General features: G+C 44.9%; 1 protein-coding gene across 1 annotated transcript; it reads left to right on the plus strand.

The window, feature by feature from the left end:
* The first annotated feature begins 2,982 nt into the window (after positions 1-2,982).
* On the plus strand, positions 2,983-53,538 carry ECM1 (extracellular matrix protein 1). The gene is made up of 9 exons (XM_073567226.1): positions 2,983-3,140; positions 28,119-28,199; positions 34,465-34,527; positions 35,739-35,801; positions 45,352-45,683; positions 47,519-47,986; positions 48,262-48,482; positions 51,659-51,746; positions 52,826-53,538. Exons 1-9 carry the CDS (start codon positions 3,077-3,079, stop codon positions 52,982-52,984), a joined length of 1,539 nt encoding a protein of 512 aa, XP_073423327.1. The 5' UTR covers positions 2,983-3,076; the 3' UTR covers positions 52,985-53,538.
* Positions 53,539-72,089: the final 18,551 nt, after the last annotated feature.

Genomic DNA, 72,089 nt, shown 5'->3' on the forward strand with positions numbered 1-72,089 from the left:
ACTAGGCTCTACTATACCTCGTTACCTTCTTCCTAAGGTGCTAACAGGCTAAATGGAGTGTCTGTTCCTCGGTGTACTACGTGTTTCGTGTACTTATATGCTATGTAGCATCCGAACAGAAATACTCCCACAACACACAGGATTGTAAATAAAGTGTCCATCTACTGGGGTTCTTCAGTCATATCCTGTCACAGGCTCATTTCACGGTCCTGTGCTCATTCGGTCACACTCTTATCTGTCACAAGGTTTATTCGTAAAGGGTGTTGATTTAAGCTTAGGCGGTGACCTCCCCGAAAGGACGCTGTCACATGACCCAGTTAGGCAATATCACCACTCTTTGAACGAATACCTACTGTGCAGCTTATTTGTCTACTTTCCACAACCTTTCAAATCAAAGTAGCCATTCAACAACCTCCTCTATTCCTAGTGCGGAACCGTCTATTGTGAAAAACTTGTCCGTCCGGGCTGCGCAGTATGAACTGTTCACCCAGCCTTATATTCCATAATGTCAGACCTCTCCCATTTTGATTTGCATCAGCTCTTTTTCTAAAAATAGCTGTGCACACACAGAACCTACAGTAACCTCTCATTCGAGCAGAAATTACATATGCGTGTCACACCCGATTTCCTCAGAGTTCTTATATGGACCTGATTTTACGGCCCCCTCCTCTACTAGATTCCCCTTTATACGGACCTTAGTTATAATGATAGATTATGAAGAGCAGAGAAGAGAAAAATTGATCTCTTACCTGGCCAGGTGTTTAGGTCTGCTGTTCACAATTTCATCAGTAACTGGAGTGGTCTGTAGATCGGGTAGTCTTGGAGAGGTGCCTATATCAGGTCCCTGTTTCGGGCGCCAGGAAACTGTCGGGATCCCTCAGATTACTCTTTCATCTGAAGGACCGATGTTCTTGGGTGTGAAGCATCATATGTCTCTAATTAAATCAGCTCCGTGGAGAAGAACTACACAGACACCAGCTGTATAATACCACTCAGGATGCCTCCAAGACGCCTCTGGCTTATCAGTTAGGCTTCCGTCTTTTATAGTAAAGAATTTAGACATTTACAGACATGCGCAGTACAAATGATTTTACAACTTGTTTTCGACAAAGAAAGTCATTTAGGCGAAAAAGCAGAGGTATTTGACCTTGGTTCACAAGGGAGATGTCTGAGACATCTCCTCGAAGAACAGATAAGGTTTTAAACAAGAGAATGCAACATAGACAGAACTCAATTTAACTCCTTCAGTTCCTATCAGAGGAGACCAGGAATCCCTCATGTCTGTGTGTTACATAGAGATTGGAGAGCAGGAATCCCTCATGTCTGTGTGTTACATAGAGACAGGAGAGCAGGAATCCCTCATGTCTGTGTGTTACATACAGAGAGGAGAGCAGGAATCCCTCATGTCTGTGTGTTACATACAGACAGGAGAGCGGGAATCCCTCATGTCTGTGTGTTACATACAGACAGGAGAGCAGGAATCCCTCATGTCTGTGTGTTACATACAGACAGGAGAGCAGGAATCCCTCATGTCTGTGTGTTACATAGAGACAGGAGAGCGGGAATCCATCAGGTCTGTGTGTTACATACAGACAGGAGAGCAGGAATCCCTCATGTCTGTGTGTTACATAGAGACAGGAGAGCAGGAATCCCTCATGTCTGTGTGTTACATAGAGACAGGAGAGCGGGAATCACTCATGTCTGTGTGTTACATACAGACAGGAGAGCAGGAATCCCTCATGTCTGTGTGTTACATACAGACAGGAGAGCAGGAATCCCTCATGTCTGTGTGTTACATAGAGACAGGAGAGTGGGAATCCATCAGGTCTGTGTGTTACATACAGACAGGAGAGCGGGAATCCCTCATGTCTGTGTGTTACATAGAGACAGGAGAGCAGGAATCCCTCATGTCTGTGTGTTACATAGAGACAGGAGAGCAGGAATCCCTCATGTCTGTGTGTTACATACAGACAGGAGAGCGGGAATCCCTCATGTCTGTGTGATACATAGAGACAGGAGAGCAGGAATCCCTCATATCTGTGTGTTACATAGAGACCGGAGAGCAGGAATCCTTCATGTCTGTGTGTTACATAGAGACAGGAGAGCGGGAATCCCTCATGTCTGTGTGATACATAGAGACAGGAGAGCGGGAATCCCTCATGTCTGTGTGTTACATACAGACAGGAGAGCGGGAATCCCTCATGTCTGTGTGTTACATACAGACAGGAGAGCGGGAATCCCTCATGTCTGTGTGTTACATAGAGACAGGAGAGCGGGAATCCCTCATGTCTGGGTGTTACCTAGAGACAGGAGAGCGGGAATCCCTCATGTCTGTGTGTTACATAGAGACAGGAGAGCGGGAATCCCTCATGTCTGTGTGTTACATAGAGACCGGAGAGCGGGAATCCCTCATGTCTGGGTGTTACCTAGAGACCGGAGAGCAGGAATCCCTCATGTCTGGGTGTTACATACAGAGAGGAGAGCGGGAATCCCTCATGTCTGTGTGATACATAGAGACAGGAGAGCAGGAATCCCTCATGTCTGTGTGTTACATAGAGACAGGAGAGCAGGAATCCCTCATGTCTGTGTGTTACATACAGAGAGGAGAGCGGGAATCCCTCATGTCTGTGTGTTACATGGAGACTGGGAATTCCCTCATGTCTGTGTGTTACATGGAGACTGGGAATTCTCTCATGTCTGTGTGTTACATGGAGACTGGGAATTCCCTCATGTCTGCTTGTGCTGTGAATGTTTAGAAAAGTCTATTAATTTTTTGTGAGCCCCAGAGACTTCTGTAACTTGTGGAAGAAACCCATTAGCATGCTGCAGATTGTAGAGCCGCAGGTCAATGAGTCACAGGATCTGTATACCGTAATTTGCACCTTTACATTGTTGGCTACCAGAATCCAAATACCAGAAAGTGCTGCTGTAACTGAGATCACAAGACAGAGTTGGGCAGTGACCCAGCAGGCGTGACTCACCAGGCAGAGGGGTGTGGGGCTGCACTCCCTCATATACCAGAGGTAGCACTCACTGCTCATCCAGGAGCACAGACACAGACTAACAGGCTGCAACCATGAGACGGCCAGTGCTGGGGATAGCGGCACAACTGCTGCTGCTAATCTGCTCTGTGTGCACAGGTAAGGCCTATTTCACACTTCAGTTTTTTGCATCAGTTATAATCCGCCAAAAAGGCGGACAAGCGGATCCGTTGTAAACTGATGTGAACGGATGGCACAGGATCCTGAAAATGAAGAAATTTAAAGGAATTGCTGGCTGGGAAGGAGAGAGAGAGAGAGAGAGAGAGAGAGAGAGAGAGTGAGAGAGTTTTTTTATTCTTGTCCAGCACCCAGAAAGAATTTCGGGTTAAATGAGTGTCTGGAGGATCCGCCAGAGAAAAAAACGTTACAAGCTCCGTTCTGAAATCTTTGAGGATGGTGACGGACAGCAACTTTTGGCGGATCCTCACAAAAAACGGATGCGACGGACAGCAATCCGTCACAATCCGCCATTAATGCAAGTCAATGGGAAAAAAACGGATCCTCAAAAAAAAATTGAGGATCCGTTTTTTTTCAAAACCTGGCGGATTGTGACTGATTGTAAAAAACGGAAGTGTGAAAGAGGCCTAAGACGCAAGGGATCCGCTAGGCTAGTGTATGGACAGATGTAGAGGACATTTGTTAATTGTACATTTTATAATATATATACACACGTACACACACACACGCTAAATCCTTTAACCATTTACGTAATGTCTGAAAAAATTAGATGAATGCTATTTACTTGGCTCCAGGGTACCTGATAAGTGACCACTCTATATATCCTGAAAGTTCCTGTTGGTAAAGTTCCCATCTCTGAGTGACCCCATTTTTCTACAAGCATTGCCAAGTTAAAAGGAGTTTTTCCATTCCAATTTAACTGCTTACAGGGTATAGACCCCTATTGACCATGTTTGATCGACGAGAGTACTCAAATGCAACTGTTCATCAAAACTGCAGTGCCGCCACAGGAGAAATGAGGTATTACAAGGCAACTATACAAATCAATCTCTTTTCATAGAATCATAGAATCATAGAATCGTAGAGTTGGAAGGGACCTCCTGGGCCATCTGGTCCAACCCCCTGCTCAAAGCAGGATTCGCTAAATCATCCCAGTCAGATGTCTGTCCAGCCTCTGTTTGAAGACTTCCATTGAAGGAGAACTCACCACTTCTCGTGGCAGCCTGTTCCACTCATTGATCACTCTAACTGTCAAAAAGTTTTTTCTAATATCTAATCTGTGTCTCTTCCCATTCAGTTTCATCCCATTGCTTCTAGTCTTTCCTTGTGCAAATGAGAATAAAGTTGATCCTTCTACAATGTGACAGCCCTTTAGATATTTGTAGACAGCTATTAAGTCTCCTCTCAGTCTTCTCTTTTGCAAACTAAACATTCCCAAATCCTGCAACCTTTCCTCATAAGACAGGGTTTGCAGACCGGTCACCATTCTGGTCGCTCTTTTCTGAACTTGCTCCAGTTTGTTGATGTCTTTTTTAAAATGTGGTGCCCAAAACTGGACACAATATTCCAGATGAGGTCTGACCAAAGAGGAGTAGAGGGAAATAATGACTTCACGTGATCTAGACTGTATGCTTCTGTTAATACATCCTAGAATTGCATTTGCCTTTTTTGCTGCTGCATCACACTGTTGACTCATATTCAGTCTGTGATCTATTAGTATACCCAAGTCTTTTTCACATGTGCTGTCACTTAGCCCTATTCCTCCCATTCTATATATGCTTTTTTCATTTTTATTGCCCAGATGTAGTACTTTGCATTTCTCCCTGTTAAAAACCATTCTGTTAGTTGCTGCCCACTTCTCCAGTTTATTTAAATCTTTTTGAATCCTCTCTCTCTCTTCTCTAGTATTAGCTATCCCTCCTAGCTTTGTGTCATCAGCAAATTTAATCAGTTTACCCTCAATTCCTTCATCTAAATCGTTGATAAAGATGTTGAACAATACAGGGCCCAGGACAGAGCCCTGTGGTACCCCACTTGAGACATTCTTCCAACTGGATGTGCAGCCATTTACGACCACTCTTTGGGTCCGATCACTAAGCCAGTTATGAATCCACCTAACAGTTGCCTTGTCCATTCCATACTTAGTCATTTTTTCAATAAGGATTGTATGAGAGACTTTGTCAAATGCTTTGCTGAAGTCAAGATATACTATATCTACAGCATTTCCTTGATCCACCCAATCAGTGATACCGTCATAGAAGGAAATTAAGTTAGTCTGACATGACTTATTAGTTAGAAACCCATGCTGACTCCGTTTAATCACTTCATTCTTATCCAGGTATTGACATACATGTTGTTTAATAATTTGTTCAAAGATCTTTCCTGGTATAGAAGTCAGACTCACCGGCCTATAGTTGCCTGGGTCCACCTTCTTCCCCTTTTTGAAGATAGGAACAACATTTGCTCTTCTCCAGTCTTCTGGCACTTCTCCTGTTCTCCAAGAATTTTCAAAGATTATGGAGAGGGGTTCAAAAATTTCTTCTGCTATCTCCTTCAGTACTCTGGGGTGTAATTCATCTGGACCTGGAGACTTGAATTCATTTAGGTTAGCTAAGTGTTTCCTCACTATCTTTCTGTTTATAGATATCCTGGATTCTTCTATTCCCTTAATAGGACAGTGAATAACAGTTGATGTTGCATTTCCTTTCTGAGAGAAAACAGATGCAAAATAGGAATTTAAAAGTTCAGCCTTCTCAACATCCTGTCTTACCATTTCATCATTTTCATCCTGTAAAAATCCTATAGCATCTTTGACTTTTCTTTTACTTTTGACATATCCCCAAAATCCTTTATTATTGCTTTTGACATCTCTTGCAAGCCTCAGTTCATTTTCAGCTTTAGCTAATCTGATTTGTGCCCTGCAGGTTCTGCAGACAGCATTATATTCTTCTTTAGATATGCCTCCCTCTTTCCATTTTATAAACATTTTTTTCTTCCTTTTTAGCATGTGCTTAAGTTCTGTGTTCATCCATCCTGGTTTCCTTAAATGCTTCCTATTCTTCCCTCTTTTCGGAATTGTTAACAACTGTGCTTTGAGAATTTCATTTTTCAAGATTTCCCATCCTTCCTGGACATTTTTGTCTTTAAGGATATCCAGCCATTGGATCCCTCCAATTCTCTTTCTGAATCCCTTAAAATCTGCCTTTCTGAAATCTAACCTTGACGTCTGAGTCTTCACAGGTCTTCCACCTCTAGTTATCCAAAATTCTAAAATAGCATGGTCGCTACCTCCTAGGGTCCCAGCCACTTTTACCTCCTCAACCATTTCCTCCCTGTTTATAAGGATTAGATCCAAGGTAGCAGTTCCCCTTGTTTTCTCCCCTACCTTTTGGAAGATAAAGTTGTCAGCAAGAGAGGATAAGAATTTCCTTGACCTGTTAGTTTTGCCTGAGAGAGATTCCCAACAAATGTCTGGATAGTTGAAATCTCCCATGACAACTATGTCATATTTTTTGGAGAACTTGGCCATCTGATGCATAAAGAGTTCATCTATATCTTCGGCTTGCACAGGCGGCCTGTAGTAAATGCCTACAATGGTGTCCTTTCCATTGTTCCGTCCTTGTATTCTTACCCAAACAGTTTCCACAGAACTCCCAGTCTCTGAAGCTTCAATCTCTGTGCAGATATACGCGTTTCGAACATACAATGCGACACCCCCTCCTCGTTTATCAAGTCTGTTTCTTGCAAATAAGTTGTATCCTTCTAGTCTTGTATTCCAATCATGTGTATTGTCCCACCAAGTTTCAGTGATTCCAATTACATCATATTTCTTTTCCTGTGTTAGTAGTTCCAATTCTCCTTGTTTGTTGCCCATGCTTTGTGCATTAGTATAGAAACATTTTAGTTTGTGATTGGTTTCTCTTTCTCCAATATTTTTATTAATTAGATTCTTTCGTCTTTGTTCTTCCTTTCCACTTCTAATAGCAGAGTTCTCAATAGCATTTGTCAGGTGTATGGCTTTTTCTGGTCTTTTGCTTCCCTTCCCATGTTGTTCTAGTTTAAAGCTCTCCTTACAAGTGTAGCAAGGCGACTTCCAAATACATGCTTTCCAGTCTTCGTAAGGTGCACCCCATCTCTAGCAAGTAGTCCATCGTATAAGTAGTTCACTCCGTGATCCAGAAATCCAAATCGTTGCTGACGGCACCATCGACGTAGCCAGTTGTTCACCTGCAGAATCTTATTCCACCTCCTTGTTCCATGGCCATCCACTGGGAGGATGGAAGAGAAGACCACCTGCGCTCCCAGTTCTTTCACTTTCTTGCCTAAGTCTTCAAAGTCTCTGCAGATGGTTTCCAGGTCATTTCTTGTGGTGTCATTTGTCCCCACATGTAGTAGCAGGAATGGGTAGTCATCTGTAGGTCTGAAGAGTCCTGATATCCTGTCAGACACATCTTTAATTTTTGCACCTGGAAGACAGCACATTTCTCTTGAAGTTATATCCGGTCTGCAGATAGCGGCCTCAGTTCCTCTCAGCAGGGAATCCCCCATGACCACCACTCTCCGTTTCTTCTTCACAACATTTTTCTTTCTCCATCCAGGAGGACTCTGAAGGCGTACAAGGTTGCTGTTTGTTGGCAAAGTCTTATCCTGATGTATTTCTTCATCGTTTTCCTGCGTGAGAGCCTGGTACTGGTTTCTGAGCAGTATGGGTGCTGACTGCCTCCTGATCCTCCTGCTTCTCTGGGTCACATGTCTCCATTCCTCTGTTTCTTCAGGTGCACTTCGAATTTCTTCTCTTTCTGTAACATGAAGAGATAATTCTGCTCTGTCCAAGAACTCTTCACCTTCCTTAATGATCTTCAACGTAGCTAACCTCTCTTCGAGATTTTGCAACTTTTCCTCCAACAGGGACACAAGCTTGCATTTGTGGCATGTGAAGTTTGGCTTTTCCACTGGTAAGTCTGTGAACATGTAGCAAGAAATGCAGCTCACCAAATGGCTCCTGGCCTCTTCCATCTTGAGATTTCTTAAAAACGATGAAAGATGAGCCAAACTTCGCGCGCCAATAGGCGCGCGGGTTTTCCGATTTCCTCTTTTCAGCTGCAACCGCCAAAACCCAGTGATCGTTGAGCTCGCGGAGACTCTTCACTTATCCCAGAAGGCACTGGGAATATGCAAATGATCTCCTCAAGACTCTTCCCCTCAATTATTGAGGCCCTCCAGGTCAAGAGGTGCCGATGGCTAAAACATATTCTTAGGTGTTTACATACGTTTTCACATTTCATTTACAAGCTTCTCTGCATCAATGGAATTTTAATGATTTAATTTCCTATCCTGAAACTTGACCTACCTTATTAATGCCACACACCCATTTGTTATTGGCTTCATTTTTGATACTCATGATGTTCCAGAAAGAAATTTCAAAATATTTATGTTGCGTTTTAATTGCTGGTATTCGAGAGGGGGTTGGAGTTAGGAATTTCCTTTTATATAAGATTTCAATGGTCTTTATTATAATGGTATGCTATTTAATATTTGGTTACATTTATGACATTGTATAACTACTATTTGGAGTTGCAGGAGAGACAGAGTCTCTCTCTCCCTTGCCATGCAGTAAGAGCTGATGTCTCAATGTATGGGCCAGATAATGGTGCCTTCACACTGTGTTTTGCACAGGCAAAGAAATCAAACCATAGCTGTCCATAAATTAAGTTATGCAATAATGAGAAATGACACAGGGAAAAAGTATGGAACATATGAATAAAAAGCGGTGCAAAAAGTCACGATCAGACATGACACCAGCTGAAATCTATCAGTAATTAGAAAGCAATCCTGCCACTTAGTGTAAAATAATGTCATCTGGTTCAAATAATGGACTATAAAAAGGTGTCACATTACCAAAGTGAAACATCTCATGATGGGTAAAACCAGTGAGCTGTCTGAAGACCTTCACAACTTTATTCTTGCAAAACATACTGATGGCATTGGTTACAGAAGAATTTCTAAACTATTGAAGGTTCCTGTGAGCACTGTTGAGGCCATAATCCAGAAGTGGAAAGAACATCATTTTACCATAAACCAATCACGACCAGGTGCTCCCTGCAAGATCTCAGACAGCGGAGTGAAAATAATCATCAGAAGAATTGTCCAAAAGCCAAGTAACACCTGGAATCAGCAGGTACAATTGTTTCAAAGAAATCTGTAAGCAATGCACTCCACCTCCATGGCCTGTATGCACGATCACCACGCATGATTCTATTGCTGAATAAAAAGAAGTTTGCGCAACAACATTTAGACAAACCTGTAAAATCCTAGAAGAATATAATCTGGTCAGATGAGACCAAAATTGAACTCTTTGGATGCCAGAATACACCCCATGTTTGGTGACCAAAAGGTTCTACATATTACCCCAAAACACCATACCAACAGTGAAGTTTGCAGGTGGAAACATCATGATGCTTTTCAGCATACAACACTGACAAACTTCATATAAATTATGGAAGGATCAATGGACAAATGTACCGAGACGTTCTTGATAAAAAATCTGCTGCCATCCACCAGGAAGATGATGAAACAAAGGTGGACATTTCAGCAAGACAATGATCCAGTAGAGTAGCTACTGAGTGGAGACAGAGGGTGTGGTCGCCGGTATGTGCACACGTAGTTTTTTTTGGTGCGCGGATGTTGGAGAGAAAACCGCAGGTAAATCCGCAGGACAAAAGTCCTGCGGTTTATCTGCGGTTTTGCCCTGCGGTTTTACACATCATAATGGATGAGGTGTAAAACTGCAGTGTTTCTGCACCAAACAATTTGTAAACCGCAGCAAAACCGCGCGGAAAAATCTGCAGCATGTGCACTGCGTTTTTATTTTCCATTGAAAATAAAGGTACTGTACAACGCAGCAGATTTCACTATGTGTGCACATACCCTAAGGTGTCCACTCGGAGCTACACTACCCTTAACCAATATAGTTAGTGTCTCCCTGTTCTACCCCAGATATTATCTCCTTGCACTACCGCTCTCTGTTCTTTAGACCACAGATTGCTTTAAACCTGAGGTCAACCGAACAGCTGGTGATGCGGGACAGACGCACAGGAAGTCTGAGAGTCCTGGCGCGGTGACGTCATCACTCCATGACGTGACTCTGATGTCCTGTGCGTGCATCGGCGCTTTGCAGTAGAACTCGTCAGGATGCAGGAATGGGGGGTATGTGATATTTTTCATTTTAATTGAAAAGTATGGTGTGACTGTGGGGGCATCAAAGTATTCGGGGCCCCTCATGCATTGTACATGCCATTGTGGGGGGCCTCCAAAAAGTGTGGGGGTCCATAAACTATATAGAGGACTATGGGCAGTGCATCATACTGTATGGAGGACCAGGACTTTTCTAAAGCCCAATCATCCGACATGCCCCTTGTAAATAACGTTGCTCATCTAAAGTTTTTTTTTTTTTTTCTTTTATCATGGAGGAGGACTATTGAGAGTGAAGTATATTGGATTACCGGTTAGGGGCGCATTCAGATATTTTGCCCCCCCCCCCCCCTTAGCTGAACCCCTAGCTGGGTCTCTGCAAAGATCCCAAACACACAGCCAAGGAAACTCTCAACTGATTTCAGGGAAAGAAAATAAAGCTGCTAGAATGGCTGAGCCGGCCACCGGACCTGAATCCAATAGAAAATGTATGGAAAGAACTGAAGTTCAGAGTTCATAAAAGGAGCCGACGGGACCTTCAGGATGTGAAGAGAGTTTGTGTAGAAGAATGGTCTAAAATCACACTTGAGCAATGCCTGCAACTAGTTTTTCAATACAGGAGGCATCTTGAAGCTGTCATCATCAACAAAGACTTTTGCATGAAGTATTAAATTTCAGTAAGCATGTTCAAATTCTTTTTTCCCTGTGTAATTTCTCATTATTTACACATAATTTATGGTAATCTATGGTTTGATTTCTTTGCCTGTGTGGAATGGATGGGTTGTTATCGACCTCTGGGGTGAATTTTATTCCAATGGCACCTTTAGGAATACAGTATATATATTTAGTAGATTGGTGCCGTGCTTATTTGACCTGCTGTATGTAATTTTATCTTTACCTGGTAAATGCTGCTGTTCTTCTGAATCCAGCGATGTTTTTCTTTTACTCTTGTGCCTTTCCGTTCCTGAAGATATAGCCGCCTCTTAGTTGGCTATCAAGACAAGATTTTTGTACAAAGGAGTTTTTTCTGCATCTCTTCTGTGTGCGTCTCCGTTAGGACTACACCCACTTGGCTAAATAGAGTAGATTTGTATATACAAGGAAAAAGAGGCCATATCTCAGGAACAGAGAGGCACAGGAAGAAAAGAAAAACATTGCCGGATTTGGGAGAATGACGGACTTTACAGCAGGTTACAAAAAATTATGGTAATTGACAGGTCCACTATTTCTGTCATTGTAAGTAGACTGTGTCTGTCATTTGAATCCTGTTACTGTCCAAAAAGATGGATTTGTGAATTTTATCGCATGCAGTTAAATATTCAGTACCGCTGATTCCATCACTGGGATTTAATTATATGCCAAACTGTGCCACATGTAAATTATCCTAACTGGGCCACAAAACTTTGCATGATGGTCAGATGATGTCCCTCCTGTGATCTCCGGCTTCCTGCAGACACAACATTCCAGAGTAGAATGTGCTGTTGTTTTGTAGCCACCTGCAAACAGCTGTGGAAAGGCCCAGGGTTCTAATCAGCAGTTCTGTTATGTGACAGCAGGAAAGCTCGCTCGGAAGTAACAGATCAAAGGGTAAGAATGTATGGAACTCTAGGAACCTGCAAACATGGTTGTAGGACCACGACCTCACCGCACTGGGGATGTGCACACCATACCTACGTTTTGCCCCCCAGTAGTTAGAGCAAAGCTCACGGCAATGTTTCTAATAGATGGGGCATGTTCACACAGGGTGGGTAATCCCAAATGGTTACCATCATCCCCAGTAGAACACAAATGATGACAACTTGACTGTGAGGTTTCCAGGATCCTGCCCGTCATGTTGTGTAATGTGATGTTTGGCCGAGATGACTCACTTCGGGCTAATTTGGCAATCACTAGAGACAAGGTTTTTTGTATAATAATCTCACGTTAATTATTTTATAAGTGCCCTAGATCGTTCCTGGTAGCATCCGGGCAGTCACACGTCTAGATCCTGAGAGGTAACACCTAATCTGCCATACCACAAGCCTTTTATTGGCTGTCCTCTTTTGCTACGATAAAATCTGGATTATTTTTTAAGGCACATACTGTTCTTAAACATGCCCCACCAATACTTGTAACCCAAAATAAGGCCGTTGCAAATGTTAATGTGGCACCCCTGAGGGTTCAGTCGCCACAGAGGTACTGCACCTCCTCCCTCAGGAGGTGGTAAGGTGGAGACACCTGACCACGCTCCAACACCTGCATCCCACACAACACAGTAATGTAGCAAAGCACCCTTTGGTGGCTCCCTGCTTGGAACACGAAGCGTGCTGGGAGGCAGGGGCGTATCTGGGGGGGGCAGCCGGGGCAGTTGCCCCGGGCGCAGCCAGCAGGGGGGCGGAGTCGGGCCGCCTAATGCAGCGGTCCGCAGTGTCCTCCCTGGCGGCTGCGTTCTGCCGCCCCCCCGGCCTAAGAGTCGGCAGTTCTCTGTGTCAGCTGTCAAGCTGACAGCCGGCGCAGAGAAGGAGCGTGTGCCGGCTCCCAGGGAACAATTGTACTGGTGTCTATACAGACGCCAGTACAAATGAAGCTCTGACCGCCGGGCCAGAGCGACGTCAGCATCGTGATCAGGTCATGTGATCACGCTGTTGACGTCACTCCCCGGCGCCCAGAGCGAATGCTGGTGGTAAGTGTGCTCCTCTGTGGAGCTGAAGAACCACCGAAGATGGGAGATGAGGGGGAGTTAATGAGTGGAGATGGGGGGGATTTGTAGAGGGGATGGCGGTTAATGTGTGGGGGTATTTAGAGTGGGGATGGGGGTTAATGAGTGGGGATGGGGGTTAATGTGTGTGTGGGTTAATGAGTGGGGATGCCATGGGGTTAATGGGGGGGAGGGGAATTTGGAGTGGAGATGGGAGTTATTTAATGTGATGGGGGTTAATGAGTGGGGATTGGGTTAATGTGTGCGGGGGTTAATGAATGGGGATGGGGGTTAATGTGTGGGGGCGTTAATGAGGGGATGGGGTAAATGTGTGGGGGCGTTAATGAGTGGGGATGGGGGTTAATGAATGGGGATGGGGGTTAATGTGTGGGGGTATTTGGAGTGGAGATGGTTATTTAATGTGTGGGGGGATTTGGAGTGGTGATGGGGTTAATGAGTGGGGATTGGGTTAATGTGTGCTGGGGTTAATGAATGGGGATGGGGGTTAATGTATGGGGGCGTTAATGAGTGGGGTTGGGGTTAATGTGTGGGGGTATTTGGAGTGGGGATGGGGGGTTATTTAATGTGTGGGGGATTTGGAATGGGGATGGGGGGTACTTAATGTGTGTGTGGGGGATTGGGGATGAGGGATTTAATGTGTGGGGAGATTTGAGGACACAAAATAAAGAGTATGTATGAGGAAACAGTATGGGGGATTGGTGCAGACAGTATGGGGAGCGAATGGGTTAATGTAAGTGGACACAGTATGGGGAGTTAGGGATATGTGTGAGCAGACAGTATAGAGAGTGAGGGGGTAAATATATGAGGAGACAGTATAGTGAACAGGTGGGATGCTAGAGGGGAATAGTGTGAGGAGACAGTATATTGCAGATATTTTTATTTAGGAGCATTATAATGACCCTTCTATCTTTAAGGGTGTCGTGTGGAGATTTGCTGCAGAAGACCGGAGAAGATGGACGTCTACAGAGACGAGATGTGGATGAGAAAACTCATCATGGGGTCTAGAAGAAAAGGTGACCGACTGCAGAGACGACATCATCTATAAGGTACTTGGATGTAAATGTTATTTGTGATACTGACTAATTCTCATGTTTTTATTTGTTAGGAACATTATAGGGGTTGTCCAGGTTTGTGCTGAGTCTGCAGTCATTCTATGTGACTGCAGACTTCTGAATTCTCACAGTGCTCACTGAATGCTGTCAGGATTCTCTCGTGCTGGTAATTTACATACATGCGGTCACATGCTGACTAGACAAGTGTGGCCTCACTCAATGAAAATGAACAGAGCGAGGCCGGGCACGTCTAGTCGGAATGTGGCCAGAAGTATATAAACCACATACTTGTGCTGACATGACTGTACATCAGCAAGGGAGAATCCTAAAAGTGTGCAGTGCATTCGTTGTGAGAATTCAGAAGCTGCAATGTTAGGATTCAGCTCTACAGGTTGCCGTAGTCATCACATGGACACTTCACTCATATGCGATTTTCATAGGTATGGTCCTGTGACAACGAGCTTCTCATCCTGCTTCTCTCAGTTTTTTACTGAACATTGAGAGCATTAGGAAGAGCAGCTCGTGGTTACATGGCTAAGTGTTCAAGTCGCATATGTACTTGGGCGGGGGGGGGGCGCCGAACCGAATTCTTGCCCCGGGTGCCAGAAAGCCTAGATACGCCTCTGCTGGGAGGTGATGCAGTCAGTCTGACAGTCAGAGGAACAGTGAAGATCTTCTGAGTGGGATGGATGAAGGAAGTGCTGCAGCCGACCTCAGTGACCTGGGTCCGCTGGCACAGGAAAGGAACTTTGAAAGAAAGCCTGACTCTCCATAAGAAGGAAAGGATTAGTACGGAGCGTGAGGAGGAGAAGAAGAGAACTAAGGATTAGGGTTAGAGGAGAACTCTTCCCAAGTTCTAAGCGGAAGGCCGGGGTCCGGTCCCCGAGGTTCTTTGGGTACTAATGGTCCTGCAGCAGACACCGGAGGAATAGAAGTTGTCACCACTTTATTCCCACACCAGACTTGGGGGCACACAACAGCATCGATAGTGAGCCGGGACTAGGTAGTAAAGAGTCCCCGAAGCAGGCTACAGCTGTCTGCCGTACAAGTAGCGTTCATAGGAACATCTGACAGGAAGAACTCCAGTGTAACTCAGTACTGTGAGTACTTCACTAAAGGCGCTAAGAGGGAGACGTTCAGAAAAGGCACATATGTTGGCGGTGTGTTGGAAGGGAGTACTTCATCTTGCCTGGAAGTTGGCTGAGCTCCTGACCCGGAGGACACGGCACCGAGGCGGGCACCTGTACCTGCAATAGACTGTGAGTAAAGCTTTGGAACTACATGCCCTGGTGTCCTCCACTTATTCCTGCGTCAATACACCCATCACTGCTACATCCTTGTGCCTAGCCCTGCGCCCGACACTACACCATCTAAGTGTCACTTCATCTCACTGCCCTCGGACTACAGCCCTGCCTGTGGAGGGCTATAACATCATTGCTGCACCCCACCATCTGTCCCAGAGGATCTGTCTGCAGCGTCGACTTAACATCTTCATTGCCAAACACCACAGGTGGCGTTACGACTCATTCATTCATAAACTTTAATCATCATAGCACACTGAACATTCCCCTTTTGTTACAATGGGTGCCCAGGGCTACGGGCCGGGTCCCAGCTACCGTGACATCTCCCATTGAAGCTCATCGGGCCCGGTACCGAGTACCCCACAGCCCTGGAAGGGCAACCCATTAACACATCCCCCTCAATTTGCATCTTATATGGAAGCTCATAATGAGATTATGATAAATCCTAAAGTTGTCGACTAAACAAAAATTAAAGGGAACCGAGCCGTGAGTCAGTTCCATCTGCTATACGTTCTGGACTGATTTTGGGGAAGTTTCCAAGTGAACGTCGGTCTGGTAATTGCGTATTACATGATTATTCATAGCCAGTGTTGTGACGACGGAGAATCCTTGAGTGTTTTTAGGGCTATTGTGTAATATGGAGTAAATCTGCAAGTGAGCCAAAAAAGAAATCCTACATATAGTATCTCTGGAAAGTGTGGCATTTACCCTTTTTTTTTTTTTTTTTTTACTATGTGTCACAATCTCCACACTATTCTTACTATTGTTTGGAGGCTGTCAGTTTGTTTTGGTGGTGCTGGGTCTGTGCTTCAATCAGCTCTGTTCACTTCCCTTATTTAGTCCTCTATTTAAGCATGCTAACTTCTCTATCCAGTGTCAATCGTACACGTGCTGCTGCCTGTGTAAGACAGATCCCTCTGCACCTGACCCAGCCTGACTTGATTCCCTCTCTGGACTTAGACCCTTTGTTTGTGACCTGACTTCTGTTTTGCCTGCTCCCTGTAAACCGCTTTTGTCTTTCTGGTTTTTCTGACCCTGGCTTGGGAATTGGATTACTTCTCTGACTACCCCTTGTTGTACCGTGCCATCTTTTGGACCTGACCTCGGTGTCAGGAATACCGCACTGCACTTGCTCACTGAGCCATGCACGTGTCCTAAGTAAAACAAACTGTGCTCAAAGATTTCTATGGAGCGGGGCAGCAGCGGTGAAGATGCGTGCTTCAGACAAACATTACTGCCAAGGGGCAAAGCCAGCCACAGGTCTCTCAGAGGAAGCAGGAGCAGAGAGAGAGTGCTTCAGGCCAGATAGGATCTGAAGCACCAGACTGCTGGGGGAGTGGCCTAAGCTCCGGAGAGCTATGAGCTGAAGGAAAACTCCTAGAAGGGTAATTACAGGACAAAGTTACCAAGGGGCATAGACAGTGACGTAAACCAGAACAGGCCGGGATCAAAGCATGAGATAGCACGACAGTACCAAAGGATTAGACAGAACGGATAGTCAGGATGTAGCAAGAGATAAGTAAACCAGAATGGGCAATAGGAACAAACTGTAACGGAGTAACAATAGCCAAGCCAGGGGGTCCGAACCGGAGAAGACAATAGTACCAAAACGTGAGACAGAGAACAGAGTGAGCGGACAGACCAGGTCATATGTGAGAGGCCATCAAGCAATACAATATACACGCACACCAGGGGGTCAGACACACAGCCAGAGCAACAGTATAGCTGACACGGAATCCTAGTCTGGAGTGAGTATAAATACCCTTCCCAGATCCAAAGGGAGGCCAGCAAAAGTTAACCCTGAGAGAGCAGGACATTAACCATATCCTATACCATGACACTCGGATAGTTTTTTACTTCCCTTTACTTATTCGGTGAGAAGAAATATTATATTTCTACGGCCGGGGTCACAGTTGAGAGAAACTCGCACGAGTCTCGCATCTCAATACCCGGCACTGCCACCGGCAGTCGGGACCAAAGTACTCAGCTGCATAGAAATACATGCAGCCGCACACTTCGGTCCCAGGTATTGAGATTCGAGACTCGTGCGAGTTTCTCGCAAGTGTGACCCCGGCCTATCTGTAATTGTAGTCTTTCTCTCCACTTCTAGGACTAATTATTTTATAGTGACTCGCGTCACATTATGATTGACCTTTATATTTTTTCTTCATTCCCACCTATGGATCCGTTACATACTTTGTGTGATCAGGTGGCGTATCTGACTCAGTTAGTCCAAGATCTGGCCTTGGAACAACACAAACTGGCATCCTCACAGACTCAGTTACAAGGCCAGATTTCTGGTACTTTTACTACCTCTCAGAATCTCTCTCCTCAGACCGCTGTCATGACTTCTGAACCATCTGACACATCTTTGAGCCCCCCTGAACCTGTTATAGCACTCCCTGACAAATTTTTTGGGGAAAAAGACCAGTTGTCATCAGGGAATGAGTCCCAGCGGGTAGGGATTATGTATTATGTCACTTTTTGCGGCGGGGGGGGCCTCGGACCTGGGCATTTTCTCTACCCTCTCTTGCTCCTGATCGTCCTTCTGTGGGCACCTTTTTTGACGCCTTAGCACAGATCAATGACGAATCTGACAAGCTCAAGGTGGCAGAGACAAGGATTATGAACCTGACACAGGGGAGTAGCACATAAGAAGACTATTGTGTCGAGTTTTGTCAGTGGTCTACTGAGGTCCTGTGGAATGATGCTGCTCTCAGATGCCAATTCCTCATGGGGCATTCGGAGAGTCTGACGGACGCTCTGGCTCTACATGCTCCACCTGGTTGTTTGGTGGAGGCCATGACTCAGGCTATCCACATGGATCAGAGGATGCGTGAGGGACGCAAGGTTCAACAAGATGTTCCATTTTGTCCAACTGGCCCGGTTCGTTCACCTGAGGTGGAACCTATAGAGGTTGGTGCTGCCTGCTCAAGGATTAATGAGAGGGGATGCCGTCAGGAACTTGGACTTTGTCTCTATTGTGGCCGAGCTGGACACTTCTTAAAGGATTGCTTGGCATGACTTGCAGTAAACAAGCCGTTGGGAAAAGCCTAAGTCTGGGTGATTGTCGAGGAGGTCACTCAGACTTGCAGGTACCCTTTCACTCCTCGCTTGTACAACGTGTCTGACCTTGAGCGGTCAGCCATGAAGGTTTATATTAATGAAAGGTTATATTCGTCCTTCCTCATCGCCTGTAGCTGCTGGATTCTTTTTTGCTAAAAAAAAAAGATGGAGGTCTCCGTCCCTGCCTCGATTTCCGAGAATTAAGCAAATTAACAGTTAAAAATACTTGCCCGCTTCCACTGATCCCCGAACTCCAATATATAATCAACTTTCCGGGGCCAAATGGTTTTCCAAATTGGATGTCAGAGGGGCATAAAACCTGATACGGATTTGTGAGGGTGATGAGTGAAAGAAAGTGTTTTTAACATCTGAAGGTCTCTTTGAAAATTTCGTTATGCCTTTCTGTCTAACTAATACACCCGCGGCTTTTCAGAATTTTATGAATTATATTTTCTATGATTTCTTTGAGAGATTTATTGTGGTATATTTAGATGATATTCTAATTTTCTCACCTGACCTTGATTCACTTTAGAAACATGTCCGTTTGGTTCTGCAAAGGTTGAGAGATAATTGTTTGTTTGCTAAAATGGAAAAATATACCTTTTCTGTTCAAGAAATATAATTCTTTGGTTTCATTGTGTCAGCCTCCGGGTTCAAGATGGATCCTTGGAAAGTTCAGGCCATCATCGATTGGGTTCAACCCAGCGACCTCAAGGCTTTGCAGCCTTTTTAAGGGTTCGCAAATTATTACAGAAAATTTATTAGAGGATTTTCTCGGTTCGTTAAGCCTCTTACGGATCTCACTCGTTAAGGGGTGGCGCTAAAAGTTTGGTCGCCAGAAGCTGTTGGGGCTTTTGAAAAGTTGAAGAAATGTTTTATGTCTGCTCATGTTCTTGTTCAACCAGATCTCCATAGACCGTTCATTGTTGAGGTAAATACTTCTGAGGTCGGGGTAAGGGCTGTATTGTCTCAAGGTCCTAAGACTGTAACTAACCTGCGACCATGTGCCTTCTCTAAAAACATTTTCTCCTGCTGAAAGAAACTATGATGTGGGTAATCGAGAGTTATTGGCTGTCAAGTTGGCGTTTGAAGAATGGAGGCATTTTTTGGAAAGAGCCGTTCATCCAATCACTGTGGTGACTGATCACAAAAATCTAGCTTATATTGAGTCTGCCAAGCGATTGACACCTAGACAGGCCCGATGGTCTTTATTTTTTTCGTGATTTTATCTTTCCATTACGTTAAGACCTGGGTCTAAGTACACGAGAAGGAGTGAACCTCTTTCCTCCATTCTTCCTCAGGGTATTGTTGTGGCCATGGTTTCATCTGAGCTGGAAGCTGAAATCCATACTGCTCAGTCCTTGGCTCCTTCCAATACCCCTGAATACAAACAAGCTGTTTGTTCCTGTGTATCTCAGATTACACCTTTTACAAGAATTCCATGACTCCATGGTGAGTGGTCATCCTGGGGTCACTGCCACCCAGAAGGCAGTTGCTAGACACTTTTGGTGGTTTGCTATGCATAAGGATATTAGAGATTTTGTGTCAGCTTGTGAAACTTGCGCATGCGGCAAGGTACAACATTGCCGGCCGGGGAATTGGCTCCTTTGCCAATTCCGGAAAGACCATGGACTCATTTGTCCATGGATTTAATTTCAGATTTACCGCTGTCTGGGGGTATATGACTGCTATTTGGGTGGTTGTCGATCGCTTCAGCAAACAAGCTTACTTTGTCCAATTATCTGGGTTACCCAGTGCTCTCTCCAAACTGTTTATTTTTCATGTGGTACGATTGCATGAGATTCCTCTAAATATTGTATCTGATAGGGGGGTACAATTCGTCTCTAGATTTTGGCTTTCTGCAGAAAATTGGGGATTGATTTGTCCTTTCCTCTGCTTATCACCCTGAAACTAACGGTCAGACAGAGAGGACAAATCAGTCTTTGGATCAAATTTTAAGATGGTTTGTCGCCGATCAGCAGGAGAATTGGTCATCATTTCTTCCTCTGTCTGAGATTGCCTTTAACAGTCGGGTTAATCAATCTACGGGGACCTCTCCGTTTTACTGTAATTACTCGGTTTCATCCTCATTTTGGTGAGTTCTCCAGGATAAGTTCTGGGAGCCCTGGGGTGGATGTCACCATTCAAGAGCTGGGGAAGGTTTGGAGGGAGGTTAAAAAGAACATGGGGGAGGCTCAGCATCGGCGGAAGGCTGATAGGAGGCGCTCGTCAGGGACTGCCTTTCAAGGTGGGTGATATGGTATGGCTATCCTATAGGAATATTAGATTGAAGATGCCCTCGCTGAAGTTGGGTCTTAGATTCATTGACTCGTATGAAATTCTGGAGGTGGTCAATCCAGTTGCCTTCGATTAAAACTACCTCAGTCTTTCTGTATTCCTAATGTGTTCCACAAGTCGTTGTTAAAGGAATTTATTCCCCCTGCTCTGTCCTCCTCGTCCCCTCCTCCTCCGGTGTCCATTGAGGGAAACTTGGAATATGAGGTACAAAGGATTATTGATTCCCGAATGGTCCGGAATTCCCTTCAATATCTGGTACGTTGGAAGGGTTATGGAACGGTCCTGCGTCCCAGCTCATTTTGTAAGGGCTGATCGGTTCGTTCAGGCCTTTCATCGGAGGTCTCCTGGAAAACCTGGGGGTCCAGTCGCCCCCCCCTTGAAGAGGGGGTACTGTCATGATCTCCACACTATTCTTACTATTGTTTGGAGGCTGTCAGATTGTTTTGGTGGTGATGGGTCTGTGCTGCAATCAGCTGTGTTCACTTTTAATTAGTGCTCTATCCAGTGTCAATCGTACACTTGCTGCTGTGTTATGAATGGGTCACCGAGGAGAAAAAAGCAAAACAAGCTAAGCCCCAGAAAACCAGAGAGGTTGGTAACTATGCAGATTGCAGAACCCTGATCTTACCACACAACTAGCAGTAGCCGTGGAGCGTGCCTACGATGTTCCTAGATGCCTCGTCACGGCAATGAATATCAGGCAATGAATTCATTTGGTGTGACTATGTTATTTATCCTCACTGGTGGCAGGTTCCACCATATGTGAGGGCTATAATTGTTTTTTAGCCTGTATACCTGGACTGGCTGCTGTATATTATTTTGGGATAAAGTTGAATAATTACTTCTGTACTAGGGTTTGACATCATTACTTATATCCCCATGTCCAGAACCCTGATCTTACCACACAACTAGCAGTAGCCGTGGAGAGTGCCTACGATGTTCCTAGACGCCTCATCACGGCCGGAGAACTACATGAGCCTAAAGCAAGAAAAGGGAAAACTAACTGCCCCAGAGTAGACCCCAAAGGAATAGATAGCCCCCACACATGTATTGACGGTGAAACAAGATGAAGGTACAAACACAGGCAGGAAAATAGGCTGAGCAAATGATGGGGCCCAAACTAACTAGACAGGAAAGGAAAGGAAAGATACTGTCTGCAACCTGCAAAAAACCCTACAAAAATAATGTCCAACACTTCTGATAGCAAAATTAACCCTGAAGTCACTAGACTTCTCCCACTATATCAGCACTCTGAAATATTCTGAGACAGAGCAAAAAGAGACCAAACTAGTTAGGGACAAAAAGCCAATTGGCAAAATACTGATAAATAAGAGTGGAAATTCAGCTCAGCCCCCAGCAGGGGCTGGCTGGCCACACCAAAAAACTGAATAGACCAACAAAATCAAGTGTGAACGTTAGCAGAAAAACATAGCTTTAGATGACTGGAACAGAGCTGAAAACCAAGAGCTGACAAGCCAGAAGGAATCACCAGCAACTGAATAGGGCGTCGGCTGTCTTAAAACCAATCTGAGAATCCCGAGATCCAATCATCATCCCCATCCTCAGGTGTCAGATCTCCACCAATCAAACCATCCGCACCACCTCCCCACACCACCAGAGGGAGTTCAGAAGGGGAACCAGAGAATGAACTCACAACAGTACCCCCCCCTTGAGGAGGGGTCACCGAACCCTCATCCACGCCACCAGGCCGATCAGGATGGGCCCGGTGTAAAGCATGAACCAATCTATTGGCATGAATATCGGAGGCAGAGACCCAAGAATTATCCTCCTGACTATAACCCTTCCATTTTACCAAATACTGGAGTCTCCGTCTAACCAAACAAGAATCCAATATTTTCTCTACCTCATATTCCACATTGCCTTCGACCAACACAGTGTCAGGAGGTGCTGCCACAAGAACCACTGGCTCAACAAACCTCTTCAACAGAGATTTGTGAAATACGTTATGGATCTTGAATGTAACTGGAAGAGCCAATCGAAACGAAACAGGATTAAGAATTTCCAAAATCTTATAAGGACCAATAAATCTTCGCTTAAATTTAGGAGATACAACCTTCATAGGAATATTCTTAGACGACAACCAAACCATATCACCCAATTTAAACCGGGGACCAATGGTCCTATGCTGGTTGGAAAATTGCTGGGCCTTTTCCTGAGAGTGACAACTTATCCACCACTTGGTCCCATATCTGCTGCATTCTCTTAACCACCGTGTCCACACCTGGGCAGGACGAAGATTCCACTTGCCCTGAAGAGAATCGAGGATGAAACCCAAAATTACAGAAAAAGGGTGACATCACAGTGGCAGAACTAGCTCTATTGTTCAGTGCGAATTCGGCCAAGGGCAAAAATGAGACCCAATCATCCTGATCAGCAGATATAAAACATCTCAAATAAGACTCCAAGGTCTGGTTTGTTCTCTCAGTCTGACAATTAGTCTGGGGATGAGACGCGGAGGAGAAGGATAACTGAATTCCCAGATTGGAACAAAAGGCTTTCCAGAATCTGGAAACAAACTGGACTCCTCTGTCGGACACAATGTTGTCAGGAATCCCATGTAACCGAACCACCTGTTGTAAAAACAAGGGCACCAACTCAGCAGAAGATGGCAACTTTGGGAGTGGTACAAGATGGACCATCTTCGAAAATCTATCACAAATCACCCAGATAAGTCATTCTCTGAGAGACATGAAGATCAGAAATAAAATCCATTGAGATATGGGTCCATGGCCTCTTGGGCACTGGCAAGGGCATCAGCAACCCACTAGAACGAGACAAGGGTTTAGACCGAGAACAAGTCCCACAGGACTGTACAAAATTCCTGACGTCACGAGATAAGGCAGGCCACTAAAAGGACCAACTCACCAATCTCTGGTACCAAATATACCTGGATGACCAGCCAATGCGGAGCAATGAATTTCAGACATCACTCTTTCTCCACTGGTCAGGAACATACAATTTTCCCATAGGGCAACGATCAGGTTTATCCTCCTGAAATTCCTCCAGGGCGCGTCTCAAATCAGGCGAAATGGCAGAAAGAACTACCCCCTCACCTAGGATGGTAGTAGGCTCGGTCACACTAAGAGAATCGGCAAAGAAACTCCTAGAAAGGGCGTCTGCCTTAACATTCTTAGTGCCCGGAAGAAAAGAGACCACAAAATTAAAACGCGTGAAAAACAAGGCCCATCTAGCCTGTCTAGGATTTAAGCGTTTGGCCGACTCCAGATAAATCAAATTCTTGTGATCGGTGAGGACCACAACTTGATGTCTAGCTCCCTCCAACCAATGTCTACACTCCTCAAATGCCCACTTTATGGCCAACAATTCCCAATTCCCCACGTCATTGTTGCGTTCAGATGAGGAGAACTTTCGAGAAAAGAAGGCACAGGGATTCATCTTAGAAGTTACAGGGTCTTTTTGGGACAAAACAGCTCCTGCACCAATCTCAGAAGCATCTACCTCCACCTGAAATGGAAGTGAGACATCAGGTTGCCGTAAAACTGGAGCTGAAGTAAATCTCTGCTTAAGCTCCTGAAATGCTGAGATAGCCTCAGGAGACCAATTCAGCACATCAGCGCCCTTCTTGGTCAGATCAGCCAGTGGTTTGACAATACCAGAAAAATTACCTATAAATTTACGATAGAAATTAGCAAAACCCAAAAACTTCTGGAGGGCCTTCAAAGAAGTAGGCTGAACCCAATCATAAATGGCCTGTACCTTGGCCGGGTCCATTTCAATAGTCGATGGAGATAAGATAAATCCCAAAAATGAAATCCTCTGTACACCAAAGAGGCATTTTGATCCCTTAACAAACAGGGAATTCTCCCTCAAAATCCTGAACACAGTCCGGACGTGTTCCACATGAGAATCCCAATCACTAGAAAAGATCAAAATATCATCCAGATAGATGATCAAAAACTTATCGACAAAGTCACGGAAAATATCATTAATAAAGGACTGGAAGACAGAAGGGGCATTAGTGAGCCCAAAAGGCATCACCAGGTACTCAAAATGTCCCTCCGGAGTATTAAACGCTGTCTAACATTCATACCCGTGCTTGATGCGAATAAGGTTATACTCCCCCCTGAGGTCAAGCTTAGTAAACCAGCAGGCACTCTTAACTCTGGAGAATAAATCAGACATCAGAGGTAACGGGTACTGATATTTAACTGTCATCTTGTTAAGGGAACGATAATCAATACACGGTCTTAATGAACCATCTTTCTTGGCCACAAAAAAAAACCCAGCACCTAAAGGTGACAAGGATGGTCTAATATGACCCTTCTCCAATGACTCCTTAATATAGGATCGCATAGCATCATGTTCGGGTACTAATAAGTTGAAAAGCCGACACTTGGGAAATTTACACCCAGGCATCAACTCAATTGCGCAATCATAACTTCTATGAGGAGGCTAAGATGCAGACTTGCTCTCACTAAATACATCAGAAAAATCGGCTAGATAATCAGGAATATCATGAGACTGAGGAGAGGTGGAGAAAACAGGAGCGTCCCTAAGAACACACTGACAACCCCAACTCACCACAGACCCAGATTTCCAATCCAAAACTGGATTATGAGTTTGCAACCAAGGAAAACCCAGAACAATGGTATCATGCAAATTATCCAGCACCAACAATTTACAATTTTCTTGGTGGTCTGGGGCAACCCGCATCGTCACCTGGGTCCAAAACTGAGGTTTATTCTCCGCCAAAGGAGTAGCATCAATACCCCTCAGAGGAATAGGCGTCCGCAGAGGCATCATGGAAAAACCACAACGTTTAGCAGAGTCCAAATCCATCAGATTCAATGCTGCTCCTGAATCCACAAAAGCCTTCGTGGAAAATGTGGACAAGGAGCAGATCAGAGTAATTGCCAAAAGAAACTTAGGTTGAATACTGCCCACAGCAAATGTGTGTGCAAAACGTTTCTCTCGTTTTGGACAGACAGAAATAGTATGAGAGACGTCTCCACAGAAAAAACACAGCTTATTACGCCTTCTAAACTCCTGACGTTGCGCCCTAGACAAAACTCTATTGCATTTCATAGGTTCTAACATTTGTCCAAAAAGTGGCAGCGCCTCTCGTGTAGCTTTGCGTTTGTTACACCGCTCCGCCATACTCACCCGGCCTCCGCTCCCACGCCGCAGTCGGCCTCCGCTCCCATGCCGCAGCCTCTCTCCACCCGACGGCCGCAGCGGTCACCTGTGACGGGCTCGCAACCGATGCCTTCCCTGCATGCTATGCGCATGCGCCATAGGCCGCGGCCGCGCCTCCTTCCTGCTTCTTATGCTCCGGCTGTGACCTGGAAGCACCTTTGGACCAATGGCTGACCAGACGGGGCCATATCAGGCCGCTTCCCCCTGAGGGAGGTGCCTGATCGTTGTGTTTCCTAACACTCTGGCCTCGCTTCATCATGTGCACTGTCGGCTGCTCCTCGCAGCAGCTTCTCAGTCCTGCTACCCGTGTTCCTTGTTCTCTTACGCAGTTCTGTCTTCAGTGTTCCTGCCGTCCTACTCCAGTCCTGCCTTCAGTGTTCCTGCCATCCTACTCCAGTCCTGCCTTCAGTGTTCCTGCTGTCCTACTCCAGTCTCTGACTTACTCCGGTCCATCCTGAGCCGCCCCTCTTGGTACCGGCTACCGTGGTACTCGAACCCATGGGCCTGCTATATAGGGGTTAGTTCCACCTGGCAGCTCGCCCGGGGACCCTCGGTGCCACGGTCCAGAGGGTCCACTCCCGGAGTTTCCTGCTCCATACCACCCATGCTAACAGTGTTCACGTAAACGCCGATCAATTTGAATGGCTAATGACAGAATCATCAAGACCAGAGGGAACAGGAAATCCCACCATAGTATCTTTTACAGTTTCTGACAAACCCTTCCGAAAGAGAGCTGCCAAGGCACCATCATTCCAGGTAGTAAGGACCGCCCACTTTCAGAATTTTTGACAGTATAACTCTGCAGAATCCTGACCCTGGTTCAATGCCAATAGGGCTTTCTCAGCTTGATCAATAGCATTAGGTTCATCATACAACAACCCCAAGGCTTGAAAAAATGCATCCACATTAGTCAGAATAGGATCTTCAGGTGTCAGAGAAAACGCACAATCCTCGGGATGACCGCGCAGCAAAGAGATGACAGTTTTAACCTGCTGCGCAGAGCTCCCCGATGAATTAGGCTTCAAGGCAAGAAATAATTTACAATTATTCTTAAAATTCAAAAATTTAGACTGATCCCCAAAAAACACATCAGGAGTAGGGATCTTTGGTTCAGCAGCATGTGAATGAGCGAGATAGGCGGAAATTCCCCACACTTCAGCAGTGAGCTGCTCCACACGATCAGACAATTGCTTAATCTCCATTAAGGAAAAAAAAAAACTCCTACGGCCCCAGAGAGAAAGAGGAAAAAATATACATATAAAAAAAATTCTGACACTTTTTTTTTTTTTTTTACAATTCTTTCCTACTTTTGAGTACCCTAGAATCTGTGGTGGGGCTGGTGATTCTGTTATGAATGGGTCGCCGAGGAGAAAAAAGCAAAACAAGCTAAGCCACAGAAAACCAGAGAGGTTGGTAACTATGCAGATTGCAGAACCCTGATCTTACCACACAACTAGCAGTAGCCGTGGAGCGTGCCTACGATGTTCCTAGATGCCTCGTCACGGCCGGAGAACTACATGAGCCTAAAGCAAGAAAAGGGAAAACTAACTGCCCCAGAGCAGACCCCAAAGGAATAGATAGCCCCCACACATGTATTGACGGTGATATATGAGAAAAAAACACGAAAAAAGGTCCCATACAACAATTTTTCAAATTACCAAGATAATTTTATTAGAATATGACAGGAATACAGGAATAATGTGGTAAAAAAGTCAATTCTGACCATAATTAGCACATGAGCAAAGAAACAAAGGATACACCATAGGTAATGGACATGGGGATATAAGTAATGATGTCAAACCCTAGTACAGAAGTAATTATTCAACTTTACCCCAAAATAATATACAGCAGCCAGTCCAGGTATACAGGCTAAAAAACAATTATAGCCCTCACATATGGTGGAACCTGCCACCAGTGAGGATAAATAACATAGTCACACCAAATGAATTCATTGCCTGATATTACCTCTTAGACTGGTCAGAAGTACGAGTTCACCTAGGAGTACCCTCCCCGACGTACGTTTCGGATAAATGAAGGTACAAACACAGGCAGGAAAATAGGCTGAGCAAATGATGGGGCCCAAACTAACTAGACAGGAAAGGAAAGGAAAGATACTGTCTGCAACCTGCAAAAAACCCTACAAAAATAATGTCCAACACTTCTGATAGCAAAATTAACCCTGAAGTCACTAGACTTCTTCCACTATATCAGCACTCTGAAATATTCTGAGACAGAGCAAAAAGAGACCGAACTAGTAAGGGACAAAAAGCCAATGGCAAAATACTGATAAATAAGAGTGGAAGACACATAACCTGTACATTCTTGATGTTTGCAGATGATGAGGTTCCAATAGCTGATGACCATGACATGTTCCAGAGAGAGGTGGTGCCCTTTCCTCGGATGGGACAACATTTAGGTAAGACCTATTTTTTAATATTTGAAAATATTGAATAATCTCCATTTCTCGGGCGCTTCATTGGAGGACACAGGACCCATTGGAGCTGACACGTCCCAGAACAGGAGGAGACGGCTACATACACAAAAAGGGATCTCGTCATGCGGAGGAGAACCTATTGCTTTTGGTATGTGAAGACTTGGTGTGCCGGTTGCATGGAAGCCAGGAAGGAGTCCAGAAGGCTGCTCCAATGGTTCCTATGTCCCTCAACGAAGGCAAAGAGAGAGATATTACTGTAAGTACAAAAACCTTTTCAGTAAAGCAGGGATCCCAGGGACCCCAGTGCCCGGGCCAGGGAATGTAGTGCTTGGGCTGGAGGCCGGCAAGTCGCCATCCCTTGGCCCTTTAATTGCTCCTGACACTGCGTGCATGCAATGTTCACTACTGGACGCTGTGGCACGTGGAATAAAGGATCACGTCCTATGTCATGACGTACTATGTGGGCAGTCGGTCCCATCGACGACAGCGGCATCCCTCATGTGATGTATACTCCCCCGGCGTCTCCTGTAATGTATATGCCCTTGGCGTCTCATGCCATGTGTATATGCCCCCCGGCATCTCCGGTCATATGTAAATCCCCCCTAGCATCTCTTGTCATGTGTACGGTATATGCCACTGGCGTCTCCTGGCGTACTTATCCCACCCGGCGTCTCCTGTCATGTGCATATGCCCCCCGACGTCTCCTGTCATGTGTATATGCCCCACGACGTCTCCTGTCATGTGTATATGCCCCAGCGTCTCCTGTCATAATAATAATAGTAATTTTATTTCTATAGTGCCAGCATATTCCGCAGCACTTTACATTATAGAGGGGTCTTCTACAGACAATAGACATTACAGCATACCAATAAACACATAGATCAAAACAGATAACAAGAGGAGTGAGGGCCCTGCTCGCAAGCTTACAATTTATAAGGAAAAAGGGGAGACTCGAAAGGTGGATAGTAACAATTGCTTTTATTGTTTGGACCAGCCATAGTGTAAGAATCGGGTGTTCCTGTGATGCTGCATGAACCAGTTAACAGTCTAAATATGTAACAGTACAGACACAGAGGGCTATTAAATGCATAAAGCATGTGAGAACATGATGCGAGGAACCTGGTTATGGTAAAAAATTTTGAATGAGCCACACAGGGATATTTAGGTTAATGCGTTGAGGCGATTGGCCAGTCTGAACAAATGCATTTTTAGGGCACGCTTAAAACTGTGGGAACTGGGGATTAATCATATTAACCTGGGTAGTGCATTCCAAAGAATTGGCACAGCACGTGAAAAGTCTTGGAGACGGGAGTGGAAGGTTCTGATTATTGAGGATGTTAACCTCAGGTCATTAGCAGAACGGAGGGCACGGGTAGGGTGGTGGGCTGAGACAAGGGAGGAGATGTAGGGTGGTGCTGAGCCATGGAGGGCTTTGTGGGTGAGGGTAAGAAGTTTATACTGAATTCTGTAGTGGATGGGTAACCAGTGTAAGGATTGGCACAAGGTAGAGGCATCGGTATAACGATTGGTGAGGAATATGATCCTAGCTGCAGCATTCAGGACGGATTGGAGAGGGGAGAGTTTGATAAGAGGGAGACCGACTAGTACAGAGTTACAATAGTCCAGACGAGAATGAATAAGAGAAACAGTAAGAGTTTTTGCATGCCATGTATATATATGCCACCCGGCATCTCCTGTCATGTATATATGTCCCCCCGGCATCTCCTGTCATGTATATATGCCCCCGGCGTATCCTGACAGGTGCATATGTCCCCGGCATCTCCTGTCATATGCATATGTCCCCGGCGTCTCCTGTCATGTGTATATGCTCCCCAGCGTCTCCTCTCATGTGTATATCTCCCCAGGCGTCTCCTGTCATGTATATGCCCCCCAGCGTCTCCTGTCATGTATATATGCGCTGGCGTATCCTGACAGGTGCATATGTCCCCGGCGTCTCCTGTCATGTGTATATGCCCCCCAGCGTCTCCTCTCATGTGTGTATCTCCCCCAGCGTCTCCTGTCATGTATATACCCCCTAGCGCCTCCTGTCATTTATATGCCCCCCAGCGTCTCCTGTCATGTGTATATGCCCCTGACGTTTCCTGTCATGTATGTATACGCATCTGGCATCTCTTGTCATGCATATATGCCTCCTGGCATCTCCTGTCATGTATATATGCTCCCCCAGACATCTCCTGTCATGTGCATATGCCCCCGGCGTCTCCTGTCATGTGCATATGCCCCCGGCGTCTCCTGTCATGTGCATATGCCCCCGGCGTCTCCTGTCATGTGTATATGCCCCCAGCGTCTCCTGACATGTGTATATGCCCCCGGCATCTCCTGTCATGTGTATATGCCCCCAGCGTCTCCTGTCATGTGTATATGCCCCCGGTGTCTCCTGACATGTGTATATGCCCCCGGCATCTCCTGACATGTGTATATGCCCCCGGCATCTCCTGACATGTGCATATGCCTCCGGCGTCTCCTGTCATGTGTATATGCCCCCCAGCGTCTTCTGTCATGCTTATATGCTCCTCAGCATCTCCTCTCATGTGTATATCTCCCCCCGACGTCTGCTGTCATGTATATGCCCCCCAGCGTCTCCTGTCATCCATATATGCTCCCCCCCGGCATCTCCTGTCATGTATATATGCCCTCCCAGCATCTCCTGTCATGTATATATGCCCCCCCGGCATCTCCTGTCATGTATGTATGTCCCAGGCATCTCCTGTCATGTGCATATGTCCCCGGCGTCTCCTGTCATGTGCATATGCCCCTGGCATCTCCTGACATGTGTTTATCCCACTGGCGTCTCCTGACATGTGTATATGCCCCTGACTAGAGTTGAGCGAAACAGGTCGGTCAGATTCAAAAGTCGACGACTTTCGCCAAAGTTGGGTTTTATGAAACGAAACCCGACAACAGTGTGAAGTTGGCCATGCGGTCGGCGACCCAAGCGCCAAAGTCGGGTTTCGCCGAATGCTTGCACGTGACTTTTTTCAGCCAATGAGAGAAGCGTAGCGTAGCTGGAGTGGGAGATAGGGAGAGGGAAGAGAGAGAGAGAGATTTCGCCGCCTTTAGGGTTAAAATTCATGCCAGGTGTGTTTACAGTCCTCCACTCATTGCCGACTTTTCTTCCCATTGACTTGCATTGGGTTTCGTGTTTCACGACTTTTCCCGACTTTTCCCCATAGACGGCCGATTTCGTTCTACTCGACTTTTGAGAAAGTCGGGTTTCATGAAACCCGACTCGACCCTAAAAAAAGGCAAAGTCGCTCATCTCTACCCCTGACGTCTCCTGACATGTGTATATGCCCCCGGCATTTCCTGTCATGTGCCTATGCCCCGGCGTCTCCTGTCATGCGTATATGCCTCCAGTGTTTCCTGTCATGCGTATATGCCCCCCAGCGTCTCCTGTCATGCGTATATGCCCCACAGCGTCTCCTCTCATATGTATATCTCCCCCCAGCGTCTCCTTTCATGTATATGACGTCGGCGTCTCCTGTCATGTGTATATCCCCCCAGGGTCTCCTGTCATGAATATGACACACAAATCTGGAAAGCAGATACGAGTAGCAACATCATCACTACTACCTAACATTACAGCCGTACAAAAGAGAAGCAGCTCCAGCTGTCACATTAGGGAGAGTTATTAAGTGTTTGATCAAATATACCAGGGGACATTTCAAGAAGATTTTGTACATCCCCCTAGTGATGGACTAAATATCCAAATGGCCCCTGCAGAAATAAGGTTCTCACTTCTGCCGTCTAGTTATTTCCATCTTTGCAATGTATGTCCTATACACATTTTAAGGGATAACGTGCAAATGGATCTCCGCTGATCCCAAGAAAGGGGCCCGCTGGTATAAAGCCATGGCTGCACATGTGCCTCACTTCTCCATTCTATGTTTATGGCACTATCGAGTCCAGCGTTGTGCTATCTTTGGCAATGCTATAGACAATGAATGGAACGGTCTCTTGCATGCTTGACTATTATTCAGTTCCAACTGTGTTTTCAGGATGGATCGCAATCATTATCCTGTTGGGATTTACTCTTTAATGTCTTATACTCAAGTCACAACCAGAGCTACAATTAGAAACCTGTTGGCTGTCGCTAGGAATCTATATGAACACATCTATTGTAGATCAGGAGTTTTTAATTCTGTCTGGAGCCACCACTATGGGGAGCTCCTCACATGTAAAGGTATACAACTACAGTTGTGGCCAAAAGTATTGACACCCCTGCAATTCTGTCAGATAATACTCAGTTTCTTCCTGAAAATGATTGCAAACACAAATTCTTTGGTATTATTATCTTCATTTAATTTGTCTTAAATGAAAACACAAAAAGAATTGTCCTAAAGCCAAATTGGATATAATTCCACACCAAACATAAAAAAGAGGGTGGACAAAAGTATTGGCACTGTTCGAAAAATCATGTGATGCTTCTCTAATTTGTGTAATTAACAGCACCTGTAACTTACCTGTGGCACCTAACAGGTGTTGGCAATAACTAAATCACACTTGCAGCCAGTTGACATGGATTAAAGTTGACTCAGCCTCTGTCCTGTGTCCTTGTGTGTACCACATTGAGCATGGAGAAATGAAAGAAGACCGAAGAACTGTCTGAGGACTTGAGAAACCTAATTGTGAGGAAGCATGAGCAATCTCAAGGCTACAAGTCCATCTCCAAAGACCTGAATGTTCCTGTGTCTACCGTGCGCAGTGTCATCAAGTAGTTTAAAGCCAATGGCACTGTGGCTAACCTCCCTAGATGTGGACGGAAAAGAAAAATTGACAAGAAATTTCAACGCAAGATTGTGCGGATGTTGGATAAAGAACCTCGACTAACATCCAAACAAGTTCAAGCTGCCCTGCAGTCCGAGGGTACAACAGTGTCAACCCGTACTATCCGTCGGCATCTGAATGAAAAGGGACTGTATGGTAGGAGACCCAGGAAGACCCCACTTCTTACCTCGAGACATAAAATAGCCAGGCTGGAGTTTGCCAAAAATTACCTGAAAAAGCCTAAAACTTTTTGGAAGAATGTTCTCTGGTCAGATGAGACAAAACTAGAGCTTTTGGGGCAAAGGCATCAACATAGAGTTTACAGGAGAAAAAAAGAGGCATTCAAAGAAAAGAACACGGTCCCTACAGTCAAACATGGCGGAGGTTCCCTGATGTTTTGGGGTTGCTTTGCTGCCTCTGGCACAGGACTGCTTGACCGTGTGCATGGCATTATGAAGTCAGAAGACTACCAACAAATTTTGCAGCATAATGTAGGGCCCAGTGTGAGAAAGCTGGGTCTCCCTCAGAGGTCATGGGTCTTCCAGCAGGACACACTTCAAAAAGCACTAGAAAATGGTTTGAGAGAAAGCACTGGAGACTTCTAAGGTGGCCAGCAATGAGTCCAGACCTGAATCCCATAGAACACCTGTGGAGAGATCTAAAAATGGCAGTTTGGAGAAGGCACCCTTCTAATATCAGGGACCTGGAGCAGTTTGCCAAAGAAGAATGGTCTAAAATTCCAGCAGAGCATTGTAAGAAACTCATTGATGGTTACCGGAAGCGGTTGGTCGCAGTTATTTTGGCTAAAGGTTGTGCAACCAAGTATTAGGCTGAGGGTGCCAATACTTTTGTCTGGCCCATTTTTGGAGTTTTGTGTGAAATGATCAATGTTTTGCTTTTTGCTTCATTCTCTTTTGTGTTTTTTCATTTAAGACAAATTAAATGAAGATAATAATACCAAAGAATTTGTGTTTGCAATCATTTTCAGGAATAAACTGAGTATTATCTGACAGAATTGCAGGGGTGTCAATACTTTTGGCCACAACTGTAGTATTAAATTGAATGGAGGCTGTATAAATGCAGTGAGCTCCTCCTAGTGGTGTTCGCAGGTAGAGAGGATTTTATCATCCAACATCTTCACTATGCAAAATGAGCTCTGTTAACATGTAACCTACTCCCAGACCTTCAGACATAGTGATAGACTTGTATAAATACTTCTGTTCCCTTTGATAGAATTAGAAGGAGCTTTGTTTCAAACAGTTCAATGAAAATGAGTTTTATTTCTTGGTGTCCCACTGCTAAGACCCCAAGTGTCAGCTGCAATCAGAGGGAAGTGTTTAATTTCCCTACAGCACTACCAGAGGAGAAACAAGGAATTACACTGTGCCTATTCAAATCAATAGCCTTGGACACATTCATACAAAATATTTCACAGCTGGTTAATTTTTGCATTTTGCAGTAGATGACTATGACATCTTCCAGACGGAGGTGCTGCCTGAGTTCCCAGTGCAACAACGTGAAGGTAAGAGAATTATTTACCCTCCTACAGAGCTTTGCATATTATTGGGGATTCTAGATTTACTTATTCTAGATTTATTTAGTTATTCCCATCTTGGCAAGATACTGCTTATCCATATGGAAGGGAATAACTTGAGGAGGGTCCGATGGATCCTGAGAACGGACTCTGAATTGGGCGTGTAATATTTAAAAAAAGCCTGCTTCTAGAGAAAGAGTTGCTAGAAAATGCTTGTAACCATGACTAGGGAGAGCTCATCGCAAATATTTTCAATTAATTCTGAGTTTAAAGGTAATCTGTTAAGAGGTTTTTATTATATAATCTGAAATCAGCATAATGTAGGGACAGAGACCCTGATTCCAGCGAGGTGTCACTTACTGGGCCATGTTTTGCTGTCTTTATAAAATCACATCTATGGTCGTTTTCTGTGGTTCTACCACTCCCCCCTTATGGTTTATTGCGATCGATCTGAATTTTTGTCCATTTCAGCGGCATACAGAGGCACCCTGGATGACTCACACTATGCCAGGGTCATGCCATAATAAGCTGCTGTTGTTCTTAAGCATTGTGTGTAGTCATTGTGCACCCGCAGTGTCATAGGCAAAAAGGAATGATGGGAGAGGGAGCGTCATCTGATGCTCTCTCCTCCTTCATTGCTTTGAACTGTACAGGCGTCTATAAGTCGGCGCTGGCGGCAGGCGGGCTCCCCCTGCCTCACGGGCCCCAAAGTGGCTGCGTGATGTGCCGCTAGCTGGGGGTCCCTGGAGGAGCGGGGGCCCTAGGCAGCTGCCTGGTCTGCCTGCTGCTAACGCCAGCCCTGCCTTCTGGACATCTGTTAAGTCAGCAGTCTTCCCCATGATTGTGGAGCCTACTGAAACAGACTAAGGGACCTTTTTAGATGCTTAGGAAGCCTTTACAGGTGTTTTTTGTTAATTATTCTATTTTACTGAGACAATGACTTTTGGGTTTTCATTGGCTGTAAGCCATAATCATCAACATTACCGGAAATAAACACATGAAATAGATCACTCTGTCAGTAATTAATCTATATAATATATGAGTTTCACTTTTTGTATTGAAGAACTGAAATAATTTAACTTTTTGATGATATTCTAATTTAGTGAGAAGCACTTGTATAATCCACAGACATATTTTGGGGTAGATATCTCCCTTAGACGTATATAACAAATATTTATCAACTGCTAATCTGTTTTCAGTTGACCGCACCTACATCTTGCAAAGAATTGTGAAGCCCCGGATTGCAGTGGAACAACCTGAAAGTAAGACCCGATTTCTCTTTAGGAGACTTTACTTTTGATCCCTATTCTGAAGAACTGCGCACATTATTCCAGAGTAATTGAGATGAGCGAATCGATTCATAATTGATCAAATGTGATAAAAATTTCCAACAAAAACAAATTTAGATTTGCCAGAATTCGTATTTTTTGGGATTCTATTAGCATAAATCTGGCAAAATGGCTCCCAGGCATTTGACGGCCGGGAAGGATTTTTTTTTTTTTAATTCTATTAAACCTGTCCTAGGCTTTGCCCCTCACCTGTGTTCCACCACAACTCCCTGCCCATTTCTCAGATCACAGAAGATCTTTTTTTCCTTTGATCGAGATCTTGGAACGTGAAAGATCCAGTCTGAAGAGAAGGATGAGGCGGGGAGGAATCCTGGGAGGAATTTCAGTACGTCATCAAAAAGTGGAGGAATCCTCTGAGGAATTTTGGTACTCCACCAAAATGAGTGGAGGACTGGATGAGGAGTTGACATGGCAGGACATCCTAGTTATTGATACACAAAGGGAAATTGAGAAAGCATGTACAGTGGATAAAGTGACAAACAAAGCTTTGTACTTTATCTGCTGTTATGAAACCCGCGGCTCTGGAACTCTGCACAGAGCTTTCATGCCGAAGGTTCGACTCCAGATATGCACTAATGGAAAACCGAATTCAGCAAATCTGTTGATACAAGTCCATTATTAATCTTGCCCAGTGTTCTGGTTCCTGGCTGCCAACAATATACCAGAACAGCTTCTATTCAGTATGCCAAGTTTGATCAGGCAATGCCGCAGCACACATGGTTATGTTTACCGTGCAGGTGGCATCCACATGTTATTAGTGGCTTTAATTCTTATTCATTTAAGTAGGCAGATCCCCATGTAAAAAGAATATATCAAACCTACCTACTGTTTAAATAAAGTTTTTATTTTTTTTTTACTTTTTATTTTACATTTTTGTGATTTTTTTTTTTTTCTTTTTTTTTATATCATTCATATCATGATCTGTATTAAGAATTAAAATTTAGAAATCTTGCAGTTCTCACACTAGCCACTGGGGCTTTGTTAGAATCTAGCTTCCTCTTGTTTCAGGAAACAACATATGTACATAGCTACAGTGGTCAGATTCTGATCCTATATTTAATATTGAAGACTCTAATGTGGTCATAATGAAGAAAATGTGAGCTGTGACATCACCGAATGTGATTAGTGGATCCTGTATTATCAGCTGTGTATAGAAAGATTACCTGTCATTGTCATCCTGCCTCTGATAAGGAAACTGATGAACTTGTCCTGAAAGTTGATAAAAATATGACTTTAAGATTTCTTTTTTTAAAATAAAGATCATTATAGTTAAAAACATTGCCAAAATAAATAAATGTAACACAAAAATCTGATAGTCTTCCTTTAAATTAGGTCATGTACCCAGGACATTGCCCTCCCATAGCGGGCTTTTCACATACCACCCCACCTAAAAGAGAAATGACTGAGTTCCAGAATTACAGAAATGTTATACATTTTATATAGCTGTAAGATCTCCTTATTTTATGATACACGGCTCCAAATCTCCTGCATGTAGTTGGATACTAAAAATCTGACTTGTTACCTTCATCACTAGGGGGAGCTCACTGCATATTGTTCATACATTGAACTTTATAATCTGTATTCAGTCAGCTCCCCCTGGTGGTGGCTGCAGGCAGAATTTTACTAGTTAAGTAGTTTATTGTCATAAATTTATGATCACCAAAAGTCCAATACCAACCAACTAGACTTTGTTTAACCCCTTCCTGACATCCGACGTACTATCCCGTCCATGGGACCCGGGCCCCTATGCCCATGGACGGGTGTTGTGAGTTCATTTTTCCCTTCACCATTGAGGTCTGATGAACTCCCTCCTCTGGTGAAGGAAGGTAGTGAGACTAATTACCAAACACCTGGGCAGCTAGATGATAACTGGGTGGCTGGAATTGAGGACTGGATATAAGGCTGCCGACGCCCTTCTTCCTGGCTGGTGATTTTCCTGCTGGATTCTTGGAGACCAGTCTGACTCCTGCGTCTCAAAGCTAAGTTTTTCTGCTCTGCTTTGTACTCTTCAGTTTTGTTTTTGTTTTGCCTTGTTTTTTGGGAGTTCTGCCATCCCCGGCCGGGGGTGAGCTGAATTCCATTTTTGTCTCTGCTCTGTTGATCTTTTGCTCTGTCTTCAGAATATACCTGAGTGCTGATATAGTCTTTTGAAGCCTAGCGACTTCAGGGCCTGTTTTTCCTATCAGTCGGTTGGCTCATTTTGATAAGGGTTTTTGCGGATGGCAGACAGCAGCTTTCCTATCCTGTCCTATGTAGTTAGCTTGGGCCCCATCATTTGCTCAACCTATCTTTCTATCTGTGTTAGTGTTTTCATCTTGCTTCACCGTCATTATATGTTGGGGGCTGCCTATTGCTTTGGGGTCTGCTCTGGGGCAGTTTAGTTTTTTCCCCTTTCTGTCTTTAGGCTAGGTAGCTCTCCGGCTGTGATCGAGGGGTCTAGGGCACCGTAGGAACCCCCCACGGCTACTGCTAGTTGTTGTGGATAGGTTCAGGGGTCTGCAATCCGATAGCTGCCAACCTCTCTGGTTTTTCTGAACTTAGCTGGTATTTTGTTTTTTCCGCCTATCTTGCTCATTCACATGCTGCACTGTTGTGAGTTCATTTTTCCCTTCACCATTGAGGTCTGATGAATTCCCTCCTCTGGTGAAGGAAGGTAGTGAGACTGATTACCAAACACCTGGGCAGCTAGATGATAACTGGGTGGCTGGAATTGAGGACTGGATATAAGGCTGCCGGCGCCCTCTCTAGGAGTTTCCTTGTTGATTCTCCTGTTGTGACTAAGCCTGCTACCATCTTAGGCGAGGGGGTAGTTCTTTCTGCTATCTCGCCCGATTTGAGATGTGCTCTGGAAGAGATTCAGGAGGACAAACCTGAGCGTTGTCCCAGTGGAAAGTTGTATGTTCCTGACCAGTGGAGGAAGGGAGTGATGTCTGAAGTTCATTGCTCTGCATTGGCTAGTCATCCAGGTATTTTTGGTACTAGAGATCTGGTGAGTTGGTCTTTTTGGTGGCCCGCCTTGTCTCGTGATGTCAGGAATTTTGTGCAGTCCTGTGGGACTTGCTCCCGGTCTAAACCTTGTTCTCGCTCTAGTGGCTTGTTGATGCCTTTGCCGGTGCCCAGGAGGCCATGGACCCATATTTCAATGGATTTTATCTCTGATATGCCTGTCTCTCAGAGAATGACTGTTATTTGGGTGATTTGTGATAGATTCTCTAAGATGGTCCATCTTGTACCACTCCCTAAGTTGCCATCTTCCTCTGAGTTGGTGCCCTTGTTTTTTCAACAGGTGGTTCGCTTGCACGGGATTCCTGAGAACATTGTATCTGACAGAGGAGTTCAGTTTGTGTCTAGATTTTGGAGGACTTTCTGTTCCGAGCTGGGAATTCAGTTGTCCTTCTCCTCTGCGTTTCATCCTCAGACCAATGGGCAGACGGAGAGAACAAACCAGACTTTGGAGTCGTATTTGAGATGTTTTATTTCTGCCGATCAGGATGATTGGGTTTCATTTTTGCCCTTGGCCGAATTTGCTTTAAATAATAGAGCTAGTTCTGCCACTTTGATGTCACCTTTTTTTTGTAACTTTGGTTTTCACCCTCGATTTTCTTCAGGGCAGGTGGAGCCTTCTGCCTGCCCAGGTGTTGACACTGTGGTGGAGAGAATGCACCAGATCTGGGACCAAGTAGTGGATAAGTTGTCTCTCTCCCAGGAAAAGGCCCAGCGGTTTTCCAACCGGCGTAGGACCGTTGGTCCCCAGTTTAAGGTGGGTGATATGGTTTGGTTGTCATCAAAAAATATCGCTATGAAGGTGGCTTCTCCTAAGTTTAAGCCTAGATTTATTGGACCTTACAAGATTTTGGAGATTATTAATCCGGTCTCTTTTCGGTTGGCTCTTCCTGTCACATTTAAAATTCATAATGTGTTTCATAAGTCCTTGTTGAAGAGGTTTGTTGAACCAGTAGTTCCTGTGGTGGCACCTCCTGACCCTATATTGGTTGAAGGTAACATGGAATATGAGGTAGAGAAGATATTGGATTGCCGTCTGGCTAGACGGAGACTCCAGTATTTGGTTAAGTGGAAGGGTTATGGTCAGGAGGATAATTCCTGGGTCTCTGCCTCTGATATTCATGCCGAAAGATTGGTGCGTGCCTTTCATCGGGCTCACCCGGATCACCCTGGTGGCATGGATGAGGGTTCGGTGACCCCTCCTCAAGGGGGAGGTACTGTTGTGAGTTCATTTTTCCCTTCACCATTGAGGTCTGATGTACTCCCTCCTCTGGTGAAGGAAGGTAGTGAGACTGATTACCAAACACCTGGGCAGCTAGATGATAACTGGGTGGCTGGAATTGAGGACTGGATATAAGGCTGCCGACGCCCTTCTTCCTGGCTGGTGATTTTCCTGCTGGATTCTTGGAGACCAGTCTGACTCCTGCGTCTCAAAGCTAAGTTTTTCTGCTCTGCTTTGTACTCTTCAGTTTTGTTTTTGTTTTGCCTTGTTTTTTGGGAGTTCTGCCATCCCCGGCCGGGGGTAAGCTGAATTCCATTTTTGTCTCTGATCTGTTGATCTTTTGCTCTGTCTTCAGAATATACCTGAGTGCTGATATAGTCTTTTGAAGCCTAGCGACTTCAGGGCCTGTTTTTCCTATCAGTCGGTTGGCTCATTTTGATAAGGGTTTTTGCGGATGGCAGACAGCAGCTTTCCTATCCTGTCCTATGTAGTTAGCTTGGGCCCCATCATTTGCTCAACCTATCTTTCTATCAATGTAAGTGTTTTCATCTTGCTTCACCGTCATTATATGTTGGGGGCTGCCTATTGCTTTGGAGTCTGCTCTGGAGCAGTTTAGTTTTTTCCCCTTTCTGTCTTTAGGCTATGTAGCTCTCCGGCTGTGATCGAGGGGTCTAGGGCACCGTAGGAACCCCCCACGGCTACTGCTAGTTGTTGTGGATAGGTTCAGGGGTCTGCAATCCGATAGCTGCCAACCTCTCTGGTTTTTCTGGACTTAGCTGGTATTTTGTTTTTTCCTCCTTCGGTGACTCATCATAACAGACGGGATAGTACGTCTACCGCGATCAGCGGCGCCCACGTGGTGAGCGCCGCTGATCGCGGCCGGGTGTCAGCTGATTATCACAGCTGACACCCGGCACAATGTGTCAGGGGCGGTCACAGACCGCCCCCGACACGTTAACCCCTTGCACACCGCGATCAAACATGATCGCGGTGTACCGGGGGTTAAAGGGAAGCATCGGCAGGGAGGGGGCTCCCTCCGTGCTTCCCTGAGCCCCCCACGGCAGCGCAATGTGCAGCGCTGCTGCGGGGGGCTCCTTTCCTGCAGGCCCCCGAATCCAAGATGGCGACGGGGGCCTTCGGGGGCCTGCAGGAAGCTGGCTTCCTCAGTGCTTGCAAAGCGCAGGCATGAGGAAGCCTTCTGCACTGCCTGTGACAGATCGCTGATCTGTCACAGTGATCTGTGATGTGACAGATCAGCGATCTGTCACAGGACAGTGATGTCCCACCTGGGACTATTTAATAAAGTTAAAAAAAAGTGTTAATTTAAAAAAAATCGCCAAATAAATTAGAAAAAAAATATATATTCCCCCAAATAAATCCATTTTTTGGAAATAAAATAAAAAAAAAAACAATAAAAGTACACATATTAGGTATCGCCGCGTCCGTAACAACCCGCCCTATAAAACTGTCCCATTAGTTAACCCCTTTAGCGAACCCCTTTAAAAAATAAAAATAAAAAACGAAGCAAAAAATAATGATTTATTATCATACCGCCAAACAAAATGTGTAATAACGCGCGATCAAAAAGACGCATATAAATATCCATGGTACCGCTGAAAACGTCATCTTGTCCCGCAAAAAAACGAGCCGCCACACAGCATCATCAGCAAAAAAGTAAAAAAGTTATAGCTTGCAGAATAAAGCGATGCAAAAATAATTATTTTTTTTATAAAATAGTTTTCATTGCATAAAACCGACAAAACATAAAAAAACGACCTAAATGAGGTATCGCTGTAACTGTACTGACCCGAAGAATAAAACCGCTTTATCAATTTTACCGCACGCAGAACGGTGTAAACGCACCCCCCCAAAAGAAATTCATGAAACGCTGGTTTTTGTTCATTCTGCGTCCCAAAAATCGGAATAAAAAGCGATCAAAAAATGTCACGTGCCCGAAAATGGTACCAATAAAAACGTCAACTCGTCCCGCAAAAAATAAGACCTCACATGACTCAGTGGGTCAAAATACGGAAAAATTATAGCTCTCAATATGTGGTGATGCAAAAACTATTTTTACAATAAAAAGCATCTTTTAGCGTGCGACAGCTGCCAAATACAAAAACCGCCATAAATAGTAAATCAAACCCCCCGTTATCACCCCCTTAGTTAGGGAAAAATAATAAAATTTAAAAAATGTATTTATTTCCATTTTTCCGTTAGGGCTAGGGCTAGGGTTAGGGCTAGGGTTAGGGTAGGGTTAGGGTTAGGGTTAGGGCTAGGGCTAGGGTTAGGGCTGAGATTAGGGCTTGGGGTGTGTTGGGGTTCGGGTTGGAGTTAGAATTGGGGGTTTCCACTGTTTGGGCACATCAGGGGCTCTCCAAATGCAACATGGCGTCTGATCTCAATTCCAGCCAATTCTGAGTTGAAAAAGTCAAATGGTGCTCCTTCCCTTCCAAGCTCTGCCATGCGCCCAAACAGTGTTTTACCCCCACATGTAGGGTATCAGCCTACTCAGGACAAATTGCAAAACAATTTTTGGGGTCCAATTTCTCCTGTTACCCTTAGGAAAATAAAAAATTGGGGGCAAAAATATCATTTTTGTGGAAAAAAATGATTTTTTTATTTTCACGTCCGAGCGTTATAAACTTCTGTGAAGCACTTGGGGGTTCAAAGTGCTCACCACACATCTAGATAAGTTCCGTGGGGGGTCTAGTGTCCAAAATGGGGTCACTTGTGGGGAGTTTCAATAGTTTAGGTACATCAGGGGCTCTCCAAATCCACATGACACCCACAGACCATTCCATCAAAGTCTGCATTCCAAAACGTCACTACTTCCCTTCCAAGCCCCGATGTGTGTCCATACAGTAGTTTTCTCCCACATATGGGGCGTCAGCGTACTCAGGACAAATTGGACAACAACTTTTGGGGTTCAATTTCTCCTGTTACCCTTGGGAAAAAAAAAATTGGGGACTAATTGATCATGTTTGTGGAAAAAATACGAATTTTTTATTTTCACGCTCGGGCGTTATAAACTTCTGTGAAGCCCTTGGGGGTTCAAAGTGCTCACCTCACATCTAGATAAGTTCCTTAGGGGGTCTAGTTTTCAAAATGGGGTCATTTGTGGGGGGTTTCCACTGTTTAGGTACATTAGGGGCTCTCCAAAGGCAACATGACACCCGCAGACCATTCCATCAAAGTCTGCATTCCAAAACGTCACTACTTCCCTTCCGAGCCCCGACGTGTGCCCATACAGTAGTTTTCTCCCACATATGGGGTATCAGCATACTCAGGACAAATTGGACAACAACTTTTGGGGTCCAATTTCTCCTGGTACCCTTGGGAAAATAAAAAAATAGTGACTAAAAGATCATGTTTGTGGAAAAAATACGAATTTTTTATTTTCACGCTCGGGCGTTATAAACTTCTGTGAAGCCCTTGGGGGTTCAAAGTTCTTACCACACATCTAGATAAATTCCTTAGGGGGTCTAGTTTCCAAAATGGTGTCATTTGTGGGGGGTTTCCACTGTTTTGGTACATCAGGGGTTTTCCAATCGCGACATGATGTCCGATCTCAATTCCAGCCAAAAACGTCAAATGGTGCTGCTTCCCTTCCGAGCTCTGCCATGCGCACAAATAGTGGTTTACCCCCACATGTGGGGTATCAGCGTACTCAGGACAAATTGCACAATAACTTTTAGCGTCCTGTTACCCTTGGGAAAATAAAAATTGGGGTGAAAAGATCATTTTTGTGGAAAAAATATGATTTTTTAATTGTACCGCTGTACGTTATAAACTTCTGTAAAGTCCTTGGGGGTTCAAAGTTCTTACCACACATCTAGATAAGTTCCTTAGGGGGTCTATTTTCCAAAATGGTGTCATTTGTGGGGGGTTTCCACTGTTTTGGTACATCAGGGGTTTTCCAATCGCGACATGATGTCCGATCTCAATTCCAGCCAAAAACGTCAAATGGTGCTGCTTCCCTTCCGAGCTCTGCCATGCGCACAAATAGTGGTTTACCCCCACATGTGGGGTATCAGCGTACTCAGGACAAATTGCACAATAACTTTTAGGGTCCTGTTACCCTTGGGAAAATAAAAATTGGGGTGAAAAGATCATTTTTGTGGAAAAAATGATTTTTTAATTGTACCGCTGTACGTTATAAACTTCTGAAAAGCCCTTGTGGGTTCAAAGTTCTCACCACATATCTAGATAAGTTCCTTGGGGGGGTCTAGTTTCCAAAATGGGGTCACTTGTAGGGGGTTTCCATTGTTTAGGTACATCAGGGACTCTCCAAACGTGACATGGCGTCTGATCTGAATTCCAGCCAATTTTGCATTGAAAAAGTCAAACGGCGCTCCTTCCATTCTGAGCTCTGCCATGCGCCGAAAAAGTCATTCCCCCCCACATATCAGGTATCAGCGTACTCAGGACAAATTGCACAATAACTTTTACAGTCCAATTTCTCCTGTTACCCTTGGTAAAATAAAAAAAATTGAACCTGAAGTATTTTTTTTGTGAAAAAAGGTTAGATGTTCATTTTTTTTTTAAATATTCAAAAAAATTCCTGTGATGCACCTAAAGGGTTAATAAACTTCTTGAATGTGGTTTTGAACACCTTAAGGGGTGCAGTTTTTAGAATGGTGTCACTTTTGGGCATTTTCTATCATATAGACCCCTCAAAGTGGCTTCAAATGTGATGTGGTCCTAAAAATAAAATGGTGTTGTAAAAATGAAAAATCGCTGGTCAACTTTTAACCCTTATAACTTCCTAACAAAAAAAAATTTTGGTTCCAAAATTGTGCTGATGTAAAGTAAACATGTGGGAAATGTTAGTTATCAAGTTTTTTGTGTGCCGTATCTCTGTGATTTAAGGGCATAAAAATTCAAAGTTGGAAAATTGCAAAATTTTCAAAATTTTCGTCAAATTTCCGTTTTTCTCACAAATAAACGCAAGTTATTTGAATTAAATTTTACCACTAACATGAAGTATAATGTCACGAGAAAACATTGTCAGAATCACCGGGATCCATGGAAGCGTTCCAGAGTTTTGACCTCATAAAGGTACAGTGGTCAGAATTGTAAAAATTGGCCCGGTCATGAACGTGCAAACCACCCTTGGGGGTGAAGGGGTTAAAAAAAAAATGCCAAAGGGTGGATTTTCCAAAACGCTAAGATTTTGAAGGATGGTCCATAGGATCAAGGTTGAACTTGGCTCCATATTTTTATCTTTTTTTATAGTTGAGCTGCCGTCGAACCCAGGAGAATCTGTGATTAGTCCACGCGGAAGAAGACCTGTCTCCGCTTGCGGTGGTCACCAGCCGTGCCCTTTGGATGAGTTGATGGATTCCTCCACCAACAACTTAAATACTTTCCCACCAGGACGACCAAATAGTGACAACATTGGAAATATCTGCAGGAAGAATCGTCCTAAAACCACATACGGGTTCCACAACCTTCCTAGTACAGGGTACTCTTACCTCAGCAGACAAGGAGATGCTATTAATGCGCTCGAAAAAGGGTTCAGCGCATGTTGTGGGAAACCTGGCAAACTCCAGTGTGCAGAGGACCTGGTAAGTATGTAACCCACTTAAAAAATGATGGTGGAGGAAGAGAAGTGTTGCTCTAGTGCTCAGGGATGTCAACCTCAAACACAAAAAGGGCTAAAATTAAAAGCTTGGACAAAGTCGCGGCCAACCTTGATATTTATTGAAAAAATGTCTAGAATTGAGGACATTTTTCCTTATCAAATATATAAATATTTCATATAGAAACAAACTTAAAGAGGTTGTCCCGCAAACAAAGTACATTTGCTTTTTACTGCTCTTACATAACATATTTTTCCCATATTTTATTCCAAGATCTAATAATGAAAAAGGCCCAATGGCCTAATTTACATATGTAATAACAAAGGCTAAAAATCTCTTGAATAATGCAGATAAAGTTTTATTCCAACAAAAGTGCCCCCCAAACACAGTAAGATAATCCCACGGTGAATTCATCCACTATACCCTCTACACACACACACAGTTTGACCCTGCTAAACCCCCTCCTTCAACCCCCCCCTGACATGGCCCCGATGACCCCATCGCAGTATGATTCTCCAACTGTGGCCCCCTCACAGCCCTTCATGTAGAATAATGGGCCCCACGTAAAAAGAAAAAAAAAACCTCTCCCAGTTCCCCCACTGCTCACCTCCATCCTGAAGCACTTCACTGTTCGGCACAGTGTGTGCACTGTAATGACGTTATCATAACCACTGCATTAAGACGTCAGATGCGTAGAAGTAATGATGGTGGAGGGAGCGTCAGCTGACACTCACTCCTCCATCATTGCTTTCAATTGTATCAGCATCCTAAATACAGATGAAAGTGCGATGATGGGCGGGGGGCATCCGGCGTCGCGAGCCAAATTTACCCACCAGATTTGGCATGTAAGCCAGAGTGTGACAAATGTGCTCTAGTGCCCCTTACAGGTAGTCATCTCCTTAGGCACCGCCTGCTAGGGTCTTCAAACAAAATGACAAATGCTGTTTTTTTTTTAATTTTTTCCTACCTGTTTTTCCAAGAGCTATAACATTTTTTATTTTTCAGACACTTATAGCCACATGGGGACTTGTCTTTTTGTGGCAGAAATTTTAGTTTTGAATGACACCATTTATTTTACTATTTAATGGAGTGAAAAAAATTCACATGAAAACAAAAGCAACTCCTTCATTGTTTTTCAAATGTAGCTCTTACAATTTTGTTTGTACAGTAAAAATGGCCCAGGAACATTATTTTTTAGGTCAGTAGGATTATGGAGATCCTAAACTTGTGTATATTTTTATTATTAGCATAGTGGCTTAAAACACTTTTAAGCTTTGTAAAAAGAAAAAGAAAGATTTGTATTGCCATTTTCTGAGACCCATACATTTTTTTTTCATTATTTTTCCATAAATGGAGCTCTGTGATGTTATGTTTTTTTATTGTTCCCCTGGCAAGCTAAAATTTTTGGGTGTGGAAGATTGCTATCTTCTGTGATGTGAAACCCAGAAGTTTCTGTCCAGCATGTTATGTGCTGAGGGTTGGGTTTTTTGTGAGTGGCTGTAGAGTATGTTCCCACAGTCAGTAAATGCTGCGGGTTGGGCACTGGGTGGGTGGAACTACAACCCCTACACCTGCTATAGCTAGGCCCCTTTGTCATCTGTAACTCCCTTTAATCTGACTGCAGATTAGACTGCTCAAAGTGTTTTGTGTGCAGTCTAACTATAGATACACATAAATCCGCATTGAAGCTGCATATACAAAATGGCAAACTCTGTATTTATTTTTTTACTTTAGATGTAAACACAATAAACATTTGTTTCCTAAGGGTACATATAGGTCTTACGGATGCTGTAGAAGATAATTTGTATGCTCTCTTTTAGTGGAAGAAGACATTAGAGGATTTCTGTGACGCAGAGTTCTCAGTGAAAACGCGACACTTCCATTGTTGTAGGAAGTCTGTATCTCAGAGGGAAACCTGCTTCAGTGATGGGGCCCCCAACCCAGACTACATCATGTCGGCTGCCCTTCAGGAAATCAGAGATGAGGACGTTAATGCTGTGGGGGGTCGTCGGAGCACGAAGGTCTGCCCTCCTAACTCTCCTAAGTGCCAGAAGAACATGGACAGCAGGTACCGGCTGTCAGACCTAGCCTTCCCTCCCGGAGAACCCAAATCTGCTAACATCCAAAACATCTGCAAGCTGAGGAAATACCGCCCGCTGTACACTGACAACATGCTGCCGGACAGCGGCTACGATCACTATGTGCGCCGAGCCAAAGCCATCCAACGCATGGAGGGCGAGTTTAAGAAATGCTGCAAAACTGAGGACATGGCCTGCGCTCATTCTGGGGTCAGTAAGATCAGTGCCACATACACATCCCACCCATCTATCTGATATTGATGAGTTGTAGAATATTTGTGTTACTATTGAAGAATGGTAAAAGAGGATGACGCGGATTAGAAAAACATGGCTGCTTTCTATCAGAATAGAGCAACCCCTGACTATAGGTTGTGTTTGGTACTGCAGCTCAGCTCCATTCAATTCAACTGTGCTGTGTTGCAATACCCATTTAATGTTGGGAGCAGTTGATTTCACTCTTAAGTTGTTTCTTATTTATTACACAGTGGAAAAAAGTTCTTGGAAAGTTTTGTGCCAAAGAGCAGATAATAAAGACCAAACACCATGAATGCTGCAGGAAAAAGGATCAGAGCAGCGTGTTCAGCTGCTTCGCCAGCGAGGCTCCGTTCCCAGAATACGACAGAGAGGTGGAGGTCCTGAACCTGGGGAACATAACGGAGGATGTGCTGCAGAAGCTGTGTGCAGAGTCTAAGCTCCTCACTAAGCAGTAAGTCCTACTCCCAAGCCCATGACTCTCAGGCGCAAGACTCCCAGTACCAGATTTTTCTTCTTTTATATTTTTCACCACTTCACTGTCCATGTGACTCTCGGATATTCTTTTTTTTCTTTTTCATTTTGGGAGGTGAAGTGATTCTTCCATTTTGATCATAGAATCATCGTGTCCAACCCCCTTCTCAATGCAGGATTCACTAAACCATCTCAGCCTGATGTCTCTCCAGCCTCTTTTTGAAAACATCCATTGAAGGAAAACTCCCCACCTGTCATGGCAGCCTGTTCCACTCATTGATCACCCTCACTGTCAAAAAGTTTTTCTAATATCTAATCTGTATCTTCTCCCTTTTAATTTGATTTCATTGCTTCTCATATTTCCATGTGCAAATGAGAATAATGAGGATCCCTCTACACTGTGACAGCCCTTCAGATATTTGTAGACAGCTATTACTGTAAGTCTCCTCTTAGCCTTCTTTTTTTTTAAAGCTAAACGTTCCCAGATCCTTTAACGGTTTCTCGTAGAACATACTCTGCAGTCTGCTCACCATCCAACTAGTAGCTCTCCTCTGAACTTGTTCCAGTTTTTCGATGTCTTTTATACAACATGGTGCCCTGAACTGGACACAGTATTCCAGATGAGGCCTGACCAAGGATGACTAGAGGGAGATAATTAATTCACATGATCTAGGCTCTGTGCTTCTCTTAATACATCCTAGAACTGTGTGTTGCCTTTTTTTGCTGCTGCATCAAATTGTTGTGCAGTCTGATATCTATTAGTATACCCAAGTCTATTTCACATGTGCTGTTGCTTAGTTCTATTCCTCCCATTCTATAGATGTAGTTTTCATTTCTCTTGCCCAGGTGTAAAATCTTGCATTTCTCCCTGGTAAATACCATTCTATTAGTCGTTGCCCATTGTTCAAGCTTATCTAGATCCTTCTGAATCCGTTCTCTGTCTTCTCTAGTGTTAGCTATCCCTCCTAGCTTTGCATTGTCTGCAAATTTGATTGATCTGCTCCCTGAGGTAGACACAGGAACACTTGGTATTTAAGTCTCTGGGTGGTTTATTGCTTCATTAACCATAAAGCCAAAGTGGTAACACAAAACAGCCTTTCTGACACAAATGAAAATAAAAAGTCCATATAAACGTCCTCCCCAGTATGGCTCCAGTCTCCTGGGACACACCACACTGCAGCTCCCACTGGCGCTTGAGCCAAGGAGACTTCCCTACTCCAAAACACACACGAGAAAAAAAACAGCTAACACTTAACTCTCTACAACCACACCCTTGAGGTGGATTTATGGTGAGTAGGCATCCCGCCCATCTCTTACACCAACTCACAACAAAACCCAAACCCTGGTAACTGCTGATTAACCCCTCAGCACATATCATCTTGGAGAGAAACTTATGGGTTTCACATCACGCAGAATAACAACCTTCTCGACACATATCTCCCCTTACTTACGGAGTCAGTGACCCTGTCACAGTACCTCACTTGAAACACTCTTCTAATTTGATAAGCAACCATTTATTACCACTCTTTGAGTGCGATCACTGAGCCAGTTATAAATCCTCCTAACCGTAGCCTTGTCAATCCCATACTTGGTCATTTTCTCAATAAGGATAGAATAAGGTACTTTCTCAAATGCTTTGCTTAAGTTGAGATATACTATATCTACCGCATTTTGCTGATCCACGCAGTCAGTGATTCAATCATAGACGGAAATTAGATTAGTCTGGCATGACTTGTTTGCTACAAACCGATGCTGGCCCTGGTTATTTGCTGTATTCTTATCTAAGTACTTACATAATGTTTTATAATTTGTTCAAAGATCTTTCTTGGTGTAGAAGTAACTCTCACTGGCCTGTAATTTCCTGCCTCCATCTTCTTTCCTTTTTTGAATATAGGGACAACATTTGCCCTTCTCCAATCTTCTGGGACTTCTGTTCAACAGGATTTTTTAAAGATTCTGGCTAGTGGTTCTGCAGTTTCCTCGGCAAATGCTTTCAGTACCCTAGGATGTAATTTATCTGGGCCAGGAGATTAAAATTCATGTAAATTAGCTAAGTGTTCCCTTACCGTCTTTTATTCTTTTGATGGCACTGTGAAGATCAGTTGCTTTCTTAGAAAAAACAGATACAAAATAGGAATTTAAAAGTTCAGCCTTCTCAACATCATTTTTGACCACTTCACCCTTTTCATCCTGTGTAATATTATATATATTTTATGACAGTTACGCAAGTGGAAGTAATAATAAATAAAAATCGTGGAGCAAAAATACATAAATAATTTAAAAAAATATATATATTTTTTTAACATATTGGTCCTCATACTAATTTTATTAGTTTGGGAAGTAATATCAAATGTTATACTGTATGTTTTTTATTCTTTTAGATAAGATTTATGCTATGGGAAATGGGGAAAGGTGACATGAACTTTTTTCTTTTTTTACTTTCATATTTTTATTCATTAGTCCCAATCGAGGATGTGAATCTGCGATACTGTAATATTGCAGTGTATTGTAACATTACTGATCTCCTATGAAGTTTAGTCACAGGTCTAAACATGGCAAATATGGGGAGGGGAGCCTTCAGTACGCCTCACTGCCATGAGAGTACCTTGCAATCATATTCCCAAGCCAGATGGCCTTCTGAAGTGACACCTTCCCTCATCTTCAACCTCTGTCATGATTGGTAGTGGCATCTCAATGGTTAAACTGATGTGATTGCATCTAGCGCCAATTGCAGCAGTCACCAGATACTGATGGGATTTAGATTTTTATTTATTTGCTCATTTATATAGCTCAATTAATTCCATAGCCCTTTAAATACATTATCATCACTGTCCCCTACGGGTTCACAATCTACATTCCTTATCAGTATGTCTTTGGAATGTGGGAGGAAACCTGAGAACCCGGAGAAAACCCACAAAACACAGGGAGAACATACAACCTCCTTGCAAATGTCCTTGGTGGGGATTTGAACCCAAGACCCCAGTGCTGCAAGGCTGCAGTGCTAACCACTGAGCCACCGTGCTCTTTTGTTCATTCACTTTGTATTTTGTTAATAAATTAATAATAAGTTGATGATAAAAAATTGAATTGATTGAGGTATTTCAAAAATAGAAGGGTTAAAAGTTTATTTTTAATCTTTTCCCCTTTCTTTCTCAGAAAGCAGCTGCCATTACTGGTGTCCAGTCTCAGAGACGAGTGCTGCTCCCTCCCTGTGGAAGAGCAGGTGCTGTGCGCCGCAGAACAGGTACGAGTCCGGCTAAAACGAGACCAGCAAAATCACACAAATACTTCCAAGCTGCAGATCTCCAGCCATGGAAAACTACAGTCTTAGCATGCCCTGAGGATTAGTGCTCAGACATACTATATATTCTGTTAGTTGAGGATGGTTCTCTGCTGTCCGAAGCTGCAGTGACATAAGTTTTCCACTAGAGGGTACTGCTAGTTTGCTGGTGACTGCGGCTGTGCACGGAAATTCACTTCTGACACTGTAGTAAAACAATAACAGCTATAATGTGTAAATCTCTGTCATACCACTCCATACAGCACAGGTGCTGGCTGTACTATACGTCTGGAGCCTAAGGCTAGGTTCACATTGCGTTAGAGGCCGGATGCCTTAAACGGATACGCTAACGCAGATGTCATTTTTGACATCTTTTGTGACCTAGCGCTAATGTATGCGCTAACACATGGTAGCTTTTCGTTACCATGCGCTACCATGCGTTAGCTCATACAGGTCTATGCACAGCGAATGCGTCCGTACGCTGTGCACTAGACCCGACATACCCTCGGATGCTGCAGACCGCATTCGAGGGTGCCTCATGAAGTAACGCATCATCTCTAATGCATGCCGATTTTTTTTTCATGTGTTACTATTATTGCAGGCAATGGCTGCGTTACATAGCGTTAGTGCTGCTATGTAACGGATGCCGTCAGCGCATTGTCCGCAACGGAATGTGAACCCAGAGTGACTGCTTTTATTAGCGCTAGCAGCAGTTCAATCTCTTAAATACTGCGGTCATGATTGACAGTGACATCTAAAAGTTTAGAAAATGTGAAAATGAAGTAGAGCAACTGGTGGTCTCATAAGCCAAGAGCCAGCCCTCAAACATTGTGCCCCTCAACATAACTGGGCCCAGCATAATGCTCGTATAGCATCCCAATGGCCCCTGAAAAGAAAAGTTACCCAGACCCTATTAAATAAATGATGCGTTCACGTAATCGCGTCTGCCGTAACCTCATCCTAAGGACTAGAAAAAGGAAAAATGATACCTTTAATAGAACTTGAATTTAAATAATATATACATTTTTATTTCCCTTTTACAGAAAGGGAAGTTTATGAAGACTTTGTGCAGAGCTAAGAAGGACTTGTGGAAAGACACCCAGGACTGCTGTAGCAAAGACGAGCCGGAGCAGGAGCAGTGCTTCACATACTACCTGCAGAGCGTCTCCGTGGCTGTGGCACACAGAGTCAAGGGGGAATAGGACAGTCCCAGCACACCGAGTACTGTACAGAGATCGATATAGCCTTACCAGCCCCATTCTGACCCAGACATTAATTTTTCATTTTTTTTTTGCAGATTTACAGTTTTGATATTCTCTCTAAGGCACTGTAGGGTGATGTGTGATTATAACTGTAGCGCAGAGTTACTGGGCGGAGCTGAGAATGAGTGGGAGGGGTTAGGCGATTAGTGGCGCAATGGGCGTGGCTTTTGTAAGCTTATTCTACCTGCACTATGCGGAAGAATTGATGCAACCTGCACTAACATATACGAGATATGTGCCGGTAACCTCTCATAATGCTTTGCAAGTCTCACCGTCAATATGGTCCTGGACTGATGCTCAACTGATTATAAAAGGAAAAGTATCAGATGCCAAGAAAGTGTTTTTTTTTCTTTTTTTTTTATAACCTCTTATATCTAGCACTTAAGGCTTCACGTTTTTCCAGTGAAGATTATGATGTAAAATTAAAAGATGCCATGGTAACACAAGGATTCTATTTTGTACACACAGTTTTAATAAAGAAATGTAAGAAAACACTTTGATGCGGCAATGTATTGTATATACAGTGTGACTGAAGACTCCTCCCCCGAGGAGCACAGAAGACATTTCTTCCACATCCAGAATGCTCTCTCTTATTGATAATGCATCAGACAAAACTTTATCAATCATAAGCTTTATTCACTGGGAGTCCAACAACAGTTCTGTAATTAAAGGGTCTGGTTTGAGGTCTGCAATTATTTAGAGGTCCTAGTCTGGGGTCTATATTAGTTTAAGTGTAATAATTTAGGTGATCAAGGGCCACAAAAAAACAAAGGGGTATTACCATCTTAGGCATTTATAGCTTATTGAAAGTAAAAAAAAGATAAATGTATGATAATTGGTGACTATATGTGTGGCGCCCCCAGGAGTATGGTCGCCACAGTGGCATTGCCTTCCTCCTGGGAGGGTGATGTCATGCTTGGAAGCAATGAAGGGTTTCTCTGACAGTTAACCATGTCATGCAACACAGTTCCCACTCCAGGCCAGCAGAGGGAGCTCTGAACCAGAATTGGGGGAGGAGTGCTCTCTGAGTGCCAGGAAGGGAAATGAGGAGTTAGTGTGAGGAGGGCAACGAGTGTAGACGTGTGGAGAGAAGCTGCAGGTTGAGCTGAGGATAGAGTTCCCTCCCAGCGATAGCGCATGATCTGGAGCTTGGTCTCCACTGTTGTATGGATACTGAAGGTCCTGCAACAGACACCAGAGGAATAGGAAACTGTAAATGCTCTATTCCCAACTAAGACTCGGAGGCACAACAGCAACGGGTGAGCCAAGAGAGATAGAGGGCTACAGCTGTCTGCCATACGAGGTAGTTCTAAGAGACGATAAGGAGGAACTTCAGTGTAACACTGTACTGCATGTGTAGGGAAGGTGACCTGACGGACGGACGGACGGACGGACGTGTCAGAATAGAGAAAGATAGGTTTGCACAGCTTAGACAGGTGTCAGTTACTACAGTGGGGAAACAGCTAGGAAAGTGTAGTGGACGTGCAGTACCTTGGGTTGACCATTAGATGGCAGGGAGGAGTGCGAGCAAAGGACTTGACATCAGCTTAGGGCTTTAGAAACCGTTGGTCATGGGGGGCGGAGTTACAGTGACAGGGGACCGGGAGAGATATAAATACTGAGGGAGGGTTCCAGAAAGTTCCAGTCCCCAGGGGGAGCTCCAGTGACAGGAGGACTGTGACAGTCTGTGCGCTGTGAGGAGAATCCAAACCAGGGGGATCGAGGAGAGAGAACGTCAGGGGGGTGGTCCTGACAGGAATACCGCAATATAGACGAGACACAGAGGTTATATCGACGAGGCACAGAGGTTACAGATACCATGTTAAGAAAGACGTTGTGACCAGTGAAATTACTGTTGGTTTATGGGCCTAAGACGGCCACAGTGACGGACCTGTCAAAAGCGTCAACAAAAGTAAAGGGACGGTATGTATATATACGTCCCTGGCGAAAGTACGGTGTTCTGTGGTGTATTGTAACCGGAGAGCCTTGAGGAAAATTGCGGAGTGCTGTGAGGCTGTCAGGCGGACAGCGAGTGAATAAAGCCTGGACCTGTTGCACCCAGAATCTGTCTCCATCTTGCCTCTGTTTCGTCTCTGCGCGGTAAGAAGAGGGACCACCCCCCCAGCTCGGCCTCCGACCCTACACATGTACCTCAAGCCAGCGCTAGGAAGGAGACTACACAACCTATCTGATCTGAGAGATTACTGAGTTGCTTCCAGGCTAGCCTGCTCCTGTGCCATCTGTAATCAGGACCCTGGACTGCGTTTGCCAACTAAAGGTAAAGAAACCACACCCTGTTGTGTCCTTGCCTCCATCCTGCAACATCCTCAGCACTACTACATCTCTGTGCCAAACACTGCACCTTCTTCCTAACCCTTTATCTACACTGCCCTGGGACAACATCCCTACCTGTGGAGGGCTACACCATCATTGCTGCACTACACCATCTGTCCCAGAGGATCTGTCTGCAGCATCGGCTTACATCTTCATTGCCGAACACCACAGGTGGCGTCACGAATCACTTATAAACTTTATTCCCAACTCAACACCTTTTACATGGGCGCCCAGGGCCACGGACCGGGTCACCGCTGCTGTGACAACCCCCTCTGAGAGACCGGCCCGGTACCGAGTACCCCACAGGGAGGGCTACCCATTTTGGCATCACAAACAGGATTACGGAGCCCGGTATCCCCGGGTCCAGTGTGCCAGAGACTATTGTGTGCTATAGACTGTGTGCGAAATTGGCGCCATTGCCGCCATTATCCCGCTGATTTGCACGCGCGGGAAGAAAAGGGGCAGGCCATCGTGGGCGGAGCCTGCCGCAGAGTGCGAAGAAGTGAAGTGCCACACGGGAAGACCGAACAGCGCGCGAGAAGGGGAGGAGCTGAGGCCTACAGCCGGTAAGCCGCTCAACCCCGGGGCCTGGCAACCGTTAAATAGGGGGGAAAGAGAATGTCTGAGGCAAGCGCTGATGCAGCGGCGGACGCCCCCGCCAGCCCCTCAGCATCACAAGATGCAGTGTCCAACGCGGCTGCGGCTCCGGTAGCACCCACCGCAGCAGTCCCCATAATGCTGCTTTCTATGCCCTACATACTGGGAGCGGCCTGGCTACCGCAATACTCGGGTGAGTCCCATACCCTGAGTGAATTTAAAGAGAGACTGTGCAGTTTGTTTGAGGTGTATCCTCTCTCTGAAAGCCAGAAAGTGAACATCCTGATTGGGCAGCTAACAGGTGCAGCATAGAGAGAAGTAAAAGCCTGGCAGGACACTGACAAAGAGACTGTTAAAAAGATTTTGGCCAAGCTAAGAAGCACCTTTGACACCCACCCTGCAGCTGAAATCAAGATGAGGTTCTTTGGATGTAAACAGAAAGTGCAGGACTGTATAAGGGACTATGCTCTTAACCTGCAGGAAAAAAGAGGATGAATGAACTCATGGAGATCAACATGCAACACTGCGGAGACACCATCACATGTTTCTCAACGCGGTGATTCTAGAGCAATGCCCCCATCCCTTATGGGAAATATGTAAAAACATACACAAGCTGCAGAGACACCATCATGTTTCTCAACGCAAGCAATGACTAGCCAGGTCTTTCCCTGGGAAGGAACAACCACGGGAAGGGCAGTCTCCAATGAAGGAAACCACCTATGCCAAAACATGGTATCCATCCACAGACAGCTGTTTCAGGGTATTGCCCCTCATCAGTGTGGAGTAGGAAACTGGCCAGTAGGAGCAGTGCCTAGTAGAAGACTGTGAAAAAAGAGGATGAATGAACTCATGGAGATCAACATCCAACACTGCGGAGACACCATCACATGATCACATGTTTCTCAATGCAGTGATTCTAGAGCAGTCTTCTACTAGTCTTCTACTAGGCATTGCTCCTACTATCCAGTTTCCTACTCCACACTGATGAGGGGCAATACCCCGAAACAGCTGTCTGTGCATGGATACCATGTTTTGGCATAGATCCAAATATTCCAGCACATCTTCTTACTTAAAAATAGAATCTTTATTGAGAAATCTTCATTAAAAATCCAAAAGAAGGCTACAGGTTAAAAAACCATGGTAAAGACAGGCATTTATGCATTTCAACTCAACAGAGTCTTACTCATAATGACCACATACTAAAAATTCCCAATCATATATCCTGCACTAGGAACTGAAGACAAATCAGTATGCACTTGATGAATTAACTCAATGTGAACCGCAAATAAACTCAAAGGATCATATAATTGCAAAGAGTACCATCAAACCATCTACATGTAAAGGCAACCAACCGAGTATATATTATAGAATTGAAAACGCATGAGACACACAAAAAAAAAAAAACCTGCACGAGTCTCATGCGTTTACAATACAATTCCCCTTTTCCCTTCAATATAAAAAGCTCAGATCATTTTTCAAATTTAAGCCACCAGGCGTTCTTGTCTGCAAACACAGAACAGAATCCACCTCGCCTCACATTTTCGTAATTCATGTATTATGTTACCTCCTCTGGATTTTAGATTTGGTTTGTCAATAGCCATAACTTTTAAGTTAGATACATCACCCCCATGCATTTGCAAAAAATGTCGAGATGCACCCGAGGGAGTACATGTAGTAAGATTTTGGGCATCATAAATATGCAGGGCTGCCACTAGGAATTTTGGGGCCCCGTACTGGCAACATTTTTTGGGTCCCCTTGAGACTCCACCCAGGCTCCACCCCAGCCCCGCCCTCCACCCCTCAAACTGTCCAAAGCCTCACCGCTCTCTCTTAGAAAAATTCCACTTCTCACCAATCACACATTAACAGTTCCCATCTCCAGATCACACACATAGCCAGCAGCTCTTGTTATGACCAAAAGATTTTTTAAATCTGCCACCACTAGGTAGACTCTTTTGGCTGAGCCCTATTCTACTCTAACCTATTAAACATTTGCTAAAATATCCAATACAATTTAGGTATATTTTTTTATTTATTTTTAAATTTTTAAAATGACCAATAATATCACATCCAAAGGGACAAATACCACCACACCATGCCAAGACACCATATTACCACCACATGGTGACCAATAATACCACATACAGGGAACAAATACAGCCATACCATGTCCAGGCCACATATTACCACCAGTGACAGAATAATAGCACATACAAGGGACAAATACCACCGCACCATGACCAGACCACATATTACCAGCACATGGTGACTGAATACTACAATACTGATCATTGATAAAAAAACATATTACTATCACCATAAGTGCCATTATACACAGGAGATCTGTACTTAGTATGTAGTGTGTGTACAGGTAATACAGTGATCACCAGTGACATTATACACAGGAACTCTGTATATAGTGTCAGTGTACAGGTAATACAGTGATCACTGGTGACATTATGCACAGGACCTCTGTATATAGTGTCAGTGTACAGGTAATACAGTGATCACTGGTGACATTGTACAAAGGCACTCTGTATATAGTGTATAGTGTCATTGTACAGGTAACACAAACTCACCAGTGATGTCTCTAGGTGAAGTCCTTCATCTTTGCTTTTCATCTTTCATCCAGCACAGATCGCCATCACGTCTTCCAGCCAGGGCTTGTCTCTGGAGGAAATAACACAGTTATCTAGAGCTCCACTTGCAGAACACATTACTTAATTTTTTTCCCAACTTCTACACTACACAAGATGAAGAAGAAAAAAAGGCGACATAGTGTCGCTCTGCACAGTAACAGAACCTCCCCCCATTTAAAACAGTATCCTCAAAAAATAAAATAAATACATCACTGCAGTAATAATATCCCTTAATTAGCCCCTATGGTAATAATATCCCCCATCCTGGCTCCAGCCATATTTTCTCTCATCCTGCCCTCATGAGTATCCATTCTGCCCCTACATGATCTCCAGATCCTGCCCCATCTGTCTACATCGTATCCATCCTGCCCCATGATCCTGCACCATGTGTCTCCCATCCTGTACCCTGTGTCTCACATTCTGCCCCCTCCTGTGTCTCACTGTCACATTCTGCCCCCTCCTGTGTCTCTTTGTCACATTCTGCCCCCGTGCCTCACATTCTGTCCCCTCCTGTGTTTCACTGTCACATTCTGCACCCTCCTGTGTCTCACTGTCACATTCTGCCCCCTCTTGTGTCTTACTGTCACATTATGCCCCCATGTCCATTCTGCCCCCGTGTCTCACATTCTGCCCCCATGGGCATTCTGCCCCCTTCTGTGTCTCACTGTCACATTCTGCCCCCTCCTGTGTCTCACTGTAACATTCTGCCCCATGTCTCACATTTTGCCCCCTCCTGTGTCTCACTGTCACATTCTTCCCCCTCCTGTGTCTCACTGTCACATTCTGCCCCCATGTCTCACATTCTGCCCCCTCCTGTGTCTCAATGTCCCATTCTGCCCCCTCTGTGTCTTACTGTCACATTCTGCCCCCATGTCTGCATTCTGACCCCATATCTTGCATTCTGCCCTCACGTTCTGCATTCTGCCCTCATGTCTCACATTCTGCCCTCATGTCTCACATTCTGCCCCATGTCCTTTCTGCCCCATGTCTCACTGTCACATTCAGCCCCCTCCTGTGTCTCACTGTCATATTCTGCCTGCCCCCATGTCTTGCATTCTGCCCCCATGTCTGCATTCTGCCCCATCATGTGTGCATTCTGCACCCATGTCTGCATTCTGCCATGTCTTGCATTCTGCCCCCATGTCTTGCATTCTGTCCCCATGTCTGCATTCTGCCCCCATGTCTGCATTCTGCCCCCATGTCTTGCATTCTCTCCCCATGTCTGCATTCTGCCTCCATGTCTTGCATTCTACCCCCATGTCTTGCATTTTTCCCCCGTGTCTACATATTTGGCCCTGTGTGTCTCTAATCCTGCCCCCTGTCTCCATATTTGCCCCTGTGTGTCTCCAATCCTGTGCCCTGTCTCCATATTTGCCTGTGTGTCTCCAATCCTGCCCCCTGTCTCCACATTTGCCCCTGTGTGACTCCAATCCTGCCCCCTGTCTCCACATTTGCCCCTGTGTGACTCCAATCCTGCCCCCTGTCTCCATATTTGCCCCTTTGTGACTCCAATCCTGCCCCCTGTCTCCACATTTGCCCCTGTGTGACTCCAATCCTGCCCCCTGTCTCCACATTTGCCCGTGTGACTTCAATCCTGCCCCCTGTCTCCACATTTGCCCCTGTGTGACTCCAATCCTGCCCCCTGTCTCCATATTTGCCCCTGTGTGACTCCAATCCTGCCCCCTGTCTCCATATTTGCCCCTGTGTCTCCAATCCTGCCTCCTGTCTCCATATTTACCCCTGTGTCTCCAATCCTGCCCCCTGTCTCCATATTTGCCCCTGTGTGACTCCAATCCTGCCCCCTGTCTCCATATTTGCCCCTGTGTCTCCAATCCTGCCCCCTGTCTCCATATTTGCCCCTGTGTGACTCCAATCCTGCCCCGTCTCCATATTTGCCCCTGTGTGTCTCCAATCCTGCCCCCGTGTCTCGATTCTGCCAGGGATACATATTGCCCCTTTCAAAAATAAAAACTTTCTTCTTACCTGACCTCGCTCCTGCGCTGAAGATGGAGCTGCTGAGTGAGCTGAAAGGACCTGTGGTGACGTCATCGTCATGTGATCAGGGGGCGGATCTGATCAATGCTGAAGGCCTGTGATAATGATGATGTCACCACAGGTCCTTCAGCTCTTCTCTATCTTTTGGATGTCGGGCGCTGTGGTGGCTCTGCTGATGTGTGCGCTGCAGGCCCGATCGCAGCGCACACTTGGGGCCTGCCCGGCGCCCCTATGATGCACAGCACTTGGGGCCCGATGACTGGCAGCACAGGAGCGGGGCCCCTGATCTCCGGGCCCCCTTCTGTACTGATGTTCATCGGGCCCCATACAGCAGTAAGGGCTGTCATGCCCTGATGGCGGCCATGTAAATATGCTCCGATAAACGTTTACGGAGCGAACGCGTGGTGTATCCCACGTACTGCAGATGGCATTGTTCGCAGTACATGAGGTACACCAGATTAGTACTACTGCAATTCATGAGAAAGTCTATATCACAGGTCTTATTGGTCTGGAAGGAAGAAACATTTTTGGAATTGACCATATATTTGCAGGCACCACATGTTTTATGGCCACACCGATACGAGTCCAGCGTGGCAAGCCATGTGGATTGGGCTTCCCTATGAAAATTCCTATTAGACGAGTGATCATTGGGTGAAAGATAGTTGCCGATAGTAATCCTGTGTGTTGATACAAATTTAACACCCTTTGAAAGAGTTTTTTGTGTAGTGGGGTCAGTATTTAGAACGAGAAGGTACTTCTTTACAATTGCCACTATCTTGTTAAATTGATTACTATATGTAGTAGAAAAAACTATTTCAGAAATCGGAGAGATATCCAAATTCTGTGTTTGTACACTATCCCTTAAATAATCCTCCCTACTCCTCATATTAGTTTTTCTCTTGGCATTCTCCAATATTGGTTTTTTATATCCTCTGCATAGAAACCGTTTATCAATACTTTGGCATTCAGCAGAATATAAAGCCTCTGTTGTACAGCAGCGTTTAGCTCTAATATATTCTCCAGTGGGGATATTATTAATGATATGCTTCGGATGAATACTTGCTGCACGTAAGAGGGAATTTCCACACACTGTTTTCCTATATAGACCACAGCTGATATTTTTCTCATGGGAATTACCTGTGAGTTGAAGATCCAAAAAGGAAATAGTGTGTGGCTTCTGTTCAAAGCTGAAAGTCATATTGCAGGGATTGTTATTGAGATATGCAATAAATGCACTAATTTCAATTTTTTCACCCCTCCAGATCACCAGGACATCATCAATATAACGTGTATAAATTTAGATGCTATCCAAAAAAGGATTTAAATCACTATATATATACACACTGTTGTTCAAACCAATTCATAAAGATAATAGCAAGGGAGGGGCTAAATTTGGCCCCCATTGCACAACCTTGAATCTGTAAATAAAATTTCTTAAGAAACATAAAATAATTATTTTTCAAAAGAAAATTTGTAACACTGATGATAAAATCCTGGTAATCTGGGGTATAGCAAGAATATTTGTCAAGTTGGTCTCTTAAAGCCATAAGAGCTAAACTGCGAGGAATTGAGGAATATAGGGATGCAATGTCACATGTCAGCCATTCAAGATTATGTACCAGATTCAAAACATGCTTGGAGTCCCTGATATAACTAGGCGATCGGTACGAGATTGGTTTTAACCTGTCATCTAACCACTCGCCAAGATGCTCAGTCAACGAGTTAATACCCAACACTATTGGACGTAGTAGGGGTGGAAAAATGGACTTATGTGTTTTGGGAAACACATGAAACAATGGTGTTTGTATATAATCAGGCTGAAAAAGATCACACTGCTTTTGATTAATAATCCCCAAAAAAACACCTTCTGATAATAAGGACTTTAAAAAGCCCCTAATTCGTTCTGTAGGATCATGATTCAAATGCATATAGATGTTAGTATTTTCCAGCATCATGTAAATCTCTCGTTCATATAAACCCCTATCCAACACAACCACAGAACCCCCTTTCTCAGAATTTTTAATAATGATATTAGGATTAGCCTGTAGTTTTTTCAATGAGTCTTGTTCAGCTTTAGAGAGATTAAAACTAGATTGTTTTTGTTCTCTCAACATATGAAGTTCAGACTCAACCAAATACTGGAAATCATCCATACTGGAGGTCCGTGATTGCGTAGGATAGACCTGAGGGTTAGGAACTCTAGTAGAAATTTTTTTTTCGTCCACCTTAAGCTCATTTTCTATACATGACTCCAAATTCATGACACTGATCTGTTCAGGAAAAGTAAGCAAATCATTAGAAAAAAACTTAGTCCCATTACTAGAGTTGAGCGACTTTTGTTTTTTTAGGGTCGAGTTTCGTTTCGTGAAACCCGACTTTTCCAAAAGTCGGGTCGAGCAAGATCGGCCGATTATAGGGAAAAGTCGGGGTCATCCCGAAACACAAAACCCAATGTAAGTCAATGGGGAATAAAAGTCGGCAGTGAGAGGAGGACAGGAAACACACCTACAGTGCCCATTTGAATGCCAAAAGCATCAATTCTTCTTACTTAAGCTTGTCAACCTTAATTAACTTCATAATAAAAGTTACGCACTGAAAAATGGGGGTTATTTGGCTAAAGTTGTGGGGGGGTAGGGCTGGCTCCAGGTTTTCATGCGCCCTGGGCGAAAGAGCGCCCCTTTAACACATACCACAACTCATCATGCTCCGATACGGCAGAGAAATAGCGGTATAGTACAATGAAAAATACTTCACTTTTTACATCTCATGACGAGGCCCATCTATTTCTCCATACAGAATCATTGGTCCCATATAATGTTTGAAACAGTATATGATGAGCTCCACATAATGCTACAGTATATGTTGGTCCCCATGGATGAAGCTCCACTGTCTTATGGGCCCAAATAATGCTCCAAACATAATGGGCCCCATTTCTAATGCTCTAGTGTATAATGGGCCCTGTAAATGCTGCTCCAGTGTCTGATGTCCACCTTTGGAATGTTCCAGTGTATGGTGGGCCCCATCTATCATTCTCCAGAGTATAGTGCTCCCCAAAAATTGCTGTCCCAACATTGAAAACAATCAAATAAGTCTCCTCGCTAGGGAATCCCTGTACTAGTCTGGACTCCTCGTCGTCCCCATCTTCCATCTCACTGCACAGTATTTCAACCTTGCAAGTGCTGTGATCCTGAGCAAGCAGGGGGGGCCCACTCGTTGGCGACGGCACTGGCACAGGGCCCCTGATAGTACGGTGGTGTGTCTGATGGCGGGTGGGCCGAACCTGCACTTTCATCTGCAGCTTCCTCTTTGTCACCGTGTAAGATGGAACTGTATATGGGAAGGGTAACCTGAGTTTCATCAGGGTCAGATTCAGGCCGTGTAGCGTGCGAGGGGAATGTAGTGGTCTGGGTCAATGTACCAGCAGATTCATCGAGCAGTGGCTGGGCATCAGTGCACTTGTGTCGCCCCCAGGAGTACGGTCGCCACAGTGGCATTACCTTCCTCCTAGGGAGTGTGATGTCATGCTTGGGAGCAACGAAGGATCTCTCTAGCAGGTTAACTGATTGGGCGGCGTTATTCCCACGAGTCATGACCCTCCAAACAGCGTTCATGAAGGCAAAGTGTTTGTTTTACGTGGGCAGTATGGTTGCAAAGCTGAACCTTAAAGGAATGTCCAGAAGGGCACCACCAGGAGTGGAGCCTACGGTTAAATTCGACTCCACCTTGGAAACTTCAACCATGCCAGCTACAGAACAGATGCACACATTGCAAGCTTAATTCCGTTAACGAACGAGACTGTCATGCCCCGCGGTCCGAGTCCGGCTTACTAGAGGGACACGTGAGGCTCTGGCACATGAGATTGGCCAATAACTGGTGTGTCATGCCCTTACATGTCCGTGGCTGCATGTGCGCTACACTGAAAAGGTCAGCGTTTGTCGCTTACAGGTGCAGATAACCCGCTGAACAACGTTAGTGATGGGGATCACTGATTACAATTATTACCCGCGAACGATGATTTCCCAGTAAGTGCAGGTCAACCGCAGTTCCGGAATTAGGCCTAACCGTCATTCCTGAAAAAATGAAAAACTTACGTGTGCAAACCACAGGTGCTGTAGCTTGCTTAACAGCTCGCCAGCCGTTCTCACGCCCAGTATGGATTACACGTGTTGCACAAAGGTGAGAAAGGGTACCGTATCCCCGGATAACATGTATGGATAGCGTACACATTCAAAATATATGTCTATACATCAGGAGGCAGGCTCAGACGGTGTTAGGCCCAGTATGGATTGCACGTGATTGCACAAAGGTGAGAAAGGGTACCGTATCCCCGGATAACATGTATGGATAGCGTACACATTCAAAATATATGTCTATACATCAGGAGGCAGGCTCAGATGGTGTCAGGCACAGTATGGATTTGACGGCCCAGACTACACAGCGGAGGAGCAGGGAGAGGTAAAGATTGCAAATGCTGGGGCCCTGCCCAAGCAAGGGGGGCCCACTCGTGGGCGTCGGTACTGGCACTGGGCCCCTCATAGTACGGCGGTGTGTCTGACGGCGGGTGTGCACCACCACCGTCAGAGACACTTGATTGCACTATGAGGGACCCTGTGCCAGTGCCCGCGCCCGAGTCGGCCTACCCACCTGTCCAGGGCAACGGCACTCGCACGGTGTCATGCGCTAGGTGGTGACCCCGGCCATGGGGGGGAGGCAGCACAGTTATGGAGTTTTAGAAAGTGGCATATGTTGATGTTGGACATTCAGCTGATGCAAAAGGCGAAATAGGTCAAGTCCCAGGAAGAGGTGGACCAAAGCAAGCCATTTTTCTGTCACCCTATGTGTCATCAGGGGAAGGTGGGACAAAATCCTTGGAAACCCATGCATGGTTCATTTTAATGAAGGTTAGATCATCCACATTTTGGGTTGACAGACCGGTCCTTTTTTCTGTCAGGATTGATCCAGCTGCACTGAAGACTCTTTCCGATAGCACACTTGCAGCTGGGCAAGCGAGCTCCTGTAAGGCATATTGTGCCAATTCAGGCCAGGTGTCCAGTTTAGCGGCCCAATAGTCAAAGGGGAATGACCTGTGTGGGAGAACATCGATATGGGAGGAAAAGTAGTTTGTAACCATAGTTGACAACTGCTGTCTCCTGTCACTTTCCATCGATGCAGTATTACCAGTTGTGTGAGCGGTACTTGAAAAATCAGTCCACAACATTGTCATGAAACCCCTGTCTCCAACGCCACTTCTGCTGTGTGCACCATGAACACCTCTGCCAAGCTGCCCCCGGCCCGTACGGCTCGTGTGAGAACCATCACCGCTGCTGTGTGCTGGGAATGCCTCAAGCAACCGATTTACCAGAGTTGCTTGTTTATTAGCCAATATTAGGTCAAGGTTCTCCTGTGGCATGATGTTTTGTAATTTGCCTTTATAGCGTGGATCCAGGATGCTGGCCAACCAGTAGTCGACATTGTTCATCGTTTTGGCAATGCGGGGGTCCCTTTTTAGGATCTGCAAGGCATAATCTGACATGTGGGCCAATGTTCCCGGTGTCAATGATGCACTGCGAGTGCTGGTTGGAGGAGCACTTTCTGGCAAATCCACATCCCTCCAGTCATGCACAAACCCTGTACCAGACCTTGCCACGCCAACATTTTCACTTGCCCCACGAGATGCATCCTCCTCCCCTAAGTAATCATCCCCATCATCATCCTCCTCCTCCTCTTCTTCCTCCACCTCGTCCAGGAGAGGTCCCTGAGCAGACAATGGCTGAATGTCATCAAGGACTCCCTCCTCCTCTTCCTCCTCATCAACATTGGCTGCAGACGCCTGCTCCTTAAGGTGCGTCAAAGTTTGCATGAGCAGACGCATAAGTGGGATGCTCATGCTTAGGATGGCGTCGTCTGCGCTTACCAGCTGTGTGCATTCCTCAAAACACTGAAGGACTTTACAGAGGTCTTTCAGCTTCAACCACTGCACACCTGTCAACTCCATGTCTGCTCTCAAAGTGCCTGGCCGTGTATCCTCCCACAAATGCATTATGGCCTGCCTCTGCTCGCACAGCCGCTCCACCATGTGCAGGGTGGAGTTCCACCTTGTTGCAATGTCGATAATGAGGCGGTGGTTGGGAAGGTGGAGCATTCGCTGCAGCTTCTGCATACGAACGGAGTGTACAGGCGACCGGCGGATGTGCGCGCACAGTCTTCGCACCTTCTGGAGCAGGGCTGCTAACTCCGGATAATTTTTGAGGAAGCACTGCACCACCAGGTTCAAGGTGTGAGCCAAGCAAGGTATGTGGCTGAGTTTTGAAAGGGCTATGGCTGCCACAAAATTATGGCCGTTATCACTAACTACCTTGCCTGCCTCAAGATGTACACTGCCCAGCCATGACTCAGTTTGTCGCTTCAAGTACTCGACCAGCACCTCGGCGGTGTGTCTGTCGCCCAAACACATCATCTGCAACACAGCCTGCTGACGCTTTCCACTAGCTGCTCGATAGGGGGACACCTTGTGTGCAACAGTGGCAGCTGCAGATGGAGTGCTCGTACGACTGCGCTCTGTGGACGAGCTTTCGCTTCTGGAGGAGGAGGAGGAGGAGGGTCGAACTCCTACAGCCAACTGTTTCCTATACCGTGGGCTAGGCAGCACTGTCCCACCACCGCTGTCCCCTGTGGACCCTGCATCCACCACATTAACCCAGTGCGCAGTGATGGACACGTAACGGCCCTGGCCATGCCGACTGTACAATGCATCAGTTGTGAGGTGCACCTTTCCACTCACTGACTGCTTGAGTGCATGGACAATGCGGTCTTTTACATGATGGTGGAGGGCTGGGATGGCTTTGCGAGAGAAGAAGTGGCGACTGGGTAGGTCATAGCGTGGTACTGCATAGGCCATGAGTTCGCGGAAAGCTGCGCTTTCCACCAACCGATAGGGCATCATCTCAAACGAGATTAGTTTGGCAATGTGGGCATTCAAACCCAGTGTACGCGGATGAGAGACTGAGTACTTTCTTGACCTACTCATAGTGTCTGGGAGAGTGAGCTGGACTTGAGAGCTGCATATGGTGGAAGTAGCGGTGGACAGGGCGTACTGAGAGAGGGTTGATGATGGTGATGGAGTTGGTGTTCTTTCTGATGGCCTTGATTCAGTATTTTGTTGATATAACAGTGGGATTCCCTGACTGCTGTGGCCTTGCAACGACACCTCAACATTTGCTGCTGTGCTAACCGGTGGGCTTTTTTTTTTTTTTTATCAATTAGTGTTTATTAAAGATTTTCAAGACAATACAGTGCCATCAAACAGTAATAACAGTAACAGTAACAGAGGTTAACCAAAAATGACCAGAAATAAGTAAGGAAAAGAAAAAGAAGTAGGGGAGAGAAGCGGGAGGAGGGGGTAGGAACGGTAAGGGGAATAGGGGGAAGAGGAAAGGAGTATAGGCATTCACAAGGCACTGTCTAGCAGTTCAGTTATAGACAAGGGTTCCTGGCAAACTATGGCAAAATGAGAATATTATGTCAATGATGCTTACTTATTCCCACTCAAGTAAACGGTCAAACAAGGTGGAGCGGGTTAATAGAGGAATGACCACTATGTAACCAGGGGTGCCAAATATTCTGTCTTTTGGTTTTGGCAGTCATGGAGTGAGCCAAGGCGAGTTCATATTGGCAGTGGACATTAAGTTTGTCAATTAATTCACTAATATTGGGAGAATTAGTGTCTTTCCATCTTGAGGCGACTAATAACCTGGCAGCTATTAGAATATGTGATAGTGTACCTCGAAGTATGTGTGGAATTTCCTCCAGGCCAATGTGAAGAATGGCCTGCCTAGGTGACAGATTCAGCTGGATCCCCAAGACCTGTGCAATTAAAAGGTCCATATCTCTCCACCAGGGCCGAAGAATTGGACACGACCACCAGGCGTGTTCCAGAGTTCCCCTGTGACCGCAACCCCTCCAACATTTGTCCGACCCGGCAGGGTCATAGTGAGCCACCTGAACCGGATATTGATACCATCTAAGGTGTACTTTTTTTAATTGTTCGAGATGATTGACGCAGGCAGATACCCATAACACCTCACCCAGCCCCCCCTCCCAGTCTATCGGGTCAGATAGGAAGTTCAAATCCTGTTCCCACTTGATCATATATGGCAGTTTAACATCTTCTGCTGGGTTGTTTAAGGCTTTATATAATATTGAAATTCCCTTCGGGCCAGAGTCAGGCAACAAGAAATAACCATTAACCCTGTTATTTAAATGTGAGTTGAGAAAAGGCGAGTTTGGGGAATTATGAAGTAGATGACGTATTTGCAAGTATTGATAGAAATATCTTCGGATATTCGGGAAGTTAGAGGCCAAGTGGTCAAAGGGGACAAGGCCAGTGGCACCCAATATCTGCCCTAATGTTACGATTCCAGCATCAACCCAAGGCTGGAGATTAAGAAATGGGATGTGTGTCTCAAGGGCTTTTAGGGATAGGGAATCATGAGATAATTTAATCAGGGAAGGGACCAGTGCCCTCCAGTAGTGGAGCGCGGTTTTCATGGTTGGTAAGGTAGGGGAATAATCAGTGATTGCAATTGATTCAGCCTCAAGAATTGTGCGGGTAGATCTAGTTTTGGCATAGTAGTTCTCTATTTGGAGCCATCTATGGTCTTTGTCCGCCTGCCACCAATCTCTGAGTCCAGTTAGTATGGCCGCTCTATGGTACAGCAGCAGGTTCGGCATTCCCAGCCCTACCCGTTTGAACGGATAGTACATCAAGGTCCTAGAGATTCTAGATTTTTTGTGTGACCAAATAAAATTGTATGACATAGTTTGTAATTTCAAAATCAAACGTTTGGGGATTTTTAATGGGATACACCTAAGGAGATACAGTATTTTAGGCAGGATCATCATTTTGAAAACATTAATCCTTGCAATCCAGGACGTCATAACCATGTGAAAATGGTCAAGTTGTGACTTAACCTGTGTGATCAACTTAGAGAAATTCTTCTCGACAATCTGTTCAGAACCCGTCAATATAACTCCCAAGTACGGGATACCCTCTGTCATCCATGTAAATGGAAATTCTGCTTCCATTTTTGACTTGGCCGCGCATGGAACCGCCACCGGAAACAACAAGGACTTCGTGGGATTCAACCTGTAATATGACACATTACTGAATTCCCCGAGTTCCAAGATAATAGCTGTCAAGGATGTCTCCAAGTTGACACAGGACAGGACAACATCATCTGCATATAGGCCAATTCTGTGCTCCATCTGTCCAACCCTGATTCCGGTGATATTAATAGAAGTTCTTATGCGCTCAGCAAGCGGCTCCATGCACAGTGCAAAGATAATAGGAGAGAGTGGGCAACCTTGACGAGTGCCATTCGTGATCTGAAACGAACCAGATAAAAAACCGGATGACAAGACCCTGGCACAAGGAGTCGTGTACATAGCACAGATTGCTGAGAATATGGGGCCTGACAGTCCAAACTTCTCCAATACTGCCCGAAGGTACCCCCAGTGCACCCTGTCAAAAGCCTTCTCAGCATCAAGTGACAGGAATGCACTGGGCAGGCCAGACAGCTCGGCTATTTTAATCAGATTCAGCATGCGCCGCACCCCATCTTTCGTCTCACGTCCAGCCACAAAACCCACTTGGTCCGGCGAAATTATAGTTGGAATGATAAGCTTTAGTCTGGCCGCTATAATTTTAGTGAATATTTTGACATCCGAATTGAGCAGAGCAATGGGTCTAAAGTCACTAGGGCGTGTGAGGGGTTTCCCAGGCTTGGGTATGGTAGATATGGTAGCCTCCAAACCAGGAGCCGTAACAGTACCCGAGTCTCTCCACACCGAGAATAATCTCTGCAAATATGGAGTCAACAGCAGATGAAAGGATTTATAATAATCATTCGTCAACCCGTCTGGACCTGGGGCCTTATGAGATTTAGTTTGTTTAATCGTCGAGTTAATTTCTAAATCAGTGAAGGGAGAATTAAGGTAGTTTAGCTGCTCAGATGTGATACGGGGTAATTTTATAGAGTCTAGATATTTATAGATAGATTGGTGATCCGGTTGGGGGGTAAAAGGGTCATCTTTTAAATTATACAAGCCGGTATAATATTCTGCAAAGGCCTGGACTATGTCCTGAGGGTTTCTGAGGGCCTTCCCATTTCTATCTAAGATATGGTCCACTCTTGATTTAGCTTCCCTCTTGCGTACTCTGCGTGCCAGGAGTGCACCCGCCCTATCACCTGCAGCATATAGATTAGTCTTGAATTTCTTCATGTTATGTGCATATCTAGCCAAGAGATTTTCTCTCAATTTAAACCTAGTTTGATAGATCTCCTCAGAGATGGAAGGCGTGGGAGCAGACTTGTTAATAGTGTCTAAATATTGCAGGCGGGAGAGTAATACCTCTCTGCCACTCTCCCTCCTCCGTTTCAGGTAGGAAGCTTGTTGGAGGAGCACACCTCTAATCACTACTTTATGTGCCGACCATAAGGTCTCATCAGAAACCTCTCCATTATCATTTATCTGAAAGTAATGTTCCAACTCCGAGGAGATTCTACCCAACACCTCCCTATTCAGCAGCAATGCGTCGTTTAATCGCCACCTAAAGGCTGTGTTAGCTTGGTGTGCCAAAGTAAGACTCAGAGTGATGGGAGCGTGATCAGACCATGTTATTAAGCCTATAGTTGCAGATCTACATCTGGACAGAGTTGCACTGTCTGTTAGAAAATAATCAATACGAGAGTATGTGGAATGCCTGGAAGAGTAAAAGGTATAATCCCTCTCAGATGCATGTGAATATCTCTAATAATCATGCAAGTGGAATTCGCCTGTGAGGAGAGTCAAGTCCCCTCTAGGTCGTCTGCTACCAGAAGATCAATCAAGGTCCACATGCATGGGGAGATTGAAGTCACCACATATTATATTACTACCCTTCACATTCGTAGAGACTTCATGAAGGGTTGTTCTCAGGAATTTATGTTGTCCCTCATTGGGAGCGTAAAGATTTGTCAACGTGTGTAACTCACCATTCAGTAGAATCATAGAATCATAGAATCATAGAATCGTAGAGTTGGAAGGGACCTCCTGGGCCATCTGGTCCAACCCCCTGCTCAAAGCAGGATTCGCTAAATCATCCCAGTCAGATGTCTGTCCAGCCTCTGTTTGAAGACTTCCATTGAAGGAGAACTCACCACTTCTCGTGGCAGCCTGTTCCACTCATTGATCACTCTAACTGTCAAAAAGTTTTTTCTAATATCTAATCTGTGTCTCTTCCCATTCAGTTTCATCCCATTGCTTCTAGTCTTTCCTTGTGCAAATGAGAATAAAGTTGATCCTTCTACAATGTGACAGCCCTTTAGATATTTGTAGACAGCTATTAAGTCTCCTCTCAGTCTTCTCTTTTGCAAACTAAACATTCCCAAATCCTGCAACCTTTCCTCATAAGACAGGGTTTGCAGACCGGTCACCATTCT

Source organism: Dendrobates tinctorius, unplaced genomic scaffold (genome assembly GCF_039654945.1).
Source record: "Dendrobates tinctorius isolate UK_male_01 unplaced genomic scaffold, ASM3965494v1 ptg000019l, whole genome shotgun sequence".
Classification (NCBI taxonomy): domain Eukaryota; kingdom Metazoa; phylum Chordata; class Amphibia; order Anura; family Dendrobatidae; genus Dendrobates; species Dendrobates tinctorius.

Coding starts and splice junctions, on each gene's coding strand:
- ECM1 (XM_073567226.1), top strand. CDS start 3,077: ATGAGACGGCCAGTGCTGGGGATAGCGGCACAACTGCTGCTGCTAATC. Junction 28,200..34,464: donor TCGGATGGGACAACATTTAG/GTAAGACCTATT, acceptor TGCATTTTGCAG/TAGATGACTATGACATCTTC. Junction 35,802..45,351: donor TGCAGTGGAACAACCTGAAA/GTAAGACCCGAT, acceptor CTTTTTTTATAG/TTGAGCTGCCGTCGAACCCA.